General features: G+C 42.1%; 1 gene segment (V, D, J or C); it reads right to left on the bottom strand.

The window, feature by feature from the left end:
* Positions 1–4,789: 4,789 nt before the first annotated feature.
* On the bottom strand, positions 4,790–39,563 carry LOC134391075 (T-cell receptor gamma chain C region C10.5-like). The segment is given in 7 exon segments: positions 4,790–4,932; positions 7,078–7,099; positions 8,209–8,225; positions 10,288–10,617; positions 17,124–17,178; positions 39,099–39,412; positions 39,521–39,563. Coding segments are annotated over 7 exon segments (924 nt in total).
* Between the last annotated feature and the right edge of the window lie 21,385 nt (positions 39,564–60,948).

Consider the following 60,948-nt stretch of genomic DNA (forward strand, 5'->3'; position numbering starts at 1 on the left):
CCCAACCAGTAGGCGCCGGTTTGACTTATTATTTTCCGTGAGTTAACCACATTTATCAGCATATAAACAAAAGAAGCCTGAGAAAATTGAACACCATCAGCCGCACTGTGCCCTCCCAGCACCCACTTCGGCTCCTCCACCACTGCGCTCCCTCTGCAGGACTGCCGTTCAGGGCAGCCCAGGGCGAGCTGGGGAAGGACGTTGCTCAGAAGTTTGAAACCGCAGGAAACGCTAGCTTGTGCCCCAGGCAGTGACACAAGTCACACACAGCTAGTAGCCATTTGAAAGTTTCCTCTTTGCTTCTGTGCTTTCCTAGTGCAGAAACAGGTCCAGATCTCTAACAAGGGGGCCAAGGTATATGGCCTAAAGAGCTCTGATATATTCAGAAGAATCAAGGAACAGATCTAAATTAAATTTAATCTTTCTTGAGTCTGGTTGGTCTTCTTTTTACTGACCTTATTTTCTCTTCCAACACCCTAGCAACCGCAAACACAGCCCCAATCAGTAGAGGCTGGTTTGACCTTGAGCGTTTTCCATGAATGAACCATGTTTGTCAAGGCATGGGAACCTTCACTTGGTTTCCAGGATAATCTGTTTCACAAAGCTCTCATGTCAGGGCTCTTCATAATAGTAGAATATTGGAAATAACCAAGGGTCTGTTGCAGGGAACGGATTAAATCTCATCTGGTCACCAGAAAACTACCTTGTTGCCATCCAAATGTCCTGGTACGCTGAAAAACAAAAAGAGCTCTAGCACTTACACGTGAAAAGAGAAGCACGTGACGTGTATGGTGTACAGTCTTAGCATAAGAGGGAAAATGAGAACATAGACAAATGCACATATATTTGTATACGTACATTTATATGTACATGAAAACGTGTTTTTATTTTTGAGCCATGTGCATATATTATCTAACAATGTTAGCAGGATCATGCTATGCATATTATTTTTTAACACCATGTCCTGATCATTTTCCATTTCTTTAAAGAATCTACCTTTTTTCAAGATGCATATTGGCCTATCATATGACATCCTTTATTTTAAGAATTTCTTATTGGCCATTTGCGTTACTTTGGGCCTGCTGTATGTGGTGCTGTAGTGACTGAACATCCTTGCACATCAATCTTAGTAGACACCTTGTGTTTCCTTAGGTAACTGATGGATGAAATGGCAAAAACACTTTCCAGGTGCTGCAGGTCCACACGTGTGTTGTGCTCTGGTGGCTCCCCCGGCTTGTGGTCTGAGACAGCAAGGCTGTGGCTCAGAAGCTGTTTCTGTAACTTGTGGGCTTCAACCCACGCTGCACCTTAGAACTACCAAGGAGTTTTGAAGTCCCCATGCCTGGCCTGTGACAAAGTCCGGGTCTCCATGACTGTTAAAGGCCTCCAGGAGGAGTGCCACCAACAGAACAGATAGGGCCGCCGGTCTTAAGTCCGACAGGGCTGGAGTCATGCGCACTCCGGGTGATTGACATTCAGCATGTCTTTTCGCCTCTCTGAGACCTGGTTTTCTTGTCACCCAAGTGAGTGAAGTGCCCATGGCGCATTGGGAGCCTTACAGGGAAAGGACGCAGACTGCCTAGCAGAGTTCGCAGTGCTCAGTTGGGTGCACAGTGATCACCATTCAAACAAACAGAAATTGCCTAACAGAACACAATGGAAACCCAGCATCTACTCAGGGATGTGCTCACGGCTAACAGAAATGCTGAGTTTCCACCTTTGACTGATGGTATCATCTTGGGGCAGTATCTCTGTTTATCTCTTATGGCTCAGAATCTCCAGTTATACAGGACTTTGGTTAAAATCATGGGGGAAATCAAGTATTGCTTAGTTATGGCCTGCTTCCTAGACCAAAAGCCTCCAAATTTAATCTGGGAGGAAAAGAACCCAAAACAGTCATGAGAATTTGTAATCGGGAAAATTTTGACAATGGTTTCCTTGAAGTTTCCCTTTTTAATACTTAGAAGCATATGGAGTTCTCTAGCTCTGTAATGACTATGGGACCTGAGAGTTTTCTGTGGGACTGTGTAAATCTTTGCCTAATTTTTCCATTGCACACGTATGGATGTCGTCTGTTCTTGTGATATGTATTTTGTATCCAGGTGCTGTGGACTTTAATCCCAGAGGTCCTAGTGGTGGATGGGAGACCAGTATATAGAAACCTTCCCAGCATGAGCACTGGTGAGGCTGGTTGGCCTGGAATCCTCTATTTGTATGAACAGCGTAGGAGAAGGAGAAGAAATATGGACAGGTCAAGAGGCAAATCTCTTCCCCAGCCCTGAACCTGATAAGAAAGGAAATTTTTCTGTTTTAATTGAAACTGAAAGTAACCTGTTCCCACTCTAGGAGCAAATAATGTAGAAGTTAAGAGCTCTGAAGCCAGGCTGCTTGGGTTCAAATCCCAGCCCTATTTCTTAGTACCTGTGTAGTTATGGGGAATTGTCTTAGCCCTCTGTGCCTCAGTTTCCCCATCTGTAGAACAGTGATAACTGTACATGTCCCATAGGGTCCTCGTGAACATTAAATGAGTTAACACGTACTAGTCCGGTGCCTGGTGCACAGTGAGCACTGTACAAGTGATCGCTGTTAGTACTTCCTTAGGATGTCAATCACTGAACTTGCGACTTCTGATAGAAATACAAAATTATTTAGTTTGAACACGTTCTTCTAAGGATGGATAAACTCAGGGAATGTGGGGTGGTCAGCAACAAATGACACAGCTTGTTAGAGCCAAACCCCATAGCCAGGGCTCCAACCAGCTGTGAAGTGTGGATTCTGGTCCAGAATTCCTCCCAACATACTTGGGGCTTCCCTCTGTAGTGGAAACACACTGGACCAAAAAGCAGGCATAACCTAGTGCCTACCTCAGACGTACACCTGGATATACCGGATACTTTCACAAGGTGATTCTGGGGACCTCTGGGCCCTCTCAGACTGTGGAAGGAGCTGGGGCATCAGAATGGTGTACACACCCGAAAGCACCATTAACAGGCCTGCTATGTCTGAGACTCGCAGTCCACTTCATGGGCAGCCCCTGAGAAGAGCAGTGCAGATCTGGGACACACACTCACAAAGCAAGGCAGAGCGTTTATACTGTTTATAGCAAGGAGAGCAGTCACGGGCAAACCAGAGTAGGTCATAGTTTTATCCGGAGGGGAAAGAGAAATGGGAAATTAGTAACGAACCAGTGGCCTGGTGTCTAAATGAGGAGAAAACATAGCAGAAATTCCTCACTGCCCCCTCTGAAGAGAAGAGAAGCAATGCGTGTTTTCATTTGTTTTGTTTTTGCCATTTGAAAGTGGATAGGTGGAAGACACATGATATCGGGTAAAAAGAAAAGGGGGCTGTGGGTTCAGGGAGACCTGGCTTTAAATTACGGCCATTACTTAAAAAACCGTGACCTTCCACAGAAAAAGAAACATACAAACAACAATCACAGTCATTAATACATTGAACTTTTAGAAAACTAGAGGTGGAAAAGGGGAGGGTACGGGGGGCGGGAAGGGGCTAATGAGGAATTGGTCAATGCACACAAAGAATGATTGTGTGCTGTAATGATGAATAAGATAACTATGCTGATCTAACCACCACGCATTCTACACAATTACTGAAAATCAATGTTGTACACCACATTTATGTATAATAAATTATCTAAAAAGAAATCATGACCTTGTGTGGGTAGCTTAATCTTTCCCATCTATAAACTGTGGACCCTGATTGTATCCACCTTGAGGAACTCTGAGAGGGTTCATGGATTGCATAGTGCATGGTAGAAACTCACTGAATCCCTGTTCCATCCCACCTAACCTCTCTGCAGAGAAGAATAGCAATCATTGTTAGTGCTTTCATATGTGTGTGTGCGGGGCTGTATCTACTATTTCTAAAGTAGAGCTATCAAGAGCACATATCAGTGCAGCTGAGGACTCGCATGTATCAAGCATTATTAACTCATCTAATCCATAGAACAACTCCAGGAGAAAGGACACTGCACCTTCAATTTACATGAAGAAATTATAGCACACAGAGTTCAAGTAACTTGTCAGAGGCCACACAGATACTAAATACCAGACCCGTGACTCGAACTCTGGCACTCTGTCCAGAGTCCTGTGTGCCTAGCTCCCCCATCGTGCTGCCTGTTTGGTGCATGCAGCTTTCATGGGATTGTCGTGAGGACCAGGAAACACGTTGTTTGTGAAACACTAGCATAGAGCTGAGCAAACACAGTGCAAATCACTGTAGACGTTGTCCTGTTGCCATCAAAATGTCCCAAACGAAATGAATCTGACCTTTAAAAGAGAAGTAACATGTGTTTGCAGCAAGTGCTCCATAACCACTGTATCGGAAAGGATCAGAAATTGCACTGCATGTGGTAGCAGACCATGATTACAACCAACACCGAATGTCATGGCCCAGTGGGCATGCTATTTGTTACCTTGAACTTTCCATTCAATTTCATCAAGTTTAGGTACACATGAACAAAAGTAGACTTTGGGGTTTGTTTGTTTGCTTGTTTGTTTATTATTGTGCTTATGAAAAACAAAGCACAGAATTCGAACAGCAATAAGGCCACTCCAGTATGTGCGAAGGGCAGGTTTGCACACAGCTGTCTGTGCGAGGGCACTGGAGCACAGCTGGAGGCTGTGCGCTGTCTACACTGCAGCTGCCATGACTCGGGCTGGCTGGAGGAGCTGAGGGATACTGGAGAGAGGGGTGCTAATGGCTGCCGTGGGCTACTGTGTCAGGGACAATACATGACGCCAAAAAGATGTCCCCTTTCTGCAACCGTCTGTTAGGAACTCTTCCCATCACGACAGACAGCTGTTCTTCTAAACAGACAGAAGGCGGCAAAGGCAAAGTAGACCACGCTGTTGAGGAGCAGGAGCAGGTAGGTGTAGTAGGCAGAGGTGCTGGTGAGCTGCTGCCCCAGTGCTTCTGAGAAAAGTTGTTCAGCTAGTTTCACCTGTTCTTTGGACAGGGTAAGACACATTAATCGGGAAGGGATCACAAATATTTATTTCTGATGATCTACATTGAAGTGATATCCCACCACCACCAAAACCCAAAAGTAAGCATTTGCCACCAGCACCAGAGCAAGACAAGTCAGTTCAGCTCACAGGTCAAGTTGATTAACCTCTGCTCAATTCACTTAGAACATTCCAAATTATAGAAGAATAAGGTTGGGTTTTTAATGAATGAGTCCAATGAAGAAAAAGTGTTGTGATAATTAGATTCTAGAATTTCTTCACCCCAAAAATGTTCTAAGTAATAATAACATCAATACTTATTAACGCTAACTAAATAGCAAACACTATTCTGAGAGCTTTGCTTGTAAAGTTTTTATCTTATTTAATCTTTATAACAAACTATGAGAGAGACGGAAAGAGGGAGATTATTTTCATTCCCATTAACAAAGAAACTGAGGACAGAGAGAAGGAATTTGGCTCATGACGTGCATTCAGTGTCAGAGCCCAGCTTTCAGCCCCAGCAACAAGATGCTAAAGAACCCATGGAGCTGCTCTGTAATTCTACATCTTCGTGTGCAATAAACATACCAGACGTCAAAAGGTTAAGCCTAAATACAAAGTTGAGTTGCTGATTTAGAAGCATCCACGCCATCGCACACTGTGCGTGCAATGAGACCTCTAGGAAGGGTCAGTGCATGGGAATTTGGTCGTGTTTGCAGCAGGGTGGGTGGGAGGTTTCAGTAAAGAGGGCTTAATAGAAAATGGGAGAATGGGGTTAATCCAAATTCTCTGAGATGTTAGGTGGTTGTGACACACTCACCTGTATTTCCTAAGTGTCTCATGGTGGCTTTGATGTTATTGGGTAATTGCACTTAACACCAGTTGAAGTTTTGCAAGACCCACGTGATGTCAAGGAGTACTTAAATACCCGGGTGGGCCACAGTGGCTACATGGTGAGCCGTGGGCCCAAGTCACTTCCTGTGGAAATTTCCATTTTACATGTTCTGTCCTCACAGTGTCAAAACTCCAGAAGCATTAGTCCGTGGTGTAGAAAGATTCCTAACTCCCTGCCTTTGGTGGGACGAGATGTTACCTCCACTCCTCATCTGTGTGGCAGCTGAGGTCCAGAGCTCCCTGCATACTGGAATAGAGGAAGGGTCAGCAGGGCTGGAGCCCATGCTTCTAGTCGTGTTCTCTGTGCACATGTAGAGAGAAAGGGCCAGAACCTAGTGCTTATTCTGTGCCTGCTAAATGAGATTCCCAGTGCTAGACATGTCACATCTGTGCCCTTATATCTTCCACAAACACGAGTTTGGTGTAATTCTTCTCACTGGCGTTTGAGAAAAGTACCACTCACAGAATGCAAGTCACTTACCCATGTTCATGCAACTAGTCACTGAGAGAACTAGGGTGAGGGCTGGTCTGTGGAAGTCAGAACCCACTCCCTCCCCCCTCCCCCCCATGTGTCCTTCATGTCCTGGTGCCTCAGCTGCAGAATTTCTTGCTCCGTGACTACATCACAGAGGAAGACTAGAGAATTTGCTGTGTGAAATATTCGTCAGAAGGCCTCATTTGAAACCCCAGATCTGACTGGGTGGCATGTGTCAGGGACTTAATTTTCCCTCATCGCCCTCATGTGTGGAATGGGTGAACAACATTGCCCCACTTCCTGGGAACATCGTGAGGTTTCAACAAGAAAACCACATGGAGCACAGCCCACAGCCTCCGCATAAAGAGCACTCGGTAGGCACTAGTTCCTGTTATTAGCTGCCAGCAAGGACCAAAGACTAAAGCATAAATAAATGATCTGGAAGCAACTTGGTATCACGCTTTCCCCAGTTACAGAAACAGAAGACATACGGATAAATCCATGACTTGAATCAACAAGCCCATTGCTGAGATAGTTCAGAGCCCATCACTGCAGCCTCTGATTTACAGTCATCTCAGACCAAGACCAGCAGTTGACTGTGCTAATGTGACTCCTAGGAAATGAAGGATTAATACAATGGCACTCAGTCCATCCTGCTACCCCAAGCCAGTCTGTTTTCTACCTGAAGCCAGGGAAGTTCCGATAGTTAAGATGATCAGGAGGGGAAAAAGCACAAATACTTACCATTTTCACCTTCCAAACAAGGCTTTTTAGTATCTAGAAGAAATGAGAGCAAGTATTAGGCAGTTGTTCATGCCTGTTATTTGACTGGGTGCGTGTGTGTATGTGTATGTGTGTGTGCATATGTATGTGTGTGTATATATACACAGACATAAAATGTTCTGACAGCGAGACAGTCATTAACAATATGAGCCCCCACAATTCCAGAAATAATTGGTCTGATTCTATAAAATTCCGTATATCGTATTTGTATGTTTCTGTACAGGAAGATGTGGAAGTTCATGAAGGATACATTGTTTTTTCTTTTTTATCCTAACGAGTGTAATATCCAAGACCATCCGGTTTTCCTTCTGTATTCACAGCTCCCACCACAATGCCTACTGCAAAATAGGTGTTTGATAAATACCTGTTCAATGGGAAAATAAACAGAAAAGTGGCTGCGTTACAGTCTTCAGCACACACTGCACATGAACTATTGCTACCAAAAAGAATCCATCCAATCCTAGAATCCACAACAGAATCTTAGATGTTTGATGAAGTCTGGTTTTGAGAATTTCCTTATCTAAGCAGAAGAAACCAGTCATACCATTCGAAGTCGTGCGTGTCTCCAATATCTCCAATTCGTGCACTTGATTTTCTGGAGGTTTGGTGTCTGTGAACATAACAACAGCAATATGAATGAAAGCTCATATCTACTGAGTGATCATTCCTTTGCCAGGCACTATGTAAAATGCTTCACACGTGTTCTCTTGTCAAAGAACACTTCAGTGAGCTGTGGGATGCGTGGCCCATGATAGAAAAGAGGAAATAAAGTTTAGAGAACAGAGGTAACTAGCTGAGAGTCGCAGCAGTGAATGGCAGAGCTGGTATCCAAAGGATAGCTGTAGGGGATTAAGTGAGATAGGGCATGTGGAAAGTACTTTGTAAAATGATCTACAGAAATAAAAAAGTAATTTACAGAGAGACAACGTAATTCCAACATTGTGGACACACACACAAAAAATCCCCTCTTTTCCAGATAACATAATTATTCCTAGCTAATGGCCTTTTTTATTACAGGAGCTCAGCATCTCAGTGCCAGTCGTTCTGGGAACAGGACAGGCCCAGTCACATTTATGTTTCTCTGAATAAAACCTGAGATGAGAGTTGTACTTCCCTATGATGTATAAAAAAAAAAAAAAAGGCAAACATACATACAAAGACAAAATGTTTTTAAACAGATAGAAGAAAACAGAGTCACAATTTTCTTCTCCTGGATGTGTTCTTGTCCATATGTATATGGTTCTGGTGTGCAATTTTATACACTCAACGAGTTCTTTTCTTTTCTTTTTCTTTTTTTGATCTGCTCTAAAAAATAGGTTTTAGGGTAAGTTTGAAGAATGAAAATATTGGTTTAATCATGTTCAGATGTTCAACTATCTTCAACAACTGACTTCGACGGGTCTTAAAAGTCTCCTTCTTTTTCTTATAGTGACTTTGTTCATTAAAAGGTACATAAAAATATCACCGTGCATTGAACGAGCAACTCCTCATCAGGAAATCTATGTGTGTATCATAAGTTCTGTCTCTCAGTCAAGGTTGGTTGAAAACTTGGACCAGATTAGTTTTATTTCACTTGAAAATGATATGTTCCCATGTTACATTTTTAACATTGATCAAAAAGGGGGGAGGGGAAGCTTCAAGGGAATGGCATTGAGAGTTAGCTCTTGAGTAACATTAACAGAAGTGTGCTCCTGAGCTCTGTCGCCATGAGAAGCCACGAAGGACGCTTGTCCTAGGATTTAGTGTCTAGTGTTGGGTGAAGCCCACTGTAAGACTGGACTTCCGTCCTGTGTGCCCCTCACTGCTGTGGAACTTACTGCACTGTTACTGTCCCTGTCACTGGAGACGTCGGACCCTAACTGGGCGCATGAGAGTAGCGGGTCTGCAGGGCACGTGCTTTGGTATCTGTGCACCCTGCGCTTCTCAGCAATTAAACAGAACAAAGGGGCACTATCATAGTTGTATTAGTTGAATTAAGAGAGGATATAAATAAGTACAATGACTGCGTGAATAAAGGCGGCCACTCCATGTATTTGAAAGCACGCACTGTCACTGACATCATTTCCACTTCTCTCCATCACAGCCTCGGGAGAAAGTCAAGGCAATGCTCCAAACCTCATTCGGTCATCACAGAAACTAAGGCCCTGAGAGGATACAGACGTCAGGAGAGATGGGGGCTGGTGGGAGGCAAAGGCCTTCCCGCGTTTTGCGATGTGCCTGTTCCCACCGGTTAAAGAGGGCTTGTTGGCTCCAGGGAGGAATACAAAATGATTCCTTCTCATGACCACTCTGGGGCCTTTGGCCTGGACACGTGCAGCATCTGCAGCAAAGGGACTGCTTTGGACATCATGCCTGAACCCCGGTGACCCTCGTTGATTAGGAAAAGAGGGTGCTGTCTTGACTGCTCATCGCAGTCCATTCCTGCGCATTTCCACGCAGGCCTGGCTAGTCCACTAGAAGTTTGTTGAGCTGCGTTTACCAATGACAATGAAGACATCCACTAGGAAGGATGAAGTGTGTGTGTGCACATTAGCCTCACCCCATCTTTAATGATGAAACTTTACTTACAGTGATACATGAAATAAAAATCTGAAAAACCCAAGGCTGCCATAAAACTGCAGCAGCCAAGGTTATTTCATTTTTCGTTGAGTCGTGCTCTGGCTCCTCCATATAAATCCCATTTTGACAAAAAGACCTCATTGTTTGTACTTAAACTTTGTGTACAGCAAGATTAAAGGGAGGGTTGATGCTGCCTGCTTGGTGGGACCTTTCTGCAAGACATACAGTTGTGCTTACTTCCTGACCAAGTAAAGTCACGAAAAGTGGAAACCTTCCTGAACATTTACTGTGTGATAAGCTGCTAGATGCTTCCCCGTATTTTGTGTCATTTAATCCATATAAAAGTTCTAAAAAACATCATGTGACCTTAATATTTTGAATGATGAAACTGGAGCTGAGAAAGCTTAAGTAAACTTTTCCTTTTTTTTTCTCCAACACCCATACCATTTTAATTCTATGGGAAATAGCAGAGCATTGATGCTACCATTAAATGTAACAACATTTAAGAAAGATTTATATTTCTTTTCCATTATTACTTGGCAGGAAAAAGGTGGGGCATTCCCACTCAGATAAGTTTCCTGGGAGGTTCTACTTACATTTATATACACATACCTTTGTTTGTTGCAGGAAACAGAATCTCTTGATCAACTCCTCCTTTATTATTCACGTGTTTGACGATGCATTTGTGTTCTTTATCTAGTGACTTTTCAGTCACTGTCAGCCAGCTCAATTTCATGTACGTGTTGTTAGTCTTCATGGTATTTCCCTGCTGAGATTCCAGAATTGTATTGCCATTTTTTTCTTTCCAATACACTTTAATAACGTCAGGGAAAAAATTCTCAAGAAGACAAAGATGTGTTCCAGCCTTATGGAGGTTTGTTTCAGCAATTGACGGAAGAAAAATAGTGGGCTTGGGGAAAATGTCTCCAGCAGGGGTTTTACCTGTGGGGAAAAACGGAATATCAGTTAAATGGAATTCTTAGAGAAATGCAAATACCCTGGATTGTTGCAAACAACACCGTGCACAGCAATAGGAGGAAAAGTTGCCATTGGATTAGCACCTGCCATGGCCTTTCATCCCCAATAGGTTGCAAGGTTGTTTATTATTGTCCTTATTTTACAGATGTGAGAAGAGAATCAAGAGTTTAAGTAACTTCCAGAAGTCACAGCTATTGAGTTTCAGAGCCTGGATCAAAACCAGGACTTGCTCTTTCTCCACATGCTGTGATGGTGCATGACTTTTAACTGCCTCATGCCAAGATTTCCAACATTCATGAACACATTCTTTTTAAATGTGTTTTTGTCTTTTTTTTTTTTTTTTTTACTGGAGCATGGTTTCCAGGTGGGTGGCAGGAGAAGAGGGAAGGAGGCCAGGTAACTTGGATGATCTCTCTGCAGACGACGATCTTTGGCCCCTTCCAAAGTGCATCCCTTCCCCGTCCTTTGTAACTTATGCTCTTTGGCCAAACAACTCACGTCCTCATGGTGCACAACTCTGTGCATCCCCCCTTTTCATGTACCGGCTTCTGGAATGCACCACAGTTGTCATATTTCCCATATGAATAAATGTCAGGAAGAAGTTTTTCACTTTTATTTTTAACAGTATGCAGTTGCTTCTTTAAATGGGAATCTGCTTTCCTGTGTGCCTTTAATCTGTTGGGTTGAACTTTTAGCTTTAAACGTGGTTCTCCTTCCCAGTTCTGAAGTTCATGGGGTTTTCCAAGTTAATTTTTAACTTGACATAACATCTCACTTTCACATCTGGACCACTCCAGGTTTTGGGTGGGGCAGTATTTAAAGCTGTACCTCCAAATTGTTCACAAAGACATTTGTGATTTAGAAGCAAAATAGCAACATTTCCAAAACTTCTCTTAAAAAGTGTTATTATTTTCAGAAATGCTCTTGTGTTACTCCTACCAAGTCATACACTTATCAAAATTATGTTTTGCTTTAGAAAACGTTCACCGAAGGCACATTTTATTTTGGAATTTCCTTTGAAGTTTAAGCACAACTAAGTATACAGCAGGGGTGTATTTTTCATATTTGCTTTAATGTGGATTTACTCCATCAGTGAGAAGGTCTATATATATCAGTATATCCATAGTTCAACTCTCAGTGTCTCTCCAAAAATTTGTATCTACCTCGTATGCATTTAACTGTTTTGCAGCTCCGTATTCCCTTTGTCTTAATCTACTGAATAAAGTTTAAATATAATTAGTATAATGTTAAAAGTTACAGCTCCCCCCAAAAAAGTTATAGGTCCAGTGTTTCCTACACATATAATGTCAAAATATATAATGAAGCATCGTATGCCTTTATAATAATATATAATATATAACAAATATTACATAATATATAATATAAACAAAGCATCATATGCCTTTGTAAAAAGGCATGTCACTTGAATCTGGAATGTGAATTGATTATACGTTTATTTTAATCAAATACTGAAACTATAAATGTTAGAAGACTTTCTTATTAGATTTGCAATTGAAACTCAAATACATCGCTAATATTTGGGGGGGCTATGTTGAAGTTAGTTTAATAACTGAACAGGCAATTTCTTAAGATAAAAATTGAATTTCTCATTTGAGAAGAAAAGGAAAAAAATTCTAGATGATTTCTGCCTATGCAGCAAAACTCCTGATTTTGATACAAAATCAGTAAGCATATATTATAAATTTTTTGAGCATGCTATAAATATACTTATGTCATAATGTGCTTATTTTAATTTTATGTATGTTGCTTTTAGTGCAGATAGTATTTTACTTATTATAATAGTAAGATACTGTATATTTCTCTAACTGTGTACATTGTTTTTAATTTTAAAAGCATGTTATAAAAGATAGGGGTAATATTTCCATAGTATATTATAATAATATAATTTTAGTCTGTAGTTAATACATTAACTAATGTAATTTTCATCTTAGAAACTTGTGTTTCTTCATGTGAATACTTCTGACTTATTGTACTAAAGAAATTGAAAATCAAATGGATGAACTTGGAAATTTTCTGCATGGTACCGCACTGTTTATTGTCTCTTATTTCTTTTTCTTGGCTAGATTTTTTAAGTTTCATTCTTGTGGGGATAAAATAAATCCTGAACCTTCATAACTTCTCAATGTATTAGTTGACTAACCATTAAATAGTGCATTTGATTAGATGTGGTTAGTACCTATATTCTGGATCGTGACTTTCATGGTCCAAATTTTTATCATGATGCATTTTTTTACATTTTTTAAAAGTAAATGAACCTGTCCAATTCATTTACGTACATTCATTTACATAATCAAATAATATATTCGAGCCAAATTGCCTAAGTTGTTTGTATTTTATTAAGTTGCAGCACTGTGAATTGTATATAAACTTAACAAAGATCAACTACTTTTCATTTGAAAGTAAATATTTCAAATCTTCATATGTATATTTATTTTAGTGTTCTCTATTTCTTGTTTTCTCTTTTATCAATTAAATAGTTATAGCTATTTAATAATTAAACATGTATTTCAGGTTTATAACAAGTTTCCAACTATATTTAATATTGGCGATTCAATAATTGGTGATTCAAAATTTTCTTGCTAAAGGACAGGTACACAGAAAGTGGTACCCCAGAAGTCTTATTTCAGAATCAAAGTCCTTGCCTTTTCCTGCACTGCACTTCCCAATAATTCACTTCTCAGAGGACTTGTGAGTTGCATCTGTGCCACCTTTATTAACTTGATTGCCAAAATACACACTGTCAGTAGGAAAAAAGGGGAATGAAAAGTCACTTTTCAGTTTATGAGTTCATCTCTTCATATAATATCCACCGCTAAAAAGCCCATAATATACTATCCCTTTCATTTTTTTCAGTGCTAGTTTTTAATGTTATCAACTTTGTGAAAATTCTCTGAAAACGTCCCCTTCAGTAAATCTGAACGGCTAGGACCGTCCTCAGGAGGTGGTCTCCCTCATCCAGGCAAAACCACATCCTTAAGGCTAATGAGAAATGAAGAAACTTAGGGAACTGGATTTTTAAAAAAAACAAATGAGGGCAGCTTGTGTCAGTCTTGAGTATGGTCACACAGAGAAATATTTTGACATTTGATATTGATTACTTATGGCCAAATACCAAACATTTAACCTTTCTGTGAGAAAATGACATTTAGAAAGTTTTTTTTTTTCATTTTTTCCATTGGTTATTTTAAAAGTCAAATAAGATACATGACCTAAAGTTGCTTACAAGCCTTTCAACAGAGAGATGCTGAGGGGACCTCCTGCCTCCTTTCTTTAGGATCTATAGTTGCTCTAGACTCCTTGCACGTCTCCCATGCAAGGTAAGGAATAGCACTGCCTCCCAGGACCTGGGACCATCTCCTGAACTATCTGGAGTTCCCACCATGGCTAGGGACCAAACCAGGAGCAATTCCAAGACTTCCAAGCCAGTACCTGCACCAGAGATTTCAGCACCTGCACCGGAGCCTGCAGCACTTGCCTACCTGCCTCTCCTCCCTATAATACACTGGAGAATTTAAAGAAAATTTACCTGTAACAATGAGCTTTGTGCCAGGACCAAACGCTTTCATTCTGCTGCCTTGCATTGCCCACTATCTGAAAAGACTTTATAAAAATCTCCCTCATGCAGGAAAAAAACTGCATGTGCTCACTTATAAGTGGGAGCAAAGACAGAAAGAAGGGAGGAAAGAAAGACCACAGTGGTGCATTGCACTTGCAGAGGGAGAGAACAGACCTAGGGATCCAAAGTGGAGAGGGGGAAATACAATAGAATGGGAGGTTGGGGATTAATTGGGTGGGGGACATGGGGTATAATCACAATGTGTGGTAATGGGCATGCTGCCAGTATGGATCTGGCCATCACATCTTGGACACGAGTGGTGACAGTCAGCTTTCTACCCATGAATAACCAATAAAAAAATAAAGTAAAATAAAATAAAATTAGCTTAGGGGCAAATGTGAAAGTAAGAAAAAGAGTGTAGGTGTTAGTAATATCATCCTGCCCTGGATTAGGTTTTCATACAACATTGCTGGCAGAAATAAATTTGTTTTCATGAATTCTTGATGAAGTTTCACTTCTCGGGAGTTATAGGCTTATGAATGTGTGTGTATACGGTGACATTTTATGCAATTAAGCCTCACAATGTTCTACATATTTTACTGTTCTGGGAAGGAGAACTCTTGAACACGTTGGTTCCTGTATCCACAGGCTAATCCTGAAAGTGCACATTCATAACTGAGCATGTCTATAATTTTGGAATAAATCCCATGACATTGATTCACTAAAAGAAATCTCCCTCATGCTTGTTTTAAAATTGTGCCAGTATGTTTTCAATATTTATGTAAGTACAAGAAAATTGGCCCTGCTGACATTAAAGAAAGACAAATCTCAAATAAAATCAGACTAGATCTGCACGTAATCAGTAATGTAAGAACTGATTTCACTCTGCCTGAGCAGCCTGGGGTATGTCTGTTCCCTTCCTGCATTACGTACACTGGAGAGTCTGATCTTATCTTTTCTCATGGTTTTTCCTGAACCTTATGTATTTTTTATATAAAGTCACTTCTTTGCCTAGAGTTGTAATTTAGAATTAATTAATATTTCCTTACTTTTCAAAGAGAAACTAACAGAATTTTTACGTTTGAACATTTAGTAAATTTATATTCAATATTCTTTACAGGTATTTTGTTACGTATGTGTATGGAGGAATGGGTATCTAGATTGATTCTAAAGTAACTTTTCTCAGAATCCCATTGCCATTGACATTAGAGCAGATGAGTTGTTATGGAATATGAATTCTTAATGGTGATATCTTAAGCTATTTACTGCTGACAGACTGTCCTTTGTGACTTGAATATACTCTAAGAGTTTGGTAAATCTCCTTGACCATCGTCAACATTTCTAGCAAATTTGAAACCAATGCAAAAAGAAAATTCAGTGGAATGGTGTCAAAATAACTATCAAGTTCTATAGAAATATCTTAAGATTATATTTTGAGTATTTAATAAATACATATTAAATATGACTTCCACGATGTTTTTTGGAGGGAGAGATGTAACTTCAATGCCATGATTAGCAGCAGAAGCATTGTTCCCACACTTTAGTAGTGAGCTATTAGTAATAAATAGTCAATTAAAGAGTGTATTTAAAAGTTCAGATACAAAAGAGGAAATGTTCCTAATAAAAAGACATGATTTTATATTTCTAAAATCACATATTGGTCCCGATCATGCACTTTGGAATAGACAGGTCTCGACTGGATCCCAACTTTGCCACAGTTACTACTCATATGACTTTAGGAATGTCACCAAACTTCTGTCAGCCTCAGTTTCCTCATCTGTGAAATGGCCATGAGGATCTCCTGCTTAGGGCTTTTGAGATGGAGACAAGGCACTGAAACTGTTCAGCATGGTGTCTGGCTCTTGATAATTATTACCTGATATTAATTTTCTCTTTAATGGGATGATAAAGGGCAATTACATCAAATTCTTCCACTAAACACAATATATGGATTTTATAAGCAATAACTACTACACAAATTAAGGAAGGAAATGAGCTAATGGACCCAAGACCTCCTGCTTGTCTGGTAGCCACAGACTGAAGAACACAAACTTAATCAAGACAAAATCTAGAAGATTTATCCTTTAGACTGGAAGCTTTCGGGTGTGGAAAGTGTGTCTCACTTACTCTTTTATCTTCAGCGTCCAGCACAAAATTGTCTTTAATAAATATTTGCTGAAAGAAGAATGAATAAATGAGGATGTAAACCATCAAGACTCTCTTCACTGACATTGAAGCTAAAATGTCTCGTTGGACATGGGAATTCCATGAAACTGGCCCATGAGCAGGCAACGTAACAAAAGTCACAATAGCAGAAATGTTGACTGATCTCAGCCTGCCCTCTAAGAAGCTAGGTCAATGAGAAGTAGAATGTATTGAGATTCTACAGTAATTGACTATAAAAAATATTTTTGCACTGTTGTTAGGGATGAGATAATAATAAAACAAATAATAGAGGGAGGGTTTTCAGGTTTTAGGGAGAAAGCACTAAGTTATATCCCAAAATATAGTGAAGAGGTAATTAACAAAGTTCATTTTGATGCCTCTCACTCAAAAGTCCTTCTACGAAAAAGTACCTTGGACCGATAACTTATGCCAGTGGTTCACTGACATGATCCCGAAGTCATTTTAATTTCTAGCCTGAGTCTATTCTTTGTGTATGTGTGTGTGCTCTAAACATAGCATTTTAATCTGCTTACAGCCAGGGAAGGGAGAAAGCATTTACAAAGTAGTGTTGTTTCCGTGTCCTGTGCCTGTACCTACAAAATTGCTATTCACATACTGAAGCCAAGAATGTGGCAATGACAGACAAGGTTGGTAGTAAATTGTCTTTTTTCTAGAAAGTATCTATCAGGTTTTCAATAGTACAGTAGAAATAGAAAAAGTTACTCACCGGGAGGTGTTACTGTGAGCTTAGTGCCATCTCCAAATATCTTGATCCAGACATTGTTATCACACTGGTCACGGCTTCTACAAAAATCTCAGCCTGCTCCAGTCATCATGTGACTAGCAGGGTAACAACTTCGTACTGGCCATTTGATCCTCTGGGTTCCTCTGGAAGTCCTTAAATACAGGTTTTGTGGCATCTGATAGTTTATAATTTTTCCTTATGAATTGACTTCATAAATTGTTTTCCACTAAGGCAGTCATTATTGAAAAGCACCAAGAGAGAACAGAAATGGGAAGAAAAGGAAAAGAGGAGAGTCGTCTCAACTGTTCAACCAGCTATTTTTCCAAATTACGAAGAAAAGTATTCAGAGAATCAAGTCTTGTGTTTCTTTCTTTCTTTTTTTCTTTTCTTTTCTTTTTTTTTTTTCCTTTCCAGGTGTTCAATTGTGTTGAAACTGTTCAGAAATTGCATCAAAGGAAAGGACCTTCTGTTCTCACGAACACCAGGGCCTCTCTCTTAGCAATTTGAGAATATATTTGTGAAAGAAGAAAGCTCTTTAGTAACTGAAAATGCAAATGTGCCAACACAGACATACTTGAGAACAGAGAATCAAAGTTTTCATTTTTAATAAAGCCACTTCTTATCATTTGGTAACGTGATTCTCGACCATGGCGATGCCAAACGAGAAAAGAAGTTCTGGGATGCGTTATCATTTTCCTGGAATAGCAGAAGAACTTTGCAGAATCCTACCTTCCATGAAATCCTTGTGTAAACAACAACAACAAAAAAAAAAAGAAAACAAAACAAAAAACTCCAGTTCTCTGAAATGTTGGAGGAAGAAACCTCTTGAAGTCTGTTCTGCAATCTTATGTCACTCATCTGGGAGCAGGGAAAATAGAAATTGCCAGAATCAGATGAGGTGTTCAGCCGCAAAAACCAAGGAGCACAGGCTCTGCTGACCCTCTGTCTACTCCAGACTCACCCTGTCCGAGCCTAAGTCCCATGAGCCGATGTTGTCTCTGTCCCAAGGAAGACAGCATGGATGTGGTCACAGTGGCAAATATGCATTCACAGATGCTCCAGTCACCAACCACACTGGAGGAGACAAGAGGACTAGATGAAGATTATGTTTGGAAAGATTTTATTTAAACTGAGAATTCCAAGTTATTACTACTTGGAGCTGTCGAGTGCCCTTTGCACCCACTGTGGATGTGATTGATGCCCACTGGAGCCCTTGCTGATGCTTTGTCCTCTGTTTATCCTTATTCCACGATCAAGAGGAGAATGACTAGAAGCCTTTTTTTTAACCATTCTTCATAGTTTTTACTTTTTTAAACATTAATATATATATATTTTTACGTTTTATGAAGTTGTGGAGCAGTTGGGATGAAGAAGGAGGTGTGGGATTGAGGTCTGTGGAACCCCCCTCATTCCCAACAGGGAGACTGGGGGCTTCCAGTGGTGGCTTGGTCATTGCTGGGCTGGGTGCAGATGTCAGAGGGGTGTGGCAAAGGCCCTCACCCCCGCCACCCCAGCTCAGGAGAGCCAGGGGTGCTTCCTGCGGTGGCTCAGTAGTAGTCACTGGGCTGGTTGTGTGTGTCAGGGGGCGTGACTGAAGCCTGAAGCCTCCCACTGCCCTCGCTTGGGAGAGCCTGGGGTGCTTCCTGCAGTGGCTCGGAGTTCGTCATTGGGGTGGTTGTGCATGTCAGGGGGTGTGGGCAAGGCCTTAGGCCCCGACCCTCAGGACTGGTTCTAGGTGTTGGGGTGCCAGGCTGAGGCCCCCGGCCCTCGCCCCTTTCTGGCTTGGTAGCCCAGGGCACTTCTGGTCCTTCTAGGTGTTATAGGTGATCTTTGGTGAAATGAGACCTTTACTAGAGAATATCAAACTTTGTCTTTGGTTGCAAGTACTTTGCTTTTTCTTTCAGTTTGGTTTTGGGTTATTTGCTCTTCCCACCACTTAAAGTCTGCACTGGAACTAATTTGTTGTCCTTTGCTCACTTCTAAACTGGGTGAACTTACTGTGGGGAACAGTGCTTGAGCTCTGTGGTTGAGCTAAATTGCTGCTTTGCTGCTGATTTCCTAGGAAATGCTTTTTGTGCAGCTCAGGTTTTAAGGGTTGACTTTACATGTCCTTCCAGCTCTTGTGAGGTCAGTACACCTGGGTTGTGTGGAAACTCTGATCTGGGCCTGAGTCTTTTCATCAATCTGTCCCCCATGCAATTCTGTATTCCTGTCCAGTCTCCTCTGAAGGGTTCTGTGCCAATTGGGGGGGCAGATCAGCTCTCCTTGCTGTGCCACAGTGTTCACCCAGTGGCCCATCGTCCCAAGGCCCATGCTCAAAACACTTCCCATGGGACGGGCCATGCTCTGGTCCCTTGCAATGACCCACCAGCCTCTGAGTGGCTCCTTTTTTTCAGTTATTGTGGCCCCTTGTTCCTATGTAGTCCACAAGAACCTGATTAGTGGTCTTGCTGACCTGGGGGCCACCAAGGCCCTCTTCTCCCCTGCCACCTCCAGGCAACTTCATCTGGAGGGCACAGCTGCGGCTTTTGCTGGCTCCTGCTCTGTGTGCTCCCCAGCTCCAGCCTGGAAGCAGCCAGGATACGAAATGTTTGAAGCAGTTCTCTGTTTCTCTCATTGTGGCATCTCCCACCTTCATGAGCTCCGTAGGTCTCTCCTCCTCTTCCCCTGAGCTCTAATGGTTCTAGCTTGGCTGTCATTGCTTTTTTATAGTTGTAAATTTGTTGCTTTGTGGGAGAGAGTGATGCTGGGGACCGTCTAGCCTGCCATCTTGACAGGAAGTCCCCAGAAGCCTTAAGAGTTGCCTATATTTGAAGAACTGTGAGAGATTTAGCTAATCAAATGCAAAAGAGTGAGTAATGAATTAAAAAATTTTTATTAAATTTACAGAAAATTTAAGAATTGAATAAGTGACAAATTATAAGTAAGGTTTTACTAAGGTCTAAAATAAAACTTCAGTCAATGGAGAGACATATACTCATGAAGGAAAAACTACTGTTGTTAAGAGGTAACGCCCTCCTAAGTTTATATATAAGTTCACTGCAATTCAATCAGAATTTCTACAACATTTTTTTTCTGGGGTATGAGGGTCGGAAATGGGCTAGATAAGTTTATTTTACATTCTGTCTTAAGGGTGAATAAAAATGAGATAATTGAAAAAGATTTTTTTGAAAATGATAGCAAACAGACGCTTGGTATATTGGATCTTGCTACTTACTACAAATCTATGAACATAATATAATAATATAAAAATAATGCAACAGATAAACGAAACAGAAATCCTATAGAAAATGTTCCAGGTATTTGTGCATATTTAAAATATAAAAACCAGTTCCGATTCAGTTCTTCCACCCCTGGTGCTGTGTCCTTGGGCAAAAACACTTCTCGGACCCTTGACTTCCTCAACTTTAAGATGGACTAGTTCTCGGGACTTTTGCAAAGTATCTAGCATAGAGCCTGAGACACAGTAGGTGCTCAAAAAATGAGTAATTTTCTCTTATTGTTGATGCAAAAATTCAGACATGGAGAATTCACTTCCTAAGAATGGAAACATCTCATTCTTGTGTGTAAAGATTAGTAATTTTGCTTCTAACCCTGCTTTATGTCACACACACGACACACACAGACACACACAGACACACACCATCTGCTGAGATTACAACTGGGGCAATTCAAATCCTACTTCAAACAGGGTAAGGGATTAATAAACATATATAAAAATAGCAACCAAGTCAAGTGAGGTGAAGTAGAAGTTTCACCTGAATTGCTTGAACTTTTCCACAACATTTTCAAGTTTGATGTTGGTAATTTTCATAGCTGACCAACCAAATGTGTTAGATGATCAAAAGGTGTGAAGATACATCACATTTTTCATTTCAGGGTTTAGTTGCCATCTTGAAACAAAATAATAATTTATACATTTCTTTCACATTGTTTTATCTTCTACAAATTTTGATAGCTTTTAATGAAATTTTGTACATGAACAATTACAGACTCCCAATAAGAAAAATGAACAAACCATTGTCTGAAGCAAAATAAACATATTATATTTCATGTGCTAGACATAAAAACTACTTTCTTCTTCAATGAACCACTAACTTTCAGTCTGGAATAATCTTGATTTCATATACGTCATGACTTAGATACGAGATGTGTTCCTTTATGCTACTATGTGATGTTGGAGGAAGAGTCTGGGGGGCTTCATAGTTGGGGCCTCAACCCAGCCCATCCTCTTACCAGGTTCTTCTTTGTTTTTAACTTATTTATTTATTTACTTTTATTTATTTATTTTTTATTTTAACTTCTCAATATACATTGTAGATGACTTTCATGACACTTACCAGGTTCTTGACTCTACCAAGGAAAGAAATCGAGAGCAGAGTCACAGTAGAAAGTGAGAACAGATTTACTATAATGAATAAGAGATACAGATTTGGCCTGCAAAGTATGCACTGACCCCAGGAAAGTGAGCAGCAACCCTACCTTCTGCTAGGATTTGGTTTTTATCTTTTTGCTGTCTAATGAATATTCAGTTAAGGGGATGGTTCCCAGTCCTGTAACACAGTCTTACACATGCTCAGTTGGTCTCTTTGTGGAGCGTGTTCATTGGTCAAATCTTATCAAATGCGTCAGACATATTTAGGAATATTCTGTGCTCTCTAGTGCTAGCACCCCTAGCATAAGGTCATTCAGCCACCAGGGTTACACAACCCCTCTCTACTGAGCATAACCAGCCAGTGGTTTTGCATGAGCCAGCCCTTTGTGGTCTCATTTTCCCCACCTTGGTGCTGAACATAGGTCTAATTGGCAACAGTGACCTTCCTCAGGGGAGGGCTTAGAGGAGGGGCTGGAAGCTTTGGGGAGTGGCTGGAAACCCAGATGTGTGTCCTGTAACTGAAGCCCAGGGAGGCTGAGCACCTCCTGTCTCAGATGGATCTTTTCAAAGATTGGAGTTTACTTGTGTATAAAAACACAGAAGTGTGTGGAAGAAGCTGGGTAACTTCACTCTCAAGCATGTTCTTCTCTTCAGGGATTTTGCCATTGATCTTCATTCTGAATTGAAGACCTTCTGGTTTCTCAGGCTTCTTTCGCACTTTGGGTGCTTAACATACCACTGTGTACACTGCAGACGCTTCTCAGTTTATACAGCACCCACAGGCCGATACGCCTGCTGAAGCACTTGTTTCTTTCTGGCAAACAAGAAATGCTTGTCTTTTCTGAACAGGTATGCATGGAGGCCCTTCTATGTGCAAGAATCTCTCTTGGGGAATTAGTGGTGTTCCCTCAGTTCCAAACCTCCTTTCCCCTTCCTTTCTCCCTGCTCAAGGAGTGAGAGCCATGCCTGCACTCTCTGGTAGTGAAAGGAAAGACAACTCATGATTATAGAGTCTGTGATGAGTCAGGCACCATTCATACATGTCTCTCCTTCAGCCTCACCTGTAAACGGTGATTACTATATGAAGTCAAGTGGGAAACTAAGAGTCAGGGAACTGGGATTTGAGTTCAGGATTGCAAGATCCTGAGCCCAGTTTGATCAGGCACTTCACTCTGATGGGGTGAAGTTGGGCAGATGTCTCTGTCAGGGACACAGTTTCCAGGTCTTTTCCAGGTCTATACAAGGGAACTTTGAAAGTTCATGGAAACATTTGTATTATCTTTTAATTCTTTTTTTCTATTAACTTTTGAAGTATAGAGGATCTGTATCTCAAATGGCCAAATATAAAATATTGGGTATTGCTTTGTGAGAATCACAGGAAATATCAACCTAAATAAAAAGTAGATGAAAAGGTTGATTTGCATATTCTGAAAAGTAACGAACAGTCAGTGCACCCACCCAGCAAAAGAATCTGTGAGCACTGGGTCTACTTACTGAATCCCATGATTTACCTTTTCCATTTGTCCTTGAGTTACACTGCATAGGACATTATAGTGTCCATGGGAGCATTTGGGCTGTGCTCTTCAGAATTATAGTTAGGTGGTTGTTGGCGTCATGGGCTTGTCTGTTACCCTGGACATGCCAGTGGGAACATAAAGAATTTCTAAACCTCCATCCTTTTAGATAGAGGAGTGGGAGTTGTCTGTGTAGGAGCCTCAGGTTTGGTTGGGGCTTGGTCTTGACAGCCAACTCCAGTCTCAGGAGTGTCATGCAGAGATGGGACTGGTTTGTGGTTGACTTTCTGGCAAGTGACACCACAGTTCCAGGCTCTCATGTCTCCTTTCAGATCACAGGACACTCAGGAATAGCTGGGATTCCTCATATCTGCTTCTCTCTTTATCAGAAGAGTCAGGGGACGGTCAAGAAAGCATAATTTGCTCAACAAAACATCCTTGCCATTGTGAGATGTGACTAAAATACCATTCCACTTACTGAGATAAGAGAATTTGGGGATAAAAGTAATACATGTTGTGGAGATCAGGATGAGAATTAGTTGGGATTGGGGTCAATGAATGTTGGCATTGGAATCAATAATTTTGTTTTGACCACTTATTAGACACCAAAAGGAGAGGTATTTAGTTATAATGTAATGGTATAGAAACTGTTCTTACTGCTGTTCTTGTTATTTTCAGTGTGTTTGGTAAGATCTTGGATATGAAGACGTCCTGCATCTTTCTAACAAGGCAGAAAGTGGGGCAGTGCTGCCGAACTTGAACCAAGTGCACGGCCATGCAGTTATGACTGACGCCAGGTTTCAGAGTGAAGAGAAGGAAATGTGGGCCCTGGTTTGGCCGGTGGAGTCCATGCCCTGCGGACTTTATCCCCTTCTCAACACTGTGGTCTTCACACACTTGCCCTATATGTCAGACCTGCTTGGGTTCTGGGGGAATCACTTATGAAGATAACACACAGCTGTGACAGCTCCTTTGGTGAGAAATGCAACTTTGCTAGAAGAAGAGGTTCAACACTGACCGCAGCAAGACAGGAAGAAGCACTGGACTGAGTATACGAAGTGCAGGAGTGTGGCCCTGTCTCTGTGGTTACCCAGCTCAGGACAAGTCACTTGCTGTCTCTGCGCCCCAGCTTTCTCGTTTGAAGTGGGGACACTGTCCCAAGGCCCATCCTGTGCCTAAGCCTACTCCTAGAATAAGAGCATTAGAGAGTCTGTTGTGGTCAGATGAGTATGAGGCATTGGAGGTGTTGGGGAGGTTTTCTTAAAGGTCCCTTCTGGCTCTGTGACACTGTGAGATCCCAGCAGGCACAATAGTATGTGGCTTCATCTGACTGAGCAACATTATTAATTATCAGGTATAAGATACCATCATCTTTCTTATCTGTCTCCAAGCGGGAATTGGGCTTCTCATGCTTGTAATTCTTGGATGTGCCATAGAAGATTCATTTCAGAGGCTCCCCTTATTTTTCTTGGTACCAGTGCACAATGGCATTCTTGAGGGGAACGCCGGAGTGCTTGCAGCTTATGTGCACTGTTCTGTTGGGACTTCGGGTAAAGGAGAGTTGATACTGAGATAGTCTCATTTTGGTGTCTCCACCTGAAAAACAAGAAAGAGAAATCAGAGGCACTAAAAAGTTGACTCTGGACTGAAGCATAATGAAAGGACAAGAAAGGAGGAAAGTCCACCTACAAACCCAAGCTACAGACACAAGAAAAAGCCATGGGGCTGACATTGTCAGTGAGTAGTCAGAACAGACCCTATGAGAGAACGTGAATTAGGACCAAAGATGTAGCAGCAGCCCTTGCTCTGTGAAGGCAAGGATGGGGGGACGGAGAGGTTTGTTTTAGAACCAATGAAAGTCCCTCCCTGTGAGTGCTGTCACAGTGTGGTTTACACCAGCACTATACGCCAGAGCTTTCTGTTGTAAAATATGCATCAGATCCCAGAAGACCTCACTGAAACACCCAGTTCACAATAATTCAGTGTTGACTCCCCCTTGGAAGCAATCCCCTTCCATCTTTCCTTTACTTACTCCTTCCAACAAACCTATATTTGACCTTGTTTTTTGGCCCCCAAGGTATACATTTTTCATATTTTGTAACAGCTGTAGTTATCTACGGCTATCATGAGTATGGGGAGAAAAGTGTTATTACTTGATATAGTAACAAGTCAGATAATAATTCACAACCTTTTGTAGTAGTATGTACATTTTATAGATCGGTAGTTTGCCCAAAGTTCACAGTTTGAAAAATATTAACAACTATGTAGTTATTGTTTTAGATACTGTGATGCTGTTATACTCTGTAGTTAGTGAAGCAAAATTTTGTAGGAAAAAAATTCCATTTGGTTCATTACACTCCACTCTTTTCCCATTCATAATTCTTAGTTTTTCAGAATTAAAGCTATGCTTTACTGTTATTTGGAGGACAAAATAAGATGCAATTTTTAAAAATGAGTTTCTTCCGTGCCACCAGTCCAGGAGAGTCCCTTCCCCACTACGGCCCACCCAATGACCCGCTGGCCCCAAGGCAGCAACCGACAGTTAAGTGTCAACAAAACTCCCTGATATGGCTGCAGACACCAGGGTGGAACAAGTAGACTGTGATAGCCTCTACCACAATGATTATACGCCAACAAAGGTATATTAGAAATATGAAAAACCAAGAAAGTATGACACCACCAAAGGAATATAATAACTCTCAGGTTCTAGATCCTATAGAACAGGAAGTCTTTGAGATGACTGACAAGGAATTTTGAGCAACAATTCTAAAGAAACTAAATGAGATAAAAGAACACTCAGTTAGAAAAGACAACCAAATGAGACAAAGTATACAGGACCTGAAAGAGAAAATATACAAAGAAATCAATGCCCTGAAAAAAAATGTAGCATAGCTTGTGGAGCTGAAGGATTCATTCAATGAAATAAAAAACACAACAGAGAGCTAAACCAGCAGGCTAGAAGAGAGAATTTCTGACCTTGAAGATGGGCTGTTTGAAATAACACAGGCAGAAGAATAAAAAGGAAGAATAGAAAAGAAGGAAGGAAGGAAGGAAGGAAAGAAAGAAAGAAGGAAAGAAAGAAAAGAAAGAAGACAGAAAGAAAGAAAAAAAAAAGAATTTATAAACTTGAAGAAAATCTAAGAGATACAACAGACAACCTTAAGCACTCAAATATCCAAATCACAGGTATTCCAGAGGGGTTAGAAAAAGGAAATGGCATTGAAAACGTGCTCAATGAAATAACAGCAAAAAACTTTCCAGGTTTATGGAGAAAGACAGATCTTCAAATTCAGAAAGCTCAAAGATCCCCAAACATATTCAACCCAAAAAGGTCCTCTCCAAGACATGTTATAGTCATACTGGCAAAACTCAAAGGCGAAGAGAGAACCTTAAAAGCTGCAAGAGAGAAGTGTCCTCACCTATAAGAGAGCCCCTATGAGACAAACAGCAGACTTTTCATCAGAAACCCTAAAAGCCAGAAGAGAATGTTATGATATATTCTAAATACTAAAAGACAAAAATTGCCAGCCAAGAATACTTTACCCAGCAAGACAAATAGTATGTTTCCCACACAGACAAAAACGGCAGGAGCTCACTACCACGTGACCAGTCTCATAAGTAATTCTCAAGAGAGTACTGGATTTGGTACCTGAAAAAGAACCATCACTACTGTGAATACATGAGAAAGAACAAAACCCACCAGTAAAATAAAAATGCTAACAATAAAGAGGAAAAAAGTTTATCTACCATCCCAAGAAACCAACAAACACAGAAGACAAACATTCAATCAGAAAGAAAGGAACAAAGATATTTAAAACTTCCAAACAAAACTTAACAAAATGCTGGGAGTAAATCAACACCTTTCAATAGTAACTCTTTATGTAGGTAGATTAAATTCCCCACGCAAAATACACAGACTGACTGACTGGATTAACAAGATGACCCAACAATATGCTGCCTTCCAGTTACTCATGTCACCTGTACAGACACACCTTGCCTAAGAGTGAAAGGATGGAAAAAGATATACCATGCAAATAGAAATGAAAAATGAGCTGAAGTAGCTGTTCTCATATCATGTAAAATAGACTTTCAACCAAAAACCATAGAAAGAGATAAAGAAGGCCACTATACAATGATAAAAGGATCTATCCAACAAGAAGATATAACAATCATAAATATATATGCACCCAAAATTGGAGCAGCCAGATTTATATATCAAACATTATTAGACCTAAACAAAGAGATAGATACTAATACCATAATAGTAGGGGACCTGAAAACCATCAACATTGGACAGATCAACTAGGCAAAAAATCAACAGAGAAACATTTTGGACCAATTGGAATTGGGAGATATCTACAGAACATCTCATCCAACGAGCACATAATATTCATTCTTTTCATCAGCACATCTAACATTCTCCAGGATAGACTACATGTTAGGTCACAAATCAAGTCTCAAATTTTAAAGAACTGGAATTATTCTATGTATTTTTTTCAGACCACAATGGATTAAAACTAGAAATCAATAACAAATGAAACTGGAAACAATACAAACACATGGAAATTAAACAATATTCTATTCAGTGACATATGGGTCCAAGAATAAATTAAACGGGAAATCAAAAAATATATTGAAACTAATGAAAATAATGACACATCAATCCAAATCCTGTGGGATAGTGCAAAAGCAGTACTGAGGGGGAAATTTTTTGCAATAAATGCTTACTTCAGAAGAATGGAAAGATGATAAGTAAACAACCTTAACACTTCACCTTAAAGAACTAGAACCACAAGAATAATCCAAGCCCAAAGTTAATAGATAGAAAGAAATAATTAAGATCAGTACAGAACTAAATGAAATAGAATCTCCCCAAAATTATACAACAGATCAATGAAACAAACAGTTGATTTTTTGAGAAAAGAAATAAAATTGACAAGCCATAAGCAAGGCTAACTAAAAAAAGAAAAGAGAAGATACAAATAACAAAAATTAGAAATGAAAAAGGTGCTATTACAGCCAATACCTCAGAAATACACGGAATCATTAGAGAGTACTATAAACAACTTTAGGCCAACAAATTTGATAGCTTGGAGGAAATGGATAAATTTTGGGACAGACACAACTGAGCCAAGAAGACACAGAAAATCTGAACAGACCAATAACAGTCAAAGCGTTTAAAGCTATTATCAGCTGTCTCCCAGTAAAGAAAGCCCAGGACCCGATGGCTTCAGTGCAGATTTCTATGAAACCTTAAATAAGAATTAATGCCAATTCTGTGCAAACTATTCCAAGAAAGTGAAATAGAGGCCATTCTCCCAAACTCATTCCATGAGGCAAACATCACCCTGTTACCAAAAACAAAAATAAAACACAAAAGAAAACCACAGGCCAATATCTTTGCTTAATATAGATGCAAAAATCCTCAATGAAATACTAGCTATTAGAATACAGCAGCACATACACAAAATAATACACCATGTCAAGTGGGAATCATCCCTAGGATGCAAGGTTGGTTCAATGTATGCAAAACCATAAATGTGATATACCACATCCACAAAATAAAAGAAAAATACCATATGATCATCTCTATAGACACTGAAAAATCATTTGACAAAATTGAGCATTCACTTATGATAAAGACTCTCTATAAACTGGGTATGAAAGGAAAGTACTTCAACACAATTAAAGCCATATATGACAAACCCACTGCCAATATCATCCTGAATGGGGAAACGTTGAAAGTTTTTCCTTAAGAACATGAACTAGACAAGGATGCCCACTCTCACCACTCCTGTTCAACACAGTGTTCGAAGTACTAGCCAGAGCAATCAGAGAAGAGAAGGAAATAAAGGGCATCCGGAATGGAAAAGTTGAAGTCGAACTGTCCCTTTTTGCAGATGATAGGATCCTATATATCAAACAGCCTAAAGCCTCTACCAAAAAACTCTTAGAGCTTATAAATGATTTCAGCAAACTTGCAGGAAACAAAATCAACATGCAAAAATCACTAGAATTTCTATACTCCAACAATGAACTAGCAGAAAAAGAAATGAAGGAAGCTAGACCGTTTACAGTAGTCACCAAAAACATAAAATACCTAGGAATAAACTTAACCAAGGATGTGAAAAATCTCTATGATGAGAAATACAAACCACAGTTCAGAGAAATTAAAGAGGACACAAGAAGATGGAAAGATATCCCATTCTCTTGGATTGGAAGAATTAGCATTATGAAAATGTCCACACTATCCAAAGTGATCAACAAATTCAATGCAATCCCCATGGAAATTACAAAGACTTTTTTCTCAGAATTGGAAAAAACAAACCTAACATTCATATGTCATAATGAAAGACCACAAATGGCCAAAAGAATACGGAGCAAAAACAATAAAGCCAGAGTCATAACATTATCTGGCTTTTAAACTATACTACAAAGCTATAGTAACCAAAACAGCATTGTACTGGCATAAAAACAGACACACAGACCAAGGCAACAGAATAGAGAATCCAGAAATCAACCCATACACCTACAGTCATCTTATCTTTGACAAAAGTACCAAGTCTACACACTGGGGAAGAGACTGTCTCTTCAGTAAATGGTGCTGGGAAAATTAGACATTCATATCTAGGAGAATGAAACTAGATCTGTCCCTCTCACAATATATCAAAATCAGCTCAAAATGGATTGAGGAATTAAATATATGTCCTGAAACAGTAGAGCTCCTTCAAGAAAACATATGGGAAACACTCCAGGAAGTAAGACTGGGTACAGACTTTATGAATATGACCCCAAAAGCTCAGGCCGACAAAGGAAAAATAAACAAATGGGATTATATCCAACTAAATAAACTCTACACAGCAAAAGACACAATTAAAAGAGTGAAAATACAACCAACATAATGGGAGAAAATATTTACAAAATATACATCTGACCGAGGATTAATATCCAGAATATACAAGGAAGTCAAACAACTTAACAGCAGAAAAAACTGTTACCCAATTTAAAAATGGATAAAAGAGCTGAAGAGTCATTTCTCAAAGGAAGGTACACAAATGGCCAACAGACACATGAAAAAATGCTAAACATTACTCAGCATTCATGAAATGCAAATCAAAACCACTTTGAGATACCATCTCACTCCAGTTTGGATGGCTAATATCCAAAGTACTGAGAATGATAAATGCTGGCGAGTATGCAGGAAAAACGGAATCCTCCTAGACTGTTGGTGGGACTGCCAAAGGGTGCAGCCTTTACGGAAAATGTTATGGGGGTTCCTTAAACATTTACAGATAGATCTACCATATCACCTAGTATTCCACTGCTGGGTATATAACCAGAGGAATGGAAATCATCGTGTCAAAGGAAAACTTGTAGCAGCAGTATTTACAATAGCCAAGAGATGGAACCAGTCTAAATGCAAATCACCAGATGAGCGGATACGGAAAACGTATATCTACACAATGGAATACTACTCTACTATAAAAAAATAATGAAATACTACCATTCGCAGCAACACGGATGGACAGAGGAAGTTATATTAAGTGAAATAAGACAGGTACAGAAATAGAAATACTGTGTGTTCTCACTTATTTGTGGGAGCTAATAAAAATAAATAACTATACAAATAAATAAATAGTGGGGTGGGGGGAAAGAAGACACAATTATAACAACTCCTTGAACTTGTGAAGATAAGTGAACAGGTACGAGGCAGATGGGTAGGGGCAGGAGGGGGAGGGGAAAAGTAGGAATTGGGTAAAGGGACACAAAAATCAGCTACATTCTATATTGATAAATTAAAATAAATAAATAAATAAATAATAAATTTTAAAAGTTTTAGAAATGTGAAAAAAAGATGAAAACGCGTTCCTAAGCATCATTGTTTTCACTGAGCTGGCTAAAGTGACTTAGTTATAATGGGAAAGGAAAACGCATTTGTTGAACTTTCATATATGAAACCTCATTCAGTCCTCAGCAACTCCATGTGATTGTATATCCTATCCCCACCTAAAGTTGGATAAGCAGATTGAAAAAGCAACTTTCCCAGATCACACTGTCAGTAAGTGGCCCAGCAGGAATTTGCAACCCAGGAACATGTCACACAAAAGGCCTTGTATTTTCTATAATTCATTCATTCAAGTCAACCAACGATTCTGACTTCCACATGACTTTGTTCCCAGGAAGCTTCCCATAGATATGGAAGCAGAAACAATCTGGGACACTGAAGCCAGGCCAGCCCCCAGAGGGATGCACACAGACAGGAAAGTTCCCCACTGAAAGCAGCAGCACAGGTTGGGCCCCGAAGCTCTTGCTCAGACCATGCTCAGGACATTTGTGCAGGAGAACATGCTGTGTGCACAGTAGTCAGGTCCCTCTGGGAAATAGTAAGGAGGTGCATGCTTGCACAGGTCAGACTGGAAAGGAAGGGGTTTTGTTCAGTTCAGTGGCAAATTCTGATGCAGTGTACACCAGCAGGTGCAGCCGTACATCCTGGTGTCTTCCCCAGCCCCTCAGTGTACCCTGAGACTCCAGGACAAGTTGATCTTTGGTTTACTTGCTTCGTGTGCTTCCTAATCCCTTGTTCCTAGACAACACTTTCATCTGAGGAACTACACAGAATTCGTTTTATAGGTTGTTCTGGCTCTAGTGGTACCAGCGTACATATACGTTCTTCTGTAAGCTGTTTTTATTTGGCATTCACGAAATGCTGTATTTCGTTTTTTCTTGGTGATGAATGTTACAGGTTGTGTTATGAGAATGTCTCCACCTGTTCTGGGGGACAAAAAAGCAAAAATTTTGAAATTTTTCCAACTTGTGAAATTTTGAATTCCATTAAGATATTATGCATTTGTTTTCTATAATGACGAGACTGGGTTCTGAAGATTACTTTTTCTTCCTGAGGAATTCAAGGTCATGGTGGAATTTGTCAGCTGACTTTGAGTGACCACATGGCTTTCTTCCACCTGGATGTGGTGTGATGTCCTTTGGCTAAAGCCACTTGTGAGGCATGGTGGCCACCACAGTGACCAGCAGCAGGAGCAGCCTCTGCCAGCACCTGTCCAGAGAGGTGCCGAGCACGGCGATCACGGAGAAAGCCTGAGGTGTGAGGAGTGACGAGGTGGCAGACTGAGCACAGAGCTGAGCCCTGCAGACTGCATAGAACAGGACCCGCTTCCACACATCCTGTGTAAATTGGTTTTCCAACTCAGTTTATCAGCACATTTCTCTCATTACTGTGTGGTGCTAACCATCTGAAGATGTTAGTGTCATGAAGCCACTTTCATGTTAAAGGTCTAAAGTTTCTTATTGGTCTAAAACAGAGAGAGAGGGACCCTAAAGTCTGCATGTGTCATGCCTCCTGGGAAAGGGTTGTGAGATCGCTACCCATCACTGCACTTCACTGGAAACCACAGGCACAGGCTAGGAAGGGAGCCTACCTAGGTATGACCCTGCTTTATACATTATGTGACTCAGCCAGGGAAAAATTATTTCAGCCTCTCTTACCTTTGATTGTTACTATTAAATGGGAACCTCACAGATACTGTGTCCTCAGGGTGTCTTCATACACCTTAAGCACAAAAGTCATTGTTATTTCCTGTTACAAAATGAGCACATCCTCTACAGGGATATAAAGAAACACAGGCAGGACAGAAAACAGTCACTCTTTGTCCCACCATCCAGAGACAACGACTATTAAATGCTGGTTGTATTCCTCATGTGGTGGTCTCTGCCCATAATTCTGATTTGTTTCATGTAGATACCATAAGACCATTGCATTCAATTGCATGCTCCATCTTCATTGCTTAAGATGACACCGGGGACATTCTGTAGTCACTTCCTTGCCATGTTGTGACTCTTGGCAAGAACCCCTGGTTCACCACCATGTTGGGCAGCAGATCACTTGGGATTCCACAGATTGCTTTCATTTTATATGGCCAGTCCCACAAAATATGGGAGCAGAAGAACAAGCCTGACTAGACTTTTCTACTTTCCTTAGACTAAGTTATCAGGATAGGAGTTTGTTTTTCTCAGGGCATCAGAGACTTTGGGGGTCTCAGCCATACCCCGTTCTTGTCTCCCCACTTGCCTTTGAGTCTTCCCTTTGTTGTGCTCCCCAGAGAGCGTCTCTCCTGAAGCTCTCTTAGCTGTATCCCACTGCTGTGTTTACTGCAGGCTTGTTAGCATGGTGGTGAGAGGTGGGGAAGTGGGACGTGCTCCGCTGTTTTCATTACACTTCTGTCTTAAACAGGCAGAGTGGAACTGGGCCTGAGGTCATGGCCTTGCACTTTCTCTCCTCGTGCCCTCCCTCAGCTGCCACAGGCATGTACTAGTGCCCCCGGGCTGTGGTTGGATACCCACCTTCTGCAGATTAAAGCCTGGCCCTTGTGGAGCTCGGAGAGGCGGGTGTGGGCAGAGTTTAGGTGGGGGCCACCTTTCTCCCCCTACACCTGTGATAAGATTCCACAAGGGCCCTCTCCTTAGTGCAGACTAAGTCTTCTCTTCTGAAGTGGAGAGGGGCTGGGATGGGTCTGGGCGAGTCTCAGCAGGGGCTTCTGTTCCCCTCCTTTGGCCAGTGGCAAGGAGGGAGCTTTCTCTGGATTCTCCATGACATTTCATGCAAGAGACTTCTGGGGTTCCTGAAGAAAAAGCCTAAAAGATGGTGGGAAATTCCCTGTATGTGTGGTCCCCAAGGGTTTCCATTCTCCAACTAGTCTGAACTCAGCCCTTCTTATTTCACTAAGACTTTCTAGTTTCATCTTCATACCAGTTTTCTCTTTAGCTGTAGGGACCACATATTATGTACCATTTTTCTTCCTGTGCTTCAGAGGCAGGATAGTAGGGTGGTTAAAAGGACAGACATTGAGCCAGAAAAGTAGACCCTTCCCCACCCCATTTTGTAGCTCAGTGACCACGAAGTAATAACATCTCTATACCTCTGCATCCTCATCTATAAAATGAAAATCATGAGAGCACCAATGGCAAAGGATTGTCACCAGGATGAGATGAGTCACATGTATAGCATTCACAACACTGCCCGAAAAGGAGCACGAGGCACTGAATAAATGGCCACTGGGCCATCAGGCAGGCTCACAGGCAGAATCGCAAGGAAGAGCATGCTGGTGGGGGTCTCTCCCCTCCACAGAGGATCTGAGGACTGTGCAAAAGGTTTGTGTGGTTTGAGCTGTAACAGGACCCCTGGGTGTGAAATGCTCAGTGTCTTCCTCTCCAGAGCAAAGGGCTTGAGCCCCTCCCACACTCACCCCCTACAAGAATGACACAGAACTGCTTCAGGGGGACAGGGCAAAGTTGAAAAAGCATGGGTCTTTGGGTTTAAAACGCAATTTCATCACTCAAATTAATCATATGAAAGTGTGAGAAATGAGCAGTACTTTACAAAAGTGTTGTGACAACTGTGTGAGATGCGTGACGTACCAGCACGTGTCCTGCTGCTCAGTGATGCCTCCTGGAGTCTGAGCCATCTAAACCTCCAGGAAGTCTCTGGACATGAAAACAGCACATGACTGATCTCGGAAGATCCTGATGCGTGAAGGTAATCCAGGCCTTTTGAAGCTGAGGGGTCGGGTGCTGGGAGGTGGAGGACAACCTGGGAACCGGGCTGAGGGCTGGTGCTCATGCTGGGCCGGATGTGGTAGGGACACACCTGAGAGGGGCTTCTGTGTGACTAGTCTTGGCGCCCCTCCAGCTGTGGTTCCAGCAAGCACATAAATACCCACATTCCCTCTTCAAGGTCACAGTGGAACTAGGAACATCATTTTTGGCCCCAGCACCTACCTGAACTTGAGCAGGTGACATTGTTGAGGAAAATGTGTCAGGTTGTGCTTCAACCGGTATAAGTGGCTCGAGATCACCGCATATTCTTATCCAGAAATGAATATTTCAGGTAGCTCCAACCTTAACTGTCCCAAACCAACTGTAAGCAAAGAAGAGGAATCTGTATGAACATCTGATATATAAAGATGCAGCATTAAAGGATTCCTTTGCTCTCTCTTCAAGAGTTGAAATAGTTGGGGAGCAGCTGTGAGCCCAGATGAGTGCTTCCCACAGTGACATCCTGCTGTGTCCCAAGAGAAAGACAGGAAAGTGAGGTCTCAATGCCCAGATGTCTCATTGGGAACAGGAGTAAGTGTTCGCTTTTCGTCTTCATGAAATTTACTCTTGCGGTTCGGGTGGAAGGGTGGACATCACTGTCAGCCACAGCACCTGATGACAGGTGTCACTGTCAAGGAAACATATATCAGATGAGCCCAAATCTGACTTTGGTGTCAGCATCCCAGTGTATGGCTTTATTTTCAAAATCTTGGCTGGATATTTTACAAGATAAAAAAGCATCTTCGTCTTTTTCCCTGGAAATCGATATTTTAAACTTTAACTCCCTGAGAATGACTGTGAACAAAGAAAATGCTCATGAGCACCTGGCATATAAAGGGAAAGCATTAAAGACTTTCTCCGTCTGTGGTACAGACTGAAGGGACAGAGGAGCAACCCTCAATGCCAGAGGGAGAAGTAAATGCTCCTGGTGCTGACAGCTCCTGTCTGCCAGGCTGTGTCCCCAAGGAGAAGCAGGAAAGTGAGGACACCAGTGGTTAAGAGATGTAGGTGGCAGGAGGCAGCATGGCTCGAGCTGGTGCAATGGAAAGAATGGGTGAGTCAGGGGGACTCCACGACACTCTTCCCTGTGGAGTGCAGAGCGGGTGTGTCTGAAATGCAGTTTCTGCCCATCCCCCACTCCCCAGGAGTGCCCTGCAGATGTGGTGACAGGGCACTGGTTGGGAAGAGCTCTTCCTGTGAAGGGTGAGGTGTGGGTGGTTGGACAGGGTGGCAATTAACTTACTTCCCTCCCCTTCTGATCTCTCCTCTTTTGTTTTACAGCAGCAGCATTGCCCTAGCGATATGAGGACCTGTCTTTTGTGATCGATGCAAAAATTTCTCTCCCTGTGGATTGGCTATGGATCAAAATCTCTATCTAAGATACTGAAATAAGGCCTGTATTTCTCAGTACATAAAATAACGACTGAAAATGTGTTCTTATTTGATAACAAAATTTATCAATGATAGCAAAAGTACATATGTTTGGACAGTGAGGTACATTGTTTTTTAATTAATTCGGAGGTCACCATTCAATTCAGCCTCAGAGAGACCAAATATCAACTCTGTGTTCCCATCTAGAAATGAGAGAGGACACTGTGGAAACAGGGTCAGTTGCACTTGTCCTGGCCTGTGGGGCTGGTCTCTTGAGCAGCCTGGCATGTGGACCCCTGCTCAGCAGACCAGAAAGTAGGACCTGGGGATCCTGTGAATGGGACTGTGACTCAGCAGGTCAAGCTGAGGCTTGCTTTCCTGCATTTCTGACAAGCTCCTAGGTGAAGCAGATGCTGCTGGTTCACAAACCAGACAGCAAGTCCCGAGGACTTAAAGTATTATTCGACATGAGTTTATTTTGTAATGTGCAATAATAACCCTTGTAATCAATGAAATGCCTCCATTTATTGAGCATTAAGCATGCTCCAAGCACTTGGAAGAATTTTTCATGTGTTATTTAGATTACTCTTTGCAACAGTTCAGGTAAATATGATGTTCTCTATTTTTGAATGAGGAAAATGGATCAATGATATGTGAAGTAATTGATCCAAAGTCACACAGTGAATATGGAGAAGGTAGATATATAGCAAAGGATCCCTGGGAAAACAGAGAAATTAGGAAACATAAAATTACATGTCTCTCATAAGTACATCACTCTAGGACACTGATTGACAAATGCTTCCTATAAAGGGCCAAAAAATAAATATTTTGGCTTGAAGTGGCAGCTACTGCACTGTCCCCTGCACTGCAGCAGCAGCCGGCACTGGGTGTGAGTGAGTGGGCAGGGCGGTGTGTTCACGCACCCGTGGCCACTGACCTGGGAGCAGGGTGTGACCCTTTGCTCCATGGTAATCACTGCTGCCATTAAGGCTAGTTATGGCTCTGAGTTTTATTTATTCATTGATTTATTCTTTTCTGAAAGCTGTAGAGTAGTAATATGACTACGTGGGAAAATATACATACAAAATTATTTTCTGTGCCTTATGCAAGTATGTGTTGTTAGATAAGAGGTTTCATTATTAAAAGGGTGAATCAATAAAATATTGAATCTGTTTTGCATATGTGTCTTTTGAATTGATAGTAGTTTTTCACTAAAATGTGTAAAATCTGTAAAAGTGCCAAGAAGTAATTAAAACTATCCATCCTTCCAGAGACAACCACTCTGTCAACTTTGGAGAATTTCCTACTATTTGTTCTTCTGTATACCTTTATGGATTTGAGAGTTTACTGTGTAAACCAGTTCTGTGTCCCTGCTAATGGGTGGTAAATATTTTCAATTTTCCTTATAATTTTTCAGAAAACATTGTACTAATGGCTGCATGGCATTTCATCCCTTTACAGCCACACAGGTAAGGTATCCCTGTCCCTCCTGCTCATCACTTCAGTATGTCACCAGCTCTGCATCCCCGTGAATATCCCAGGGGTGTGTGGAAAAGTCGAGGTGGCTTCTCCTCCTGAGATCTGACCCTGTGTGGCCACCGCAGTGGACTCTGCACTGCTCTGCAGATGAAATGAAATAATGTGTGGAAAGGACTTAGCACGGATATCGTGTGAAGCTGAGTCCCCTCTTTCTATTCACACCTGTCAGGAAAGCGTTGATGTTCCCAGAATTTTCTCCCTGTGACGATCCTCTTCTCACCTGTGCTCCTATGTACGCGTTAGGTGAGAGGCAGGACTGCTGAGACTCAGGCACTGGGGACATCCCACTGTGGAGCACCAGGGTCAGGAGTCGGGATGGGACTGGGACACACACCCCAGGGTGACGCTGCTGTGGAGCCCCCGGGGGTCCCCTCATGCGGCGTTCAGCAGCATCTCTGCTCCTCGTGCTACACCTGATCCTTGGAAGGGAGACATGGAGAGTGAGCACGTGGCAGTTATTGCAAGAGCTCTATGTAAACCGCACGTGTGGCAAGTAGGTGGTAAGACATCGTGTTACTAAAGGCAGCGGCGTTAGGACCATTTCGAAAGCGAGCATTTTCCCTCATTAATCTCCTCCTTGTTTGGAAGTGGACAGTGGAGGTGGGGAAAGAGTTTTGTGGTTTTACATTTTACATTTTGTTTCACAATTCTCTGAAAGTTCCCTACCACTCACCTATGAATCACAGAATAAATAAAATAATCCTCAATAATTATTTTTTATTGTATTCGTCTGTGAGGAATATCACACTTGTTTCCTCTACAGATGCAGGGAGCATGAATTATCTTTCTTTTCAACCATCTCATCGTATCTTACTCAGGATTGGGGGGTGTTTTTGGCAGAATCCTGGAGAATAAGGCCTTGAAGTCACCTGTGCTGCATTGGCGTCACCAACTGTGCCCAGGGGCTCTGTTCCGATGGAGCCCTGAGTGTGGAGTGACCGCACCCTCTTCCCCTGGGACAGAAGACCCGTACTTCTGTCTCTCAAGTGCCGCAAGTAGCTCATGGTTTACTTAGAGCTTTATGGTCTCTGGATTTCTTCAGGATGGCCTCAGGGTGCTAATAAAAGTCATAAGATTATTACATTTGACAGATCATTCTACCTCTGAAAACCTCCAATGCTCATGAAAAATAACAACGGGAAACACTTACGTGGCATGCACACCCTCCCTGGTGTGCACCCCTGCCCTGCCTTCATTCAAAAGCTTTCAATCTCTGGAAATCACTGTCTGTGCAGTGAACTGATGGACAAATGGGTTTTGCTCTGACCCATCCACCCCATATTGTCAGAGTTTCAAGATAGACTAATTTAGTAGGAAATAGTGTCAAATATAGTCCTTAATTTGGACCGTAATTGCTGCCACCATGTGAGGCTCACTGTGGCACCAGAAGCAGAGACTCTTCCTGCAAAGTTCCAGAAGTGCTGCAGGGAGGGGAGGCCCGGGCCGGTGCCCTGTGGAGCTGCCCGCTGTGGTTGCCCACAGTGACAAGGATGTGGGTTGGCACAGACATGCAGAGGTTCTTGTGTAGCTTATTTCAGCAATTCTAATGCTGTGCTCAACCCAACAGGCACAGTAATATGTGGCCTCATCTTCTTTCTCTAAGAAACGTATTTTCAAGGTCACAGTGGAAGTACGAGAATTTTTACTTGCCTCGAGTTTGTTCCTCTTCCCACCTAAGTGACCTTGAGCAGTGGTTGTCGAAATGTACATTAGGTGTTCTAAACCTTGATTTGGTTTCTGCCGGTACCAGTGTAAAACTGCACTTTCAAAGTTTTGGACGGACACCTTACAAGGTATTTGGACACTCTGGTCTGTTGCTCTGGAAATTGACATTTCAGGTTGTTCCAACCGCCCAAGTCCACCTGCAAGCAAAGAAGAGAAATCCCCATGAGCAAACGACATGTAATAAGGCCATAATGAAGAGTGACTTCTGTCTCTCCTGTAGACTGAAATGACTGGGGGCTACTCACATGCCCAGAGGCCAGAGAAGAGGACCATCTCCAGCAGCAGCATCCTGCCTCCCAGGCGGGCTACCCAGCACCCCGTAGCCGGAGGTCACAAGCCAGTGACAGGCAGGCGGGGCTGTTCTGGTGTCTCCGGAGAAGTGGTGGGTGAGGTGGCTCCCTGGGGCTTTTTATGAACTGCTACAGTTCTGAGCAGTTCTGAGGTCTCCTGTACCCACGAGTGCTGGGCAGATGGGTAAGTGGGTTAAGCATCTGGAAAGAAATCCCTAGCATGAATGTGCACATCGCGGGGTGGGGCAGGGCTTGTTCTCTTACCCATTCAGTCATTCACTGACATTCCGTACTCTGGAAATATTGTTCTGGAAATATAAGGACATACCTGCTGTGTTCAGTCCCTATGTCTATATTTCTGTGATTTGCTGTTGATTCAGAACTCACCTAAGAACGCTGATCTTTATTTTTCCATAACACACAACAGAAAAAACAGTTAGATGCTGGAATATCTCATTGACATTATTTAATATGCCATATACACAAGCACTGGGGTATTTAGTGTTTTTGAAATCAATTGAGACGTCACCAATCAGCTTATGACTCAGAAAAATCAAATTTTATTTGTAATCCGGATGCATCCAAGAATAGACTAGACTACAATTGCTGGCAGATGTGAGGCAGAGCAGGCTGTGGAAATCAGCTTCTACTTGCCCAGGACCTTGGAACTGGGTCTTGAATGTTTGTCACATGAAGTAGTATTTTCAAAGAAATATTATGTTTAAAGTGTAGCGATAAGATTTAAGATTAATTTAGCATCTAATGTCCTTAGAGGACTTGCTGCTTGTCAGGCATTATTCTTGATGCGTTCTTATATTATTTTATTTAACACCTCAACAGCCCTGTGCAACAGGTGTTATGGTAATCTCTGTTTGACAAATGAGGACAGAGACAAAGAGAGGTTAAGTGACTCATTCCAAGACCCAGAGCTGGTACATATAAGAACTCAGATAAATAATAACTCTTCATTAAAGAAAATCTCAGTAAAATGAGTTACAATACTGACAATAAATGTACCCATCATTACCTTTTCCTTTGAATTTTTCTCTGCATATTTATAGATAGAAGTAGAATTGCTTGGTATTATTTATACATATATAAGAGTGGAATTTGAATATTTGGCTTAATATTCTCTTCTTTTGATTAACTTGTTATCATGAGCAATACTGCAGGTCTTCAAATAATCTATATGAACATTATTTTTAATGACCAGAGAAAATTAAACACACTTCATACCACTTAACCCTGTAGAATGTTGAGTATGTTATTTAAGCTTTGTGGGCCTCAGATTCCACACAGGTCTCTTGCCTATATATTTCTTGGAGGTCGAGTAGCTTATATTATAACATTACACAAGGGTAATGCAGAAAATGCTCAGATATTTGTACCTAGCACATCATGAGTCTTCAGTGATGCTATCAAGTCTTGGTATTACTAAGAAAATAAGAACAAAGTATTTTGTTAAATATTTTTTACAACAAAACCATAGTATCTCATTTAGGAAAAACATGTAACATTAAGAAAAGTACACAGAAGAAATTAAAACCATCTATTTCCTCAGGAATAATAATTCTTAAAATTTTGGAGAATTCCCTTCCCTTTCATAAAAAGAAATTCTTGTATTGATACAGACATATTTTTAAGAGGTTATTATATACTTTATGAATCTTTTTTTATATTATATTGTGAACATTTTCTAATTATATTGATAAATCCATAAAGCATTGTTTTCAAAGTCTACGTAGTATTCTATCATTTGAATGCAACATGAATCAGGTGTCTCTTTCCCTGTGTTTCATCATGTTGTCCGATGCCTGGTAAGTTCTTCTAAGATCTGAGCACAGGGTATCTCACTGTGCTCTGGGCTCTTTGCAGACTAGTTGGGACAACCGTGGGAAGAAGTTGGCACACGGGATTCCACAGCAGGTTTGTGCATTCCTGTCTGAAAAGGGCTTATGTCCTCAGAATTTTTGTGTTTCTCTCAAGTCTTTCTCTTTACTTTAATCCTGTATTAAGCATTTAGGTAACCAGTGAGGCCCTATATGGGCTCAAGAATTCAATACATTATCCTGTATCCAATACTATATGGACTCAAGAACTCAGTACTCTATCCTGTATTAAACATTTAGGTGGCCAGTAAGGTTCTATATGGGCTCAAGTATTCGGCCATGGCCCACGCTGAGGGAATGTGATGGTCAGGATGCATTAAAAATGCATGGATTAAGGGTATCCTTCATCGGTTTCACAACATTTTAGGAAGGCATCATAAATCAATACAGTTTTTTTATTTTATATTTTAAAAGACAAACATAATTTATTGGCATTTCACTTACTCTGTTGAAGACTCCTAATCACTCAAATCCTGCTCCATGGTTTAGCACAAAATGACTTGGACAGCAAATGTTTCACGGAGGTTAGTTTTGTCTTCCCGTGAGGGTGGGAGCAGCGTCCACCACTGCTTTCCACCCGCTTCCAGTTAAGACAACAACTTAGGAGCCAAAATGCCTGGGTCCAACCCTTCTCTGCCACGAACCAGCTGTGTGGCTTGGACAAGTGACTGAGACACACAGTATGTCACTTACTTCATGAGTCAAATGCACTTCAGGATAACAGAAAGGACCTCACAGGTGGCTGAAGGGTGTAGTGAGCTAATCTATGCAAGGATTGGGACCACTACTAGGGAACTCTTCCACACACAGAGTTACCAGCTGTGCTCCTGGCCCACTCTCTCCTCTTTCGTGGGCAGAACCAAGGCTGCCCACACTGTGCTGAGCTCATCTGACAGCCCCGTGGCAGGGAGCTCTGTTCTGATGACGTCATGTTGGCACAGCCTACAACAGCAAGTGAAGAACCATTTCCTCCTCCCCCAGAAAGAAGACACTCGATCCACTCCAACTTACCTTATCTATTCTGTTCGTTCCCGAATTGTGAGCTTTGAATGTGCAAGGTGGCTTCATCGTCCAGTTTTTAAACATCGTCATTTTGTTTTTGAAAATCACTAACTCTCTAAGCTTTAATTTCCTTATCTGTAAAATGGAGAAATAATAGATATTTTACAGGGGCATCGTGGTAACTACATGTGAGATCTTTCCCTCAGCCTGAGCCATTCACACTGGGTGGAAGCCTCTGGATGCTGATCTGAGTGGGGCCTTAGCCTGTGTCCACTCATTCCCTGAGAAAACCTTAATTCACTAGGAAGCAGTGCTAGATGAAGATGTGGGGACGTCATGGTCAGGAATGCTTCCTCCTGCACTGACGTTAACCCAAGAGAGCTTCCTGGAAAGCTCAGGATGTGCTGTGGAGCAGGCAGGGCTGAGGCTGGAAGCCCCGTGAGGAGTTTGTTGGGTTTGCTCCTGTGGGGCGGATGTGGTTGGGCAGAGGCTCAAGAGAGGCTGTTGTGTGGGACACTTTGGCACCTCTGGTGCTGTGGGTCCCATGCAGCACAGTAGTATATGGCACATCTTGATTTCCCCTAAGTTTATGGTAAGGACTGAAAGAGACATCTGAATGTTTCTTCTTGCCTCACGTTTGTTGTTTTTCACATCTACGTGAACTCGAGCTGGGTGTTTACTGAAGTGGTGTATATCAGATGTCCTATAATTTGATTTTTTTTCTCCTGGTACCATTACGTAACACAAAGCCTTCCATGGAGACCGTACAAGATATGCAGGCACTCTTTTCTATTGCTCTGGAATTAACATTTTTGGTTGCTTCAAATTTAACATTCCAAGTCCAACTGCAAACAGAAAAGGGAATTCCCATGAACATATGAGATAGAGAGAGGAAATGATAAAGAATCTCTTTCATCTCCCATCTGCATTGAAATAATTAAGGAGCAACTCACAAGCTCAAAGGGAGAGAATATCAGTGTCCCCTGCAATGAACTCCGCCTGTCTGCCAGGCCATGTCCCCAGGAGAAGGCAGGAAGGCGGGGAGCTTGGTTGCTGCAGGGCCCAGGGGTGGCATGACTCAGTGCAAGAGGAGGAAGAGGAGGTCAGAGGTCCCCAATGCCTTCATGGCCTGCCACAGGGCTGAGCAGTACCCACACGTGCAGAAGGTTCATGATCTGGACAGGAATGTGTCTGTGGGCCAGGGTGGAGGTGGTTCTGGTGTTGACTGATTCTGTTTCAAACTTAGCTGCTCCCTCCTTAATTTTCAGACTACAGAAACACTGCTCTGGAGATGTGAGCACATGGCTTTTGCATCCAGCACAAAAATTGATCTCATTGTTAATTTGTTTGGGATTCGAGACTCGGGAAGATGAAACAAGAACAGTACTGTATATTTCTTTAAAAACAGGCAAAATAATGGCTGCTGGTTCAGTGATAATGTGAAAGTCTGCTGCAGGTCAAATAAAACACCTATCCTACTAGACTCCATGAAGCTTCCATTATTAACTACTGTAAGTGAATTAAAACACTGGGCTACAAAAAAGACAACAACTTTTATGAAACAATAGTGGTGAGGTAAAGTGGCCAAAATGCTGTTCAGTCGGTCCCCACATCTTAAATTCAATCCTGGAGAGCCCGTGAGCACCAGCTCTTGGCCTTTCTAACCTCCCAAGTGGGTCATTCGAGGCTTGGCAGATGGATTTTAGCCAGCTACCTTCCACACATGGATTCAAATATGTTTTGGTCTTCATCTTGGGTTGCATTCCCATAGAGATGAGCCCCTGCCTCAGCAGTAGAACAGATAAGTTCTACTTGGGGTACCCCTCTCGAGCTTCATAGTGATCACGGAACCCATTTTACGGGACATGTTTTAAACCAGTGTGTGCCATATGGCCAGTCTTCCAGCATTTCCACTGTGCGGATCGCCCCCAGGCCCCTGGATGAGTTGAACTCACCAGTAGTGTTCTTAAGATCAGGTTGCAAACGTTTATGGAACTTTACAACTGCCATGGCCAGTGTCCAAAAGCCCTGCTTATGAGTGCTCTTGAACTTAAGAGATGCACCCTGTGAATTACACAAGCTCTCATCGTTTGAGATAATTACTAGACATCCCATGCATCTGGCCCCAAAATGAATCAGAGGTGAAATGCTTCAGTATTGTAAAGGTATAATTAAAGCTACGAATTAAAATTATACTCTGGTAGAACAATCTTTCCACAGTGTGCTTTTAGGAGACAAAGACCTAAAGCAGCATAACCCACAACCAGGAGATTTTTGTCTGTTGGAAAAGATATTTGCAAAAGGACTCCCTCCAAACTTGCTGGAAAGTTACACACCAGGTAACTTTCCAGCTGACCAACTCCTGTACAGCCAAATTTAAAGGAATTGATTCCTGGATACATGTATTTCATTTAAAGAAAAATCATGTCCCGAATGGACCTGCACTCCTATCAATGAATTAAAACTGAAAATTCCAGGATTTGAAGCAGACAGCCCCTGAGTAGACTTTTTCCAAAGATGTCTAGACCAAGCCCATATAAGCTTTCCTTACTTTAATTTTTTTTAAAGGAATAGAAATTGTGTACTTTTATTTATTTTTTTTAAACTTTATTTTGTCAATATACAATGTGGTTGATTATTGTGGCCCACTACCGAAACCTTCCTTCCTCCCCTCCCACCCAACAATGTCCTTTCTGTTTGCTTGTCATATCAACCTCAAGGAACTGTAGTTGTTATATCTTCTTACCCCGCCCCCGGTTTGTGTGTGTGAGTGTGTGAATTTATTTAATTATTTTTAGCTCCCACCAATAAGTGAGGACATGTGGTATTTCTCTTTCTGTGCCTAACTCGTTTCACTTAATATAATTCTCTCAAGGTCCATCCATGTTGTTACAAATTGCCGTATTTCATTCATTTTTATACCTGAGTAGTATTCCATCGTGTAGATGTACCACATTTTCCGTATCCACTCATCTGATGATGGACATTTGTGCTGGTTCCAAATCTTGGCTATTGCAAAGAGTGCTGCAATGAACATTGAGGAACAGGTATAACTTCAACTTGATAATTTCCATTCCTCTGGGTTTATTCCCAACAGTGGGATAGCTGGGTCCTATGGTAGATCTATCTGCAATTGTTTGAGGAACCTCCATACCATTTTCCATAGAGGCTGCACCATTTTGCAGTCCCACCTACAATGTATGAGGGTTCCTTTTTCTCCGCAACCTTGCCAGCTTTTATCACTCAGTCTTTTGGATTTTAGCCATCCTAACTGAGGTGAGATGGTATCTCAGTATAGTTTGGATTTGCATTTCCCGGATGCTGAGTGTTGTTGAGAATTTTTTCGTATGTCTGTTGGCCATTGTATATCTTCCGTAGAGAAATGCCTACTTAGCTCTTTTGCCCATTTTTTAATTGGGTTGCTTGTTTTTGTCTTGTACAGTTGAGTTCCTTGCATATTCTAGATATTACTCCTTTGTCAGATGTATATTTTGCAAATATTTTCTCCCACTCTGTTGGTTGTCTTTTAACTCTGTTAATTGTTTCTTTTGCTGTGCAGAAGCTTTTTAGTTCGATATAATCCCATTTGTTTATTTTTCCTTTGGTTGCCCGTGCTTTTGGGGTCGTATTGATGAAGTCCGTGCCCAGTCCTACTTCCTGAAGTGTTTCTCCTATGTTTTCTTTAAGAAGTTTTATTGTTTCAGGGTGTATATTTAAAGGCTTAATCCATTTTGAGTTGACTTTAGTATACGGTGAGAGGTATGGGTCTAGTTTCATTCTCCTGCATATGGATATCCAGTTCTCCCCGCACCATTTGCTGAAGAGGAAGTCCCTTCCCCAGTGAATTGGCTTGGTGTCTTTGTCAAAGATCAGATGGTAGTAAGTGTGTGGGTTGATTTCTGGATTCTCTATTCTATTCCATTGATCACTATGTCTGTTTTTTGCCAGTACCATACTGTTTTGGTTATTATAGCTTTGTAGTATAGTTTAAGGTCAGGTAGTGTTATGCCTCCAGCTTTACTTATTTATTTATTTATTGCTCAGCATTGCTTTGGCTATGCGTGGTTTTTTATTATTCCATATAAATGTATGGGTATTTCTTTCCATTTCTGAGAAAAATGTCATTGGAATTTTGATTGGGATGGCATTGAATTTGTATATCACTTGGGTTGTATGGACATTTTTACTATGTTGATTCTTCCAATCCAAGAGCATGGGATATCTTTCCATCTTCTTGTATCCTGTCTATTTTCTCTCAGCAGTGGTTTGTAGTTTCAATTCTTAGGTTACTTTCACCCTCTTTTTCCAAGAAAGCCAATGTCCTTATCTTCATTTCCCAGTCTGTTACCACAGGGGGAGACCTTGCTGATTGTCAAAGTTGTCACCAGAAACCTTGATCTGTTACCCCTAGCTTAACCTGTAACAAAATTCTCCAACATCCCAGATGCAACCATCTGTACAGATTGTGTCCCTAGAAAATCCTATAGGATTAAACTTTCTCATCCACCTTCAACTCCTGTCCCCTGTCTCACCTACTCAAAATGGTGTTCTCATAGTTGTACCTAAAAATGTAGAATGGGTCATCACCTTTAAAATGTTCCCTGGGGCTCCCAAACATATGTAAAAAAGTTTTGGGGGCCAATTCTGAAAGGAGGGGCCATCAGCAATATTTAGTAATACAACTGACCCTTGGTTTAATTCCATTATTCGAGTATACAGAAAATGCACAGACAGAAGAATTGTTTGTGCTCTTATGGGGTACATTTAATTTTGTGGTTGGGACATTTCATTCTAGGCCTTCAGGTAGTTAGACACCTGGACAACCAGAGGACAAGGTGGATCAGGATATTTGCTCTCTTATCAATGCAAAATAGACCTGAAACTGATCACTGGAATAATCACGGAACTAGCCCCCTCTCACTAAACCTGAGGTCAAATGTGAGTTACCTGGTGAATTATGGGATTCTGGATTTGCTTCCTGTGGCAGATCTTTTCTACCATGGTGTGTCATTTCCATGAATGAAGAAATGATAAGAAATGTATCTGCTACCCTGGGAATTATTGCAGACTCCACTGCAAAGAGTATTGCTGCTCAACAGTGCTCAACTTCTCTTCTGGGACTGTCTTACATCATAATATCACTCGGTTACCTATCAGCTGAGCAAGGTTGTGTCTGTGCTATTGCTAGTACCACACACTGTACCTGGATGAACTCCTCTGGGGAAGCTGAGACTTAGTTGCATAAAACAAGAGAACAAGCGACATGGCTACAAGTCTCACCATTTCATGTGGACATTGATCTATTTAGTTTCTTCCCCTTACGTCTATGTTCATGGCTTAAAACCATAATACAAACTGGAATTGTTGTATTTCTGTTATCTTTACTCTGTATTTTCTTTTTTTAAATTCTATACTTGTTTCCTGTTAAACCTCTGCAGAAATGCAACTCCTGGCAAAGGAACACTGGCCCAGCACATTGAGATGGAACCGATGCTTGTGGAACAGACATCATCGAACTTAACTGTGAAATCCAGACAACCAGGCCTCAGAGTTCTTCCTCCTGAGAGCTCCGCCTTCTGGCCTCCTTGCTGCTCACTTGTGGCTACAAGGATCTTGACACTGACATCCAGCTGTTTATCACCTCCCCCGAGGTGGGACCAGACCAACTCTAACTGGGACAGATTCATCCCAGCATCGAGGGACACTTAAAGCCTAACAACAAGCTAATGGATCGGTGGTGCTTTCATGGAAAGACATTTTCATTTATTTCCTTTTCTTTTTTCTGGGGGTGGTGGGGGGCAGTGACTGGTGGGTATGGGGATCTGAACCCATGACCTTGGTGTCATAAGGCTGCACTCTAACCAAGTAAGCTAACCAACCTGCCACAGAGAAAGACCTTGATCAAAAGGGGGAAATGTGAAAGTTGACGAAGGGAGTTTCTGTCAGACCCAGACAAAAGGGAGCCAGGAAAGGCACAAAGGAGGGGCTCATGCTAGCTTGTCTGAGATGAGAACTGTTTCCTACAACCTTCTAAAAACCCACAGTAATCCCTTTCCCATCCTTACGCACGCCCTGCTTTGCGCACACTCATGTTTGTGGGACAAAGTCTGTCATCAGATATTCTTTACAACTGCAGTAATGCAGACAAGATGCTCCAAGAAGAACCTGCCCAGGAACAGCATCTCAAACAACAAATGTGGTGCTCTGAGAGACAGTGACAGCCTGTGTCCTCTCAGTCCACAGACAGGACTTTCACTCCTCAGGAATTAGTGTGAAGTAAATATTTTGAAGCACCATGCCTGGGGTCAGCTGGGAACTACTGTGTGAGTGTGACCCATTGTGGCTTCCTGGAACACCTAGGCAGGGCTGCAGAGAAGGCAGGCCTGAGGCTGGGAGCCACCTGGCCAGCTGCTTGCGGTGGCCCCTGTTGGGAAGGATGTGGCAGGCACCTACTTAAGGAGGGGGTCTTGTGTGGGTTGTCTCAACAGTTCTAATACTGTGGGTCCCACCCAGCACAGTAGTAGATGGCCACATCTTTTTTTCCTGTGAAATTTATGGTAAGGACAGAGCTGAAAATTTGCCATTTCTTTTTGGCCACCACTTTGTTTTCAATCCCACCTAAGGCTCTTCGAGCTGGGGATTTTGTCGAGGTTACATGAATCAGATGCTCCGAAGCCTGATTCTTTTTCTGCCGGTACCAGTGAATGACTTCAGTTTCAAACTATGTGCTGGATACCTTGCAATACATGTCAACACTCTTTTTCTCTTCTGTGGAAATGGATATCTGGGACTGCTCCACTCTTAATCCAAGTCCAACTGTAAGAAAAGAGGGGAATTTCCAATGAGCTTCTGAGAAGATAAGAAGGAAACGCTGAACAATTTCTCTGGCCACGCGTCTAGACTGATGGTCAGAGAGCGACTCACAGGCCCAGAAGGAGAAGGCAGCGAATGCTTCCAGCAGTGACATCCTGTCTGCCAGGCGTGTCCCCAGGAGAAGTCAGGGAAGGGGGGCCTGCGGGCTGGACGCCTAGGGTCTAGGGTGGGTGACAGGAGGGCGTGGCCTGAATCAGGAGAGGGAAGGAAGCAGGCGTTGAGTGGTTCCTTGGGCCCTGAGTGCTGGTGACAGAGTCAGCTGTGTGCACTTGCTGCGCACTCGGCCTGTCTCATGGTTGGCTGGTGGTCTTTGCAAGAATGGGAGGGGCCGGGGAGGTGCCTCAGTTTCAGTGGAAATGGGAAGCATTTCTACTTGCCTGGGAGTTATTTTCTGAGCCCTTTTTCTAAGCATCATATTCTTAAATAGGGAATGGAATTTGGAGCATGAAGCTGGCATCGTGCTGTCTGCTTCCTTTTCCTATCGCCTTGAGGACCGAGGGGACATTCAGGGAACTCAGGTGGGGCTGAGGCTGAGGCTGGGAGCAGAGACGAGGCTGCTCGTGTGGGAAGGATTCAAGTCCAGAAGTGAAGAGGGATTCGTGGACTAATCCTGGCTCCTCTAGTACTTTGAACCTAGCTGTACAAGGTTTCAGCTACTTTAGTCTGTGGACTTTCTGGACAGACTGCAGTGGAGGTGACAGAATCTCTCAGCGCTTCTCTGTCATTCTTCTCACTTAAATGCCTGCAAGCAGCTGTTGTAACTAAGCAAATACTTATCGGATGCTCCAGAGCCTCATTTGTTTTTGTCAAGTGCATGGTGAAGGCAGCAGAAGCAAGTTGGGTACTGCACGTGAATACAAGATCCTTCTCTTCTGTGGATGTAGATATTTTTGGTCCTGCCGGTTTGATTGTCCAACTAGGAGGAGAGAGACGGAATGAAACAGACTTTTCAATAAATACCCAAAATATCAAAAGCAAGCACGAGATAATTGCCTTAGGTTCTAACATAACTAAACAATGGGAAAAACAAACTCACTGGGCAGAGAAAGGGGCAGATGATTGCTTGTAACTGGGTATCTGGTCTACCAGGCTTTGCCTCCAAAGACAAGCCAGAGGTCTCAGGTCAGTGTCAGGTGTGACTGCTGGTCTCAGGGGAGGAGACAGGTGGGTCAAGCAGGAGCCACTGTTCCAGGCCATTTCTGAGGTTTCTGATTTGTCAGGATGATGTTAGTGAGGTTGTGGCAACAAGAAACCCACCAGTTCATTAGCAGATAATTAGCTAAATAGTTGCCAGGGAGATAGAGAAACAGAGACAGAGACAGAGAGAGACAGGGATAGACACAGAGACAGGGATACATAGAGACAGAGTCAGAGTCTGAGATAGACAGAGACACAGAGATAGAGATAGAGACAGAGACAGAGACAGAGATACATAGAGACAGAGTCAGAGACTGAGATAGACAGAGACAGAGATCGACAGAGATAGAGATAGAGACAGAGACGCAGAGGTGGAGGTGGAGGTAGGCATTTCTAGCACAGATAGCAATATTGGAAATGTCCCCAAAGGAAGATGTTTCTTGGTTAATTGTCCCAGTTATTTTACACAAGGGCATGTGGACAGACACGAGATTTAACCCCAAGTACGGTACTGACAATTAGTGCTTACCGAGTCCCTTCTCTGCTCCCGGCTTCATGCTGAGCACTTCGTGTTTATTACCCCAGCTGTCCTGACAGCAGTCCTGGCAGGGACACTACCATCTCTGCTATAGCAGTGGACAAAGCAGAAGAAAGTTGAGTTGACTCAGGCATCCCTACTCCAGAGTCCCTTGACTTTATGTCACAGGACCTCCTATGCACAAGATTTTTATTAAACTATATATTTTAGGGCCATCAATTTCTCTCAAGGCTCTGGAATTTAAAATCTGGTTACCAGATTCAAACAATACTATTTTCATTAGTCATTTGATAATTCTTTTTATATAGCCTAATTCTGTCATTCCTTAGGGTTATGAAGGTTCATTGATTCCATTTATTTAAAACCCTGTGTCTTGTCTACATAACTCTAGGAATTTATTACCTTCTAATCTCCCGCCCCCTAGCACACAAGGGCTCTTTTTACTAATTATCCAAAGGCACATCACTAGGCAGAATAATTAGACACAGGCACCCTTTCTCTGGCTGACACAACCCAGCCCCTGAGTGTACAGGGGTTGGTTGTGGGATGGGATGTTGGTCACCACTGGTGACCCCTCACCTTGGGACCTTCGAGGAGGGCACAGTGGTGGAACTGCCACCAGAGGGAGGACCAATGTCATTACTGTGTATGACCAATATGTCTCATCTCATCCTCATTCTGATATTGGGGAGGCACTACGCTCACTGCTCTGCAACAGTTCACTTTGGGTTAGCTCGGTCTCTTTTTGGTACATTCTTGGTCCTTTCTGCATTTATCTCTCTCTTCTTCCTTGTCATCCCCAGGATGGCATCAGCACACAGGGGAAGCGTGTGTGGGTCCTTACGGTTGTCTTCCTTCTCCCCTCTGTGTCCTCAGCACCTTTCCCCCTGCTTTGCTGGTCTCTGGGATGTGACCTCTTCCTCTGAGTTGATGGTGCCACAGCCAGACCTGGACTCACCACTGGTGACTGCACACCACGCCTCAGGATGCAAAGTAGTCACCCTGCAGCTTCTCATGCAAGTCCCGGGCACCGTGTCACCCAGCCCCTGGCACCTCTGTACCCTCTTAGAGACCCTGAGAGGCACTTGGATGTCTTGTGTGCAAAGCAGTGCTGGCTTGGCCTCATCTTTGCAAATGCCTTTCACTGTTGAGTCTTCCACAGCCATACCGGGAAAGCCAGACAGCAGCCAGATGCTGTTTCTCCCTCCATCTAGCTCAGGTTTCTCTCCCCTGGGGGTGAAATCCCTCGAGGTGAGGGAACCAGGAGTCCCTTTGCTTTACCCTCTGCCCCTCTGACTGGCTCCCACCATCTCACACACTTCCCGCCAGAAGTGCCCCTTCTCTCTGGACGGTGCTGACTTCACAGACACCGTACCCCGAGTCTCCTGCATCTAGCACCTCCAGTGAAAGTCCGTGTTCTTGGTTTGCCAGGCTTGCCTTTTGATCTATGAATGGGAGATTAAGAGATTGAGAAAAGCCTTTTCTCTTGAAACATAATCTGATTTTCAAGCTCATTATCTCAATTAACTCAAAAAACTAGTTTGTTCTGGGCATGTCTACCATCTCTTCCTGTGCCTAATAAATCTCACGGTGTGGCCTTAACAGAAGAAAGGCCACAGGTGACATAATTTATGTGAGAGAATAAAAATATGCTGCTACGTATTTCCAAAACATTATCCTCATTTCATATTTTGAGCATTTACTTAAGTCCAGACTACAGGGTTTGGAGCCCACACCATGTTTCACCGCATGATATTTGCTGCTAAAGCAAGTTCACAAGAACAAAGAAGATATGCAGTTTTCTTAGCCTTCTTCCCTCCAGAGTGGAGAAAGGTCATTGGGCAGAATGTCCCAAAAGGGGACACTTCCAGGTCTGTGCCCAAGGCACCCTCTAAGCATCGCTTCTCGAGTGGCTGCTCATTCTGTCCTGACCAAGCTGTTCTGGGGTAGGTAGCAGGTCAGGGCCACCCCATATTTGCCCACAAATGCCCCAGCATATTCTCATAAAGTTAATAAGCATGAAGGGTATTCAAAGTGGCCTGACAAGGTAATTGAAACAGCATGGAGACTATTTGGGGCAGATCACTGACCCTCTCTAAGCATCGTTCTTTCTTCCATGCATAGGTTTATTTGCAGGGTCTTTTACAATGACCCCCTGAAACTGTAAAGCTATAGAACCTCCAGCATTTTATCTGGCTGCCAGTGGGAGCTGAATGGGTACGAATTCCATCTTGATCCTTCCTGGCATCCTCTCCCTGAACACCTCACCTTTACTGGAAATCTCTGGGAAAGAAAGAATGAAGCTTAACTTCTCTCTAAAATAATCAGGCAATTTCAACATACATGGTCTCTAAATGGGAACCCATGTTATAGGAAATGATGCCAAACCAGACATTTGGGGGCACAGTTACTGCCATCTGTTGTGGTGCAATGACGGCCATCAGACTCCATTTCCGGTTTCCTCTGGTGGGAGGCATCTCCCCGAGGAGTGCAGGAAGACCTGCAGGCTGAGACCAGGCCCGGCCAGGCTGAGGGTCAGGCGAGCGCTCCATGTGGGGAGGATGTGGTCACAGTGAGATAAGAACGCATGTGCTCGGGGCAGTTATATTAGGTCACCGTGTTTTCTTCCTCCATGGATTTTATATTGAGGACCAAAGAGAGCAGACAGATTTCATATATACCTCTTGGTTGCAGCTCTTTGCCTCTAACTGAGCTTAAAAAGGGGGGTTTCTTTTGTTTTGTTTTGTTTTTGAGTAAAAATATCAGATCCTCAAAAGCCCAGTTTGGTGTTTATCAGTAAGTGTGTATGTATGAAAAGGTCTCACTAGCCATCCTATGGTGAAAATAATATGCTTCCTGTCTGCTGGGAAAATAAGTATTTTCTCTCGCTTCAGTCGTATTCACTCCATTTCAACTAGAAATGAAAGAAAAGCATTTTCAACAAAACCAGGATTATCAAGAAATAAAACATTTATTTTTTAAAAAATCCCTCAAACAGTCTGAGAAACAGGGGACCAGGCTCACATTCCCACAGTGAAGAGCAGGTGAGAATTTGCAGCTGCGACATCCATCGCCCAGGCTGTGTGCCCAAGAAGGCTGAAGGCAGGGAACCTGGAACAGAGGTGCCAGGGCAGGCTGAGAGGGGAGCCTCCGAGAGTTTAGCAGGGTAAAGTGTGTCTCAAGGCCCGGCGTCCAATCAGTCAGGACCACATAGGGGCTTTATTCATATACACATGATGCCAAAATAATCAGTCCATTTGTCACAATAAAAGTTATTAACACCTTCTTACCTTGTGGTTCTTAGAAACTTTTAGGAACATTCTTAATTATTATTTCATCAACATTATTTCACTGATTTCAGGGGACAGTTTGTCACGTTACCAAGTCTGCTATGACCTGAAGTCAGCTTTTGACTTAAAATGAGAGTTCCCACTCTCTCTCTGCCCACCCAACCCTCATGACCCAGGTCAAACACTTCTGTGACCCTTCACACAGGGCTCTGGACCCGTGGAGCTCCAAGACCTGAGGGGTTCCTTTTGGAGTGGTGATGGGAGATCTCACCTCCGGACCTCCTCACTGGGAGTGGAGGGGACCTGCCAGGGCACTCCCAACAGTGCTTTGTAGAGAAAGTCTTTGCAGAATTAGTGTCTCCAGGGATTCTCTAGGCTCCTCTTGTATCCAGGCTAAACATAGTTCATGAGCCAAAGGTTGGAGTTATTAATGTCTGCCTCTTAGCAAGTCTTTGGGAAATGTCACTAGCACAGAGTTTCGCAACCTCTGCATTATTGGCATTATTGCATTTTGAGCTGAGTATTTCTCCATTAAGGGGGTCGGGGTCTGTTGGTGCATTGTGGGATGACAAACAGCATCACTGGCCTCTACTCATGAGATACCAGTAGCACACTCACTCTGTTGTGACAACCAAAAACATCTCCCCAGAGAGGAGGTTGCCCCCAGCTGAGAATCACTGGTTCAGCCACTTTCTTTAGGATGCAGATACAACTTTTTCCTATTGTCCTGAGCTTTGGGTCTCAACCAAGATGGAGACGAGATGAAACATCCAATAGACATCCAGCATGTGAACTTCCTACTCACCCGTGAGCAATATCATTTAACCCTCTTTGCCACCACCTCTTTCCTTGAGAAATTGGAGCAGATAGAACAACCAATGACCCTGTCGCTCACTTAGCACGTAGCTCTGCAGCCTCCCCTGCCCAGCTGTGACCTGTTACTTTCATATATCCTGTGCTCAATGTCATTTTTGCTACCTCAGGCATGTGGTTTAGTGATTGTTAGATTCCTTTACTGCTCAAGCAGGATGCCTTCCCTGCGGTGAGTGCTCTGCAAATACTGGTTATCGTTAGGAGATAATTCCTATTAAGAGGTCTTACTGGAACTAATGAAAGAGGCTAAACTGAAACTCAGTTTCATACTTTGAAATGGTATTTACCATTTCCAAAACACTTTTACATACATTGGCCCATTTGAGCCAATCAATGATATTTGGAGGCAGGAAGGGAGCCTCAGAGGGGTGAGGGTGGATGTAGGGCCTCTCAGCTAGTACACGGTAGAGCTGGGAATCAGAACTACTTTTTTAGTCCCAAGGCAACCTAGTGTGCTATAGCAGAGGGCATGAAATCACTCAGTCCTGCTTTTAATTCCAATTCTGCCTGTCATTCATTCTACTTGCTGCCGTCTGACACTCAGTGCCCTCAATTATGAAAACAAAATAAAAACATGTATCTCGCATCGTCGGTTTAAGGAAGGTGCATAACACAGCACCTGGCATAGCAGGGGAGCTCGGTGGACCCACAGCCTTCACCTCCGTCCTCTTGACCCTGCCTCCTGTTGAAGTACAGAGTACTTCCTGAGTACAGAGCTACTGTGGGGAGACCGAATTTTGGACTTGGGGTATGCTCCTTGTATGATCTTAGTTCTTTCACTTAATCACGTCCACAGCACCTCCAGACAGAAGAACTCCCCAGTCTAGGCACAGTAGGGTCCTCAGCGTTGCCCTCCTGGAAGGCACTGTGGGGTGGCCACAGCCATCCTCTTCCCCAGAGAGACCCCCCACACCCCAGCCGGCAGCAAACATGGGCAAGGAGGGAACTGGCTGCAAATGTCCTATTACTCCTGTACTCCAGAGGTGGCGAAAATTAACTGAAGAGTCTGATTCAAAAAATAGTAAAGATCTGTAAACAATGGTATATTTGAAAATTTGGGTGCTGTTTTCCCAGGATGTGTCCTTTTGGCACTAGAAAACTTGATAACAAAGCTCGTTAAGTAACCCTTCCCCTGCATCAGCCAGGCCTTCTGTAGCAGAAGTGGACTTTCTCCTTTTCTTACCTTGCAAAACTTCTACTTAAATCTTCTGGCTCCATGAAGCCTTCTCGATGACCCATTAATTTCTGCCTTTGCAGAGAACTTGCACATGTTAGGAAATCAAGGAGTCACTAGTTTAGTTCTTAGTGACCAACATGGTGCTGTTTCTACCATTAGTCAATCAAATACTCAGGCCCTTGGATTGCTTGATTACATTTCATCCAATAAATTGGAATTCTGTCTGCTTCAGCCCTTTTGATGAAAGGACCAAAATACCTAGTTGGGAACATTTGTGGGAACACATTCTGCATCCTCATGAATGTGCAGAGAAGTCAGACCCACTCTTCTCTCCTTTGTCCTTTAATTCAATTCTTGCTGGGTCAGTGTGGGGGGCTAGGAAAAGGGTCACTTTTAATGACAGTCATACTTGGCTTTAAATCCCTTCTCTGCTGCTAGTGATGCCTGCATGTGGCCCTGGGGAATGGAGCCCAGCGTTGCAGGTAAAAGCACTAATCATGAAGTGAATTCTCTCTCTGTTTCACCCCAACGTGTCTCCATTTAAAAGTTTTTGAATGTTTTGCTCGTCACTCTGGGATCACGGAAATAGATTTTGTAATCAGAAAGACCTGAATTCAAATCCCAGCCTTGCTGCTTACTAACAAGTCACGTAATTTATCAAAGTCTCCAATTTGAACGTATAAAATATCTATAAGATTGAGATCTAGTAATAATAACTATCTCCAGTATTGTTATTAGGATTAAATGACATAAAGTATATAGAGTGCTTAACAGAGGGCCCAGCACATAAAGAGCACTCAGCAGATGATAGCTTGCTGTTACCACACTCATCGAAATGCTACTACATTATTTTTTTATAGAACTGGTATCCTTGAGAGAATACCCTCTATAACCAACTCTGTACATAAAAACTAATTAATTTCTATCCTTTTCTTAGGCTAAGCGAAGAAAATAAGGAGGGTCAAAGGAATCTGGTGACGATGGACTGCAAATTGTAGTTCTGCCACTCTCAGAATATATCTATGGATTTGAGGTAATTACTTTTTAACTTTCAATTTATAAGTTAAAAAAGATAAAGACAACAGGTCGAAGGTAGAATACTCACGATCTGCATGTGATTGAAATACCTAAATGTTGACCCAAAAGTGTTTAGAACGTGCATTAAGGATCTAAAGAAGAGACAGATTACAACAAGTGTGTTGGGGATAAGTTTTGGTTGACAGAATTGTGCAGGCGTCTCTCTATTCTCAATCCTTTAACAGGAGTTGCGATTGTTTCACTACTTTACACTTATTGTTTTAAAAAACATTAACACGATACTGGATAAATCAAAATATTGATTCACAAAGCACTATAATCATTAATCCAAGCGTAGCTCTCTTTCCTGTTATTTATTTTATAATCTCGGATGTTATGAAAAAAATCTTGTATCTTACGAAAGTCAAGCATGATTATAACCTCAAAAAACATCAGGATGGAAAATAGCCTTCCTAGTGGCTTTATTTTGGAAAGTCTCATTTACAGAGAAGAAATCTTGAAGACAAGAAGTAGAATTCAAGAGTAGACTTTAAAACCATGTTAGTCAGACTGGGATGTGTCTTCTGTCCTGTGCCCTGTGTTCCCTTATGAACACATGTTGTGGGCAGGAGATAGGTAAAGTTCATGGAGGTATCTTTTTAACACTGTATATAAATGTGTGAACTTTATTGAAAACATAACAACTGTTAATATGACCGAGGCTTGAATGGCCATGTGATTAAATCAAATTCAAAGTAATAAACAAAGCAGAAGACATGATTAATGAAAACCGTGTTAAGACAGCACTCGTCTTCACTGTCAGAGGCATCTGTTACGCGTGTCCCTGGCCCTGCTCCCTGGCCTGGTGCTTCTTCCCACGTTATCTAACGTTAACTCAGCCATTAGCCAAAGGAACGCAGGTGTCAGTGGCCCTTCTCTTCACCTGTCCGTGCTCCTGATCTTCACATCACGCTTCCTTCTCTTCCCTTCTCTTTGTTCTTTAGTACACTTCTCATTGAAGTCCTTTTTATCACATAAATATTTCTTCAACATCTTAATTACTCTTTCTGTATGTATAAAAGGCCACTTATGTATTATGCATAATCTGCATAATACATAATTTCTCTAACCAGATGCAGTCCAGAGAACTGAGTGGGTTTTTTATTTCACTTTGTGTTTTGGTTTTGATGTTGTTCACTTTTGTAGGGAGGTAGGTATTCCCAAAGGAAAGATGCTGTAAATACTGAGTTAAGGAATCCCATGAGTAACGTGAGGCAATGTTTTAAACTACTTGGTTATTTATCATTACAGTATTGCTTCATAATTTATTAACGAAACCATTATCTTTTTTTTCAAAATATTTTTGAATATCACTTTTATCTAGGAAGTTTTTAGTATACTGATAATACCATTTAATGGTACTTCATCTTGCCAAGAAGCTTCCAGAATGGTGAAATCATTCCTGGCATCTGAATTTCTTCTCTTCCAGGACTCCTGATAGTTCAGGATGCTTCAGAGAGGGCGGCACTTATACCTCGTGGTCTTTCTGATGGCCAGTTTTATTCCCCTCCTGAATCTGATGCAGGTAAAACATTTGAATGTCATTTGTGTTTTTGTTCCTCGTGCAAAAATTCTGCCTCTGTCCCTCTCCCTTCCCCCTCTATTTCTCAATACACTTAGCAAACATTTAACATACCAGGCATTCAGAATAGGAAAATAAGTAAGACACAGCCTTATCTGAGACCAGCGGTGAGACTCAGAGATGGAAGCATATGTATAGTAGAGGGGCACAGACACTGTGATTTGTGATCCGCATCTTAGAAGACGGACAGACAAAGTGGTAGGTCCTGACTCCTTCTGTGTCACCTGTCATCCCTAAAGCAGCCTTACTGTAGGATTTCCTGCGTCTAAGAATAGCAGCGCCATCCTCCCACTTGACCACGTCAGAAGCCAGAGCCTCACTGCAGATTGTGTCCCTTTCTTACAGCTCACATTGTGTCATTCTCAAAGCTGCTGAGATTCTCCCTCCTTTATGTCTGCCTCCACGATCTCATTTGAATCTCTCACTTCCTGTCAGTTCCAACCTCAGTTCAGCATTTCTTGCTTCAGTTTCTGCAACAGGCTCTGTCTCCCTGCCTCTAGTTTTGCCTTCCACTAACCAGTCACCAGAGTGCTCTGTTAGAAATAGCAGTTGCACTCAGCCATAAAAAAACAGACAACCCAATTAATAGTGGGCAAAGGTCTTGAATAGACTTTACCAAAAAGATATACAAATGGCCAAGAAGCGCACGAAAAGATGCTTAACATCAGTGATCATTAGGAAAATGTAAATCAAAACCACAATGAGATCCCACTTCTAACCCGTGTGATGACTATTATATGGAAAGAACAAACCAGGAGATAACAAGTGTTGGTAAGGACATGGAGGAATTGGACCGCTTGTGCATTGCCAGTGGGAAGGTAAAATGGTACAGCCTCTGGAGAAAACAGTGTGGCCTTTTGTCAAAAAATTAAACATAGAACTAGGGTATGACTCAACAATTCCAACTCTGGGTATATATCCATCCAAAAGAAATGAAAGCAGGGACTGGAACTGATTGTTGTTACACCTGTGCTCATGGCAGTGTTATTCACCATACCCAAAAGGTGCAAACAACCCAGATGGCCATCAGCAGGCGAATGCATAAACAAACTGTGATTTACGAGGATGCTTCAAAAAGTTTGTGGAAGGATTCTTGTAATTTTTAATTCTATTTTTCCATAACCTTTTGAAGTTCCCTCGCATATATATCCCATGGGATATTATTCAGCCTTCAGAAGCCGTGCCGACACATGCTACAACATGTATGAACCTTGAACACATTATGGGAAGTAAAATATGCCAGACATGACAGGACAACTATGTATGATTCCACCTACACGAGGCACCTAGAGAAGTCAAATTCATGGAGAAGATGTAGAACGGTGGTCTCCAGGGGCTGGGGAAATTCTGGAGGAGGAGGGTGGTGATGGTTGCACAACCATGTGGATGTACTTAATTCTACTAAATGGTACACGAAAAATGGATAAAATGGTCCATTTTATGTTAACTATATTTTGCCACAAAAAAATTATTTAAACAATTGCTAACACTGTTGTAAGTGCCAGGTGTTGCTCTAAGGCGTCACTAGAATCCACTCATTTCTCCTCATGACCAGTCTTAATTCTTATTGTCCCTGCTGTAGGGATGAACAAATCGAGGCACAGAGAAGTGACACACTTTGCCCAACACCCCAGAAATAGTATGTGGTGGAGCTGGGGTTCGAACCCAAGCTTCAGGGTCAGAGTCCGTGTTCTTAACTACTAACTGACATGGCCTTTCTGTATTTACAGAAAGTAGAATTGATTCTGTCAGACCCCTGATCAAAGGCCTTCAGAGGAATAAAGGATTGAGAATGAATAGATCCTCAGCCTGGCAAAAAGTATCTCTGTGACCACTTCTAACCAGTTGTCCGACCTCTTGCCTTGTTACGGCTTCCTGTGTTCTATTCATGACTTTTCTTAAAATGCTGTGCTGTGAGGCCTTCAAGCCATTGTGCACATTGCTG

Source organism: Cynocephalus volans, chromosome 11 (assembly GCF_027409185.1).
Source record: "Cynocephalus volans isolate mCynVol1 chromosome 11, mCynVol1.pri, whole genome shotgun sequence".
Taxonomy (NCBI): Eukaryota; Metazoa; Chordata; class Mammalia; order Dermoptera; family Cynocephalidae; genus Cynocephalus; species Cynocephalus volans.